Source organism: Lissotriton vulgaris, chromosome 2_1, assembly GCF_964263255.1.
Source record: "Lissotriton vulgaris chromosome 2_1, aLisVul1.2, whole genome shotgun sequence".
Taxonomy (NCBI): Eukaryota; Metazoa; Chordata; class Amphibia; order Caudata; family Salamandridae; genus Lissotriton; species Lissotriton vulgaris.
The window spans coordinates 128834935-128907023 of NC_141687.1; positions in this window are offsets into that span (position 1 = coordinate 128834935).

The following is a 72089-nucleotide window of genomic DNA, read 5'->3' on the forward strand; positions in this document are numbered from 1 at the left end:
AGGCACCCAGGAAATTGTTTTTGAAACCAATCTTCATTAAATGGGGAATCAGAGGATGTAGGGCAGCGTATTTCAAACTAAAGTGTCTGGAAACAGTTCTGGAGGTCAAAGCAATGGCTTCTTACTTAAGAATTTTAATCGTTCTGAGGAAGACCATGTAATGTAAGGGAACCCCCTGTAGTGCCTAAAAATTGATGCCTGTAAACTGATCTTTTTAACTTTATCCTCCCACATACTAGAAAATTCACGGATTTTGTGAAATGTAATGGATTCTCTCTGTTTAAACTATGTGTCATTGGAATCATTTTATTTGTGCACCACCTGATCTGCCGATTTTTAAATATGGTTTGTTACTTATAACACAATGCCTTTATTAATATCTCTTTTATGCTTGCATCACATTTTATGAACTTTGGGGCCTAAACAATTTTATTAAATGTATCACATGTCTGTGCTTTTATGATTTTGTATAAAAATCAAATAAAGCTTAAAAAACTAAACCAAACAGATGGCAGGAGGCCATTACACCTCCTCCAAACAGTATAACTAGCAATCAGCATATCAAGACCAAAGACTTCAAACCCATGCCGCCTTTGATATGCAACCCCAGCATCCCCCAGACCTTGGAGATGCCACTCCCTGTACTGAGGCCCTTTTCGCAACAGGACAGGTGGGAAATTAGTATGGGAAGTAGACATGGAGCACACCCAGGTCAGTCACACCCCTAAGGTGAGATGCCTGCGAGGCCCCACTCTAGGAAAATTGCGCCATCTTGGTGATAGGAGAGTTTGTGTGACAGGGACAGAGCTAAATCCACTTCCTACAGGACGTGGTCCTATATGGAGCATAGTGACCGCAAGAGTAGGTAGCCCATTGGTTTGCCACTCCCCTAATAACTCTAGATTTAGCATTAAGGAGGCTCCCTGAATCTAGAACTTCAGATTCCACTGACTGAAAAGAAGAAGAGTACATGGAAGAGCCACCCCCAGCAAGGACTGGAATTGCAGTGTTATGTTATGTTATGTTATGTTATGTTATGTTATGTTAGGAGGGGTTTTATAAAGCGCTCAGCTACTCAAGCAGAGTGTCCTGGCGCTATCAGACCAAGCAGGCACAGAACAAGAGGATTTCGATGAAATTATTGGCCAAACAGCCAAGTTTTAAGATTTTTCCTGAAAGCCAGAAGGGTGTCTGTCTTCCGCAAAGAAAAAGGCAGTGCATTCCAGAGTTGGGGTGCCAGACGTCTGAAAGAGCGACCCCCGATGCGGGATCGCCTATTTGTCGGAACCGTAGCCAGCGCTAATGATGCAGAACGTAGTGATCTAGAAGGAAGATAGGAGCCTATTCTTTTCCTAAGGTAGCGAGCACCAGTACCATGGAGGGCCTTGAATGCCGTAGTTAGAGTTTTAAAGGAAATCCGTTTACGTACAGGTAGCCAATGGAGAGATTTAAGAAGCGCTGCTGTGTTGGATCTCTGGCCGAGGCCGAAAATTGCACGTGCGGCGATGTTTTACACCATTTGCAGACGTGAAAGAAGATATTCGGGAAGGCCCAGATATAGCACGTTAGCGTAGTCCAGCCGAGAACCTATGGTCAGTGTACTATTGGTGCCAAACCCTGCCTTTCTCACAGAGACTCAACAATTGCAAAGACCCAACTTGTCCTGCAGCTCTACAAGCCCTGGAGGGTTGCTAGCACTTTGCCCAACAGCCAGCATCTCCCTTGGAGTAGAGGAGCTACTCCCCTGCAGCCTGCAGGCACCAACTACAAATTTTGGTTTAAAGAAGCAGGTGTCCATTGGGTCCACCAAGCAGTAACTGCCCAGGAGAAAGTCAGCACTATCAAGGAGGTCAGATCTGTATTCCTGTTAAGACTGAAGACACCAGACCCTCTAAGAGCCATCATGCACCAATACCTGGGGTACCAGACACTTGCTGTGATCAAAGCTTTTAGAAAGTAAATTCCGAACTCTAATATCAGCACTGACGACCAGCCAACAAGGGACGTCAGCACTGTAGAGGCCAGCACCAAGAGTGGGCCAGTTTTCCTGTTTTTGTTCCCCTTGCTGGTCCTGACCGACAACCGTGACCACCTTTATGTACAAGAGCCAGCCGACTATGAACACTCTGCCTACGAGCCACCTGGCCCGGATCCAAGGAAGCAAATGCTCCTATATGCTCCCAGGACCAGTTTGGAGCTCCCAACTTGTACCAAGTCCCCCTTTGCAGCCTCTTCACAGGTGGCCCCCTTTCTTCCATTCTACAGTGTAGCATTCAAGGCTACCAACCCACCCAGCACCTCTTCACCCGGACGCTTAAGGGCAGATACAATCGATCTGGTGGTGGAACTTTAAACCTTGTCCCTCTACCACCTCACGACCGAAAGGGGTCCTACGGAAAATCCATTGCAAGTATAAGTATGCAGCGAATGCTCTGTCTCCCATTGGAAAGCATTACATGCAAAAACGCACTGTTGGTTAACATTGCTAAAACTGTAAAAAGTCTATTCCGAAAAGGTAATTACCTGATTGCAAAATTCTTGGGTTAAATATATATATATTAATCAAATACAGAGCCCAGGCACCCTCTTTGCTTCACTAAATTAGATTTTGTTTATGGATTTTTAGTAGCTTCTATTTTCTAAATTGGTGAGGATCTCCTTTTTGAGTGTGTGTATCCTTTATTGACTGTGTATCCAACAAATGTCTAACACTCCTCTGTGATAAGATAAAGGCTGCTCGACCACACTGTACCAGTTAGAGATTATTGGGATTGCTAGAGAAAGCCCCTGTCCACACATAAAGAATTACTGGACTCTTTACACAGTATACCTCTTTTCGGTATACTACATAAAGTGGCAGCTTCCTATAAAGATGGTGCATCAGTGGGATGCAAGAATTGACATTTGCTGTACTACTGTTTATAAGTGATCCCACTAAGGAATCCAAAACTGTCTTTGGCAATGTAAATATTTTTTGTCCAATTAGATTTTTTTTCTTTATTTTCTAATTTGTTTAAAAATAACTGTTAGGACCTTGTGTTAAGTCCTCCCAGTCCAAACTGTTTAGAGTCTAAACAGTATAGTAATAATAAAGCCTAAAAGTCTCTTCAAATTAAAAAAAAATTCTAATGAGGTTCCAACTATTTAAAAAAATGTCTGATACAGAGGGTACCATACAGGAACTCAACCTGTCCCCTTACAATAACCTTAAGTTAGGACAACTTAGAACCACTGTAAAGCATGTGACATTGCAGCGCGGTGTAACCTGACTAGGGCACAACTCCAAGAAGTATTTGCCAAGCATGACAGAGCCCTGGTAATGAGGAAAAACCTTACAGGGGAGGGAGCTGTCAGTGAGGATGATGATGATTCCTCAGAATCCCCTACTAAAGGTACCCCTATTAAGAGTTCCTCCAACAGTATCCCAGAAGAAGTAGACCCTGATCTTTAGAAACTAGCGAGAACAGTAGTTCTTGAGGCCAAAATCTTGGCAATAGAAAGGGAAAGTGCTGAGATGGGCCTCAGGCCCATCTATGGTGGCTGCAAGATTTTAAATAGGGAGAAAGATGAAGCATTTGACCTTAAAATCTCCAAAAGGAGGGTCAAAAATATTTAGAAGGTAATGAAATCACCAAGTGGTTTCCAGCCTTTGAGAGGGCTTGTAAGATGCGGAAACTCAGCCAAAAGTATTGGAGCTCTCACTACTCTTAGACCTGTTCTTAATGAGGCAGATGCTGAGTCATATGACTCAATCAGGGTCCAAAACCCTGATTGAGGGGCTTGGACTCACCACTGAGGAGTACAGGTTTATGTTTAGGGAGACTCACAAAACCTCTAATCAGACCTGGGTAGATTTTGTTGAGTCTACAGTCAAAACGTCAGGTGGCTGGATGAAAGGTAACCAGGTGCAAGACTATGATGGCCTTTATAATTTAATTATGAAAGAGCATCTGTTAAGTAACTGTATTACTGAAAAATTGCATCAGTACTTGGTAGACTTCAGACTCTCTCCAGGAATTTGGAAAGAAGGCTGACCATTAGGTCAAGACTAGGGTGTCCAAGAAGTCTCATTGAGGGGATGTCCAAAATAAAGGTACACCCTAAGGGAAAGAGAGTGGGCAGTCTAAAGATAAAAAGAAAGAGACCTCTAAAGTCCCCCAAAAACCTGTTCAGGAGGATGGGCCCAGATACAATACAGACTTTAATGGAGGGAACCAAGATAAAAACTGGGATCCCAAGAAGGCTTGATGCTTTAATTGTAATACCAATGGGCACCGAACGAGAGATGCTAACTGTCCCAAAAAGATTCCCCTAGTGCACCTGCAGTTCTTGCTGTAGTGGTGAGTCTGCAGATGGGATCCTAGGTGTGTTACAACATGATTATACCCCGGCACTCTTAACATTTAGAAATCAAAATGTATGACCTTGATAAGTTGATATCATGAAACCAAAAAATTCAGTATATCACAGGCGAACAACAGAGATGAGTTCATACACAAATACTCTCATTTAATTTATACAGGTATTTTTCATAACAATTTCTGTTAGTACTGTGAGTACCCCTATTTCCAAACAGGTACAGATGGAAAGATATTCACAAGAATCGTAACACAACACAGTCCTTATCAGCATGCACAAGAACAGCTGACACATATTTCGTCACATCCAGTGACTTCCTCATGGCTGTAAAATCAATCACAGAAATGCGTATGTACTATTAATATCAGTTCTTTCATTTCCAGGTTGTCACAAAAAACTCCAAACCCATAACCTGCAAGTGGGTTCACTGAAGTTGGAAAAAAAGAAGAAGAAGAACCCAAAAGACAGCTTATGAGTGAACTAGAGCAAAGATTATGTATTTCTCCCGTGACTAGTAAAATTGTTATTAAGTAGTAAAAAGAAGTTTACTTGTGTGAGAAGAAGATGATGAAGACCCAGGCCCAGATCCTAAGAATGAGATCCTAGGTGTGAATGGATCCTAGGTGTGCCCTGACCATGTCAGAGAGCACACTGAAGCCACTTTAGTCTCAGAGGGTGGGATGGATGTAACTGCCCTGGCTGTCTGGCCCAGTAACATGGAGAAATACAGACAACAGCTACATATCAATGAAGTTAGAGTAGAAGCACTGAGAAATACAGGAGCAAGTGTTGCCGTGGTGACTGAAAAACTGATATCCCCAGAGCTGCACTGGACTGAAGAAACGTATCATCAATCCTGACAACTAGACAAAGGTCCATCTCATGGCAATGGTGTCCTTAGAATCGGTAGGAGTTAGTGGACAAAAGTAGGTGGTAGTATTCCTCTGCAATTCCTGTAGCCTGTCTGCTAGGTAATGATCTGGAGTCCTCAGCTTGGGCTGGGGTAGAGCTGAAAGCCCAAACAGCCATGCTGGAAATATGTGAATGGGTGTGTATGAAACCACAGCACAAAGCAAAGCCCAGGGTGAAAAAGAGGAGTTGGAGCCTGGAATAATAGCCCAATCCTCCAAGAGAAAAGGCAAGAAGTCTGGTAAACCAACTGGAAGTCAAACACAAGCCCAGGTCCCATCTCCTCAGGAAGAGGACCTGTCAGCACGAGAGAGAACTGAGCCTCAGTGACTTGGGCCTTACACGGCAGAGCTCCTGGGCACTAGGGAAGATCTGTGCCATGGACAGAGGACCTGTCCATCACTTGAGAGCGTGAGACACGCAAGCTGCTGACCAGGAAAATGGAGATGTCAGTGCCTAAAGCCTTTTTTATGATGGAGCTGATGTAGCCATACTACTAGTCACTGATGAGGATCAGGAAGAAAAGAGCAAACTTCTCCATGACCTCGTCTTCCACAGTCCTAAAGATGGGTCAGTTTTTGAGTGATCTTCTCAGACACCCTCTCTGTCTAGCAGCAAGATGACTGCAGGCAAGTCCTGGAGCAGTATGCTGAGCTCTGTTCCCTAACCCCTGGTCAGACTGGCTGCTGCACCCATGACGTGGACACTGGTGATAGTATGCCTGTGAAAAATAAAACATAAAGACAGTCTGATCTAGTGAAGGAAAACATCAGGGCTGAAGTCAGCAAGATGCTGGAGTAAGGGGTGATTGAGCCTTCTGAAAGTTCCTAAGCAAGCCCAGTGGTCTTAGTCCTTAGGCCTCATTCCAAGGGTGGTAAAACCAGACCTAAGGTTTTGTCTCGGGTATAGAGGTCTCCGTGCTCTCACTAAGACAGATGCACACCCTGTCCCAAGGCATGATGAACATATTGAAAGGTTAGGAGAAGCCAAGTTTCTCAGTACTTTAGATTTAACATCAGGGTCCGGTCCCTGGAGCAAAAGAAAAATCTGCTTTCTCGACCCCCAGTGGTCATGACCAATTTACAGTAATCCCATTTGGACTAAAAAATGCCACTGCCACCTTCCAAAGGTTGCTGACCAAAGTACTTTCTGACCTGGAAGCTTTTAGTGCAGGATATCTTGCTGATATTGCTGTCTATAGCTTCACTTGGCAAGATCACCTCATCCATCTTGGAAAGGTCCTTGCGCCTCTACAGACTCACTATCAATGCAAGCAAGTGCAATATAGGGCAGGGCTTTGTTGTATACTGGAGCCACCTTGCAGGTGGAGGCAAAGTGTAACCCCTACAACCCAAGATCCAGACAATTGTGTATTGGGTAGCTCCAACCACCCAGAGACAAGTCAGGGCATTCCTTCGCTTGACTGCGTATTACAGAAGGTTTGTGGAGTATGGTATCATTGTGGCATCCAACTCAGAATCAACCTCCAAGAAGATCCCAAAGAAAGTAAACTGGACCATGAGCAGTCAAAATGCTTTTGACACTCTGGAGGAAGCAATATGCTCAGACCCATTCCAAAATCTCCAGATTATTATAAGCAGTTCATAGTGCAGACGGATGCCTCTTAACATGGGAGAGGAGCAGTCCATACCAGACAAACACTGATGCCCATTTTACATTTTACTTCCTTTCATTTTTCCATGTTGATCTTTCCAAGTAAATTCTCAATCATATGAACTCATTTAGCCACTTGAATAGACGAGGCAAAGTGTTCCTCTAAAGAACTTTTTAGGATTCTTAAAGAATTCACTAATGCAAGAGTTGGCCATCCCGTATGTATCCCCACGCAGAAGTTCTGCGATGAGCTAGTGATGCATTTTAAAAGTAAGATAGATGAGATCTAGGATTCTTTTGAGCAGGAGGAAGACAAGAGGGAGGTTAATAGGGAAGATATCTTAACCCCAGATGACTTCCTCTCTCCGAGACTGGACAACTTTGCAACCATCACTAGGGAGCAAGTTCTACCTCTGTTACAACATCTTAAGTCAGGCTCCCCGTCTGATGTGGCACCTCCCCACATCATCTCTGAACTTGTTTGGAGTTGGTCAATCCTATTAGGGAAATCTGTAACTTGTTGTTAAAAACTTCCTCCTTCCCATTGAAATGGAAGAAAGCATTTATAAAACCATTGCCCAAGAAACCCTCAGCATATTGTGCTGATTTTAAGAACTATAGATTAATCTCTCTCCTTCCTGGATGCTCAAAAAATATGGGGACCTTGGTTAACCGCCAACTGTCAGACTATTTGGAGCATCAGAGTCTCCTGGACCCCTCACAGTCGGGCTTTCATGCTGGATACAGCACAGAGTCTGCCTTAACTGAGGTAACGGATACAATTAGGTTACTGCTAGACGAAGGGGCTCCTACTATGTTAGTCCTTTTAGATCTGTCAGCAGCTTTTGACACCATCTCTCTTAGTCTTATGCTAGATAAACTGAGTGAGATTGGTGTCACGGGGATGGAATTAGACTGGCTGTATAGTTTCTTAGCGGACAGATCCCAATGTGTACAACTGGATACCTTCGCATCCCAGACTACAATGGTGGATAAAGGTGTTCCACAAGGCTCCAGAATTAATCCCCACCTTGTTTAATATCTATGTGGCATCTCTGGCCTCCGTCATTAAATCCTGTGGGTTCCAAACCATCTCCTATGTGGAAGATACTCAGGTTATAGTCCCCATAGAGAAGGACCCCACGGCGACCAGGGATAGATTTAAGCAATGTATGCTAAAAATAGCCACATGGATGAGAAAGAATTTTTTACAACTGAATTCTACCAGAACTGAGGTCTTACTGTTTGGGAAATCAAAGGACTGATGGACTGCAGAATGGTGGCCAGAGGAACTTGGAGAAGCTCCTACCCCAAAAAAATGGACAAAAAGCTGGGCATCTTAATAGACAATAATCTATCCATGGAGGAGAATGTTAAGACCCTATTGGGCAAGTGTTTTGGTCTGATGCGTATGTTAAAAAAGATTTTTCCATGGATCCCTCTTTCCACCAGAAAGATCCTTATACAGGCACTTCTAGTCAGTAGACTCGATTATGGAAACGCTCTACTGGTGGGGATTAGGGAGGACCTGCTTTCAAGGCTTCAAGTCGTCCAAAACATGGCGGCACGTCTAGCTTTGAATAAGCCAGCACGTACCCCTTCCTTACCATTACTGAGAAAGCTACATTGGCTCCCTATTAGGAAAAGAACAGCCTTCAAACTTCTGTGTCTGGTCTTCAAGGCGCTGCTCGGACTAGGACCTAGATACCTTACGAATAAACTGGAATGGTATATCCCGGTCCGACAGCTAAGATCCAGTGGCCAAAAGATCCTTCAAACTCGGAAAATTAAAAGGGTCAAGATGGGAGGCTGTGCCTTCTCCTATCTGGCCCCCAAATATTGGAATGCGCTGCCATAAGATTTCCGGGCCTGTCCTACCTTCACTGTCTTTAAGAAGCATCTAAAAAACATGGGTATTTTCAAATTAATAGAGTACTGCATTATGATGCCTGATTCCCGGGCGCCGAGAGATCCCCTGGGGGATGATTCATATGCCATATAAATGATAAATAAATAAATAAATAAATATGAATACTTACAATGTGCAATCGCATGCCATACATATTAGAGCTAGTCAGATTTTACTTGCTCCTAAAACTGTGTTATTGTCCAAGGTAGGGTTTTCTTACAGGTTCATACAGAAAAAAGGCTAACACCTGTATTCAAGACTTGACTCTGTGACAGCAGTAAAGATTTTCACTCAAATATCAGCTTTAAATATGTTCAGGGTGCTCTCAGTCATTAGCTGGTTAGGTTATGAAAATGTGCACACATGGTCGGTTTTATGGAGAGGCGACCGGTGCAGGCACACCTGGCTCTGACCTCAGGAGGTGCTAGGTTTAAAAGCACCTGATGCCGAATTCCATGTGTCCATAGAACAGTGGTCATGTCGGATTAAGATTTGTTTCAAATCAACAAAATCTATAATTGCACAAATGTTCATAAAGGAAATTTACACATGAAAATGAATCCGAAAACATGTCGGCCCAGACAAAGCAATTATTAAATAAATGCCATATGTCTTTAGTAATTAAATGACAACAAATCTTGTAGTTAAACAATTAGGTGTGCCATTAGTCCTGGGTGAGAAAGTGCTTGTGCTGCAGTGCATCAAAAAGTGACTATACATATATGTGAAAAAACAAGATTCAGACTCTTTAAGTAAGCCTGACCATCGCGTCCAAATTTGTATTGACTCTTCATTGGGCTTATCAATCAATCAATATTAATATTTGCTTTATTCGATTCAAGTATTAAATCATAAAAGAACAAGAAATATCATTCAACATTTAAAAATAGCATTCATAATTAAAAAGTTTATCAAGCTAAAAACTGATTAAAATTCATTACACTTACCATAGATATGAAATAACAGACAGATTTGAAAGTGTTAGCCGCATGCTCAGGTAGTAACGAAATCATCATGTGAATCAGTGAGTTTCAACAAGGGTTGGACCTTGCATCGATGACCTTGTTCTGACCACCCCTTTCAGATATTTTACAATGTGACTAGTGACATTTTCATCCGCTAGAGATTGCAGCCTTATAAATGCGGGTCGACATTGACTCAAGCCTAGCATCTTCAAATAAGGCACAATCCATCTTCTACTAAGTACAGTATAAAATTTACAAAAAAACATAGGGGCCGATTAGGATGGAGGATTTTCCGCCTCCTCCGGGCCGGCGGAAGCCACCTCCGGCCCGGAGGAGGCGGAAAATCCTCTGCGGACTCACCAAAGACCCACCGCCGCATTACGATGGCTGGTGGGTCTTGGTTTCTGTCCGCTGCTTTTCCGCCGCGGTCGGATTACAACCGCGGCGGAAAAGCTCTCATTTGGCTGGCAGTGTCTATCAGACACCGCCAGCCAAATTAGGAAGCATTAGTAAACATGCTTTTCCGCGGCGGTTTTTCCGCCGTGGAAAAGCATGTGTACTTTTGTTTTTGGGGGCCCGTTGCGGGCCCCCAGGGTGTTGGCGGGTGGGGGGTGCACATGGGGGGTACCTATGGTACCCCCCAGCATTTACATGCACAATGCGGCAGGCACCGCGCGGTGCCTGCCGCTTTGTGCATGTAAATGTAAAACATGCACTTTTAACATTGCGGCGGGTGCTGCTTGAAGCAGCACCCGCCGCAATGTTAAATATCCAGGATGTGACCGCCAGGGTGGCGGTCACATCCTAATCGCACATGAGGGAACGCCGCAGCCCCTGCGGACGTTCCCTCATACTCTGGGGTCGCGGACGGACTCAAGTCCGTCCGCGATCCTAATCGACCCCATAATGTGGATTGTCGACTGTTAAGGTACATTGTCACAAGGACAGGGGCAGTGAGAACGTGACCAGTCGTTTAATTGGGGAAATGTAACCAGGTTGTGAAAGTTGCCTAAGCGTAGGCGCGTCAGTAGGAACCTATCATAATTACGGGGTAAACAAAAAATACGGTTGTATCCCTGTTTTAATCAAACGTAATTGATTGGCTCTGACTGCCTGTTTCATAATGTTAGAAGACAGCCTGATCATCTCCAGATGATTTAAACATGTTTTTAAGTCCTTCCTTGAGATATGAAGCATGGAGTCAGGATTGTCAAACAACTCAATGTGGTCAAGGTCAAGGTCACCAAAAAATGTTTTAATATATGCGAACCAGGAGATTTAATTTACCTGCTGCAGTTTCAAACAATCATTTTATGTCCATATATGCCTGAATCATAAAATCGTCAAAGTTTCAACCCTCTTAAGAAGTGTGTGTTTCATTATATCTAATAGGGTCTACTGCAGTCATTGTTAGCTGATATTGATCTATTCAAGTCACTTTGGGGCATATTTTCAAAGGAAGTGCTGAAGCGTGTCATTAAACATAGAAGGCTAACAACACGCTCCGTCACTTTAGAAACGAAGGGGTGCACCATATTTACGAGAATATGGTGCAGCCCTGCGTTTTTCCCTGAGCTGGCACTACATTTAGCTGTTTAGCGCCAAAGCAGACACCCTTGCAAGGGTGCCTGCGTTGAGGAGAGGGATTGTTTATGTGCAGAAAGGTGTCCCTTCCTGCACATAAACAATCTGCAAATGGTGTTTTGTAACTTCTATGTATGCTGCTTAATGTAGCACACTTAGAGGTTTCTAAATATACTTTTTTTTAAGTGAATGTTTATGTGGAGGAAAGGACAACTTCCTGCACATAAACAATCATTGACGTTTTACTGTCTCCATGTGTGTTGCACAACGCAGCACACATGGGAACAGCAAAAACTAGTAGAAATAAAAGATTCTCCTTGCTGCTCCAGGGTAGGACCAGGTTTTCCCTGGTCTTACATTTGGCGTTGCCCCATATTTACACCAATATGGGGCCGCATCAAAATCAATGGGTGTTGCGTGAACCCATTGCCCTCCCCTTTCACACTAATTATAGCATGAAGGCGCCTTATTACAAGGCTGCGTTAAGCCACATTAACCCCTTCACTGTGGGGTGTTTTCCCCCCGGTGTGCGGGGTAAGGGGGGCCGTGTGCGGCGCCGCTGTGCTTGAGACAAGCTCAGCTCGTCATGAGGCACAGTGGAGCTGCACTCTTGACGAGCTGAGCTCGTCACAGCCACACCCGTTTTCGAACGTTCAGCGTAGCAGGGTAATAATCCCCGCGTGCGAACGTTCCAACGACCGTGACTAGCTCAGCTCTTCATGAGTGCAGCTCAACCGTGCCTCATGACGAGCTGAGCTCGTCACAAGTACTCAACGGGTTAAAAGGCTTATCGCTGGCTCGTAAATAAGGCAAAGCCCTTATCGCAACCATAATGTTGTGGAAAGTGACGTTGTGGTAGCGGTAGGAGCTTTTAAATATGCCCATTAGTCGTCTGAGGATCCTTATATAAGATGAGCATAAGATGAGCATATCCAGAGTGACCGCTGTGCCTTTCTCAAGGCCGGGTCACCCCCTTGCTCGCCACGCCTGCTGATCGCCAGCCTCCTTGCCAGCCTCCTTGCCTCCTTGACGCCGACGCCGACACCGTCGCCCCCCCCAGCCCCCCGAGCGGCCCAGCCACTGCTGAGCCGGCCGCTCACCACTTTTCCCGCCGCTGGCCCCCTGCGGCCCCGCCCACCACTGGCCCATTGGCCCAGACGCTAGCCCAGCCCAGCTGACCCGCCCTCCCGTCCCCCTCTTAAGGGGAGAGCCTGGTGACCGCGGGGGTGACCGCTGTGCCTTTCTCAAGGCCGGGTCACCCCCTTGCTCCCCACGCCTGCTGATCGCCAGCCTCCTTGCCTCCTTGCCAGCCTCCTTGCCTCCTTGACGCCGACACCGTCGCCCCCCCAGCCCCCCGAGCGGCCCAGCCACTGCTGAGCCGGCCGCTCGCCACTTTTCCCGCCGCTGGCCCCCTGCGGCCCCGCCCACCACCGGCCCATTGGCCCAGACGCTAGCCCAGCCCAGCTGACCCGCCCTCCCGTCCCCCTCTTATGTCGCCCCCTCAGCGACCGCGCAGCGGACGCGCGCAGCGGGAGCACCGATTGAGCGCCGAAGGTGCGCCAAAGGTAAGCCCGTCTGCGCCCGTCCGCGCCTGGACCGCGCCCAGCGCCAGGACCCCTGGCCCCCGCAGAAACCAGCCCACCCGCCGGACCTACAACACCACCGAACTCCACGCACTCAACGCCGGAAGAATCCCGGGGTGCTACCGAGCCACCCCGAGACGCACCCACGGACCCTTCTGCTGCAACTCCTGCAAGTTCACCTGCATCCAGACCTCCACTACACCAGAACCGACCAAGACCAAGACGAGCAACAGCCACAGCCACCTGAAATGCATCCTGATCAACACCCGCTCCGTCCACAGACACGCCGTCGAGCTCTGGAACCTGCTCGACACCATTTCACCGGACGTCGCCTTCCTCACGGAAACCTGGATGAACGCCTCTTCAGCGCCCGACATCGCCATCGCCATCCCAGACGGCTACAAGATCATCCGAAGGGACCGCATCAATAACACAGGAGGAGGCATCGCCATCATCCACAGGAACACCATCCGCATCTCGACCAACACCGACGACACCCTCGCACCCGCCGAGCACCTTCACTTCCAGGTCCACATCAACCCCAAGACCACCCTCAGAGGCACCCTCATCTACAGACCCCCGGGACCACGCACACAATTCAGCGAAGACATCGCCGACTTCATCAGCCCGCACGCCCTCTGCTCTGCTGACTACATCCTCCTCGGGGACCTCAACTTCCACCTGGAGAACAACAACGACCGCAACACCACCACCCTGCTCGACAACCTCGCAAACCTGGGACTCAAGCAGCTGGTCACCACCCCCACCCACTACGCTGGACACACACTCGACCCCGTCTTCTCATCCAGCAAGGACATCGCCTTCAGCCACGCCACCGGACTCCACTGGACGGATCACAGCTGCGTCCACTTCAGCTTCAGAAGGACCACGATCCACCACCACCAGCAACAGGTTGCACGCAGAAGCAGGAACAAGATCACAGCCGACCAACTCACGACCTCCCTGAGCATGAACCCTCCCACCAGCACACCGAACCCAAGCCAGGCGGCCACCAACCTCACCAAGTGGATCAGCGACTGCGCTGACAACCTCGCCCCCCTGAGGACCCCGCCTAGCAGACCCGGCAGCAAGAAAGCGCCATGGTTCACCGACGAACTCAAGAACTCCAAGAAGAACTGCCGAGCCCTCGAGAGAACCTGGCGCAGAGACCCAACTCCGGACAACATGGCTGCCCTCAAGCTCGCCACCCAAAAGCACCACCAACTCATCCGCGCCACCAAGAAAACCGCATTCAAGGAACGACTGGACAACAACACACACAACAGCAAGGAACTCTTCAACATCGTCATAGAGCTCTCCAACCCCAACGCCGGAAACAACGACATCACCCCTTCGCAAGACCTCTGCAACTCCCTCGCCTCCTACTTCCACAACAAGATCGCGGACATACACAACAGCTTCAGCACTCAACCGACGCACGCCACGACCGAACCCCCGAACCCCCGCCCCCCACCACCACCCTCCGCGCCTGGACTCCGATCAACACCGAAGACACCATCCGCACGATGAACTCCATCCACTCCGGATCTCCGACCGACCTCTGCCCTCACCACATCTTCAACAAGGCCGACGCTGTCATCGCACCCCACCTGCGGGACATCATCAACACCTCCTTCGACACCGCTACCTTCCCGGAGAGCTGGAAGCACGCCAAACTCAGCGCCCTACTCAAGAAGCCATCAGCCGACCCCACCGACCTCAAGAACTACCGCCTCATCTCGCTGCTCCCGTTTCCTGCAAAAGTCATCGAGAAGACCGTCAACAAGCAGCTGGCCGCCTTCCTCGAGACGAACGGATCCCTCGACCCCTCGCAGTCTGGCTTCCGGGCAAACCACAGCACCGAGACCGCCCTGATCGCAGCCACTGATGACATCCGTGCCCTGCTCGACAACGGAGAAACAGCGGCCCTCATCCTCCTAGACCTCTCCGCGCCTTCGACACTGTCTGCCACCGTACCCTAGTACAGCGCCTCAGCAACGTCGGAGTCCAGGAGAAGGTACTGGAGTGGATCATCTCCTTCCTCGCCGGGAGAACACAGAGAGTCCGCCTCCCTCCGTTCAGATCGGAAGCCACCGAACTCATCTGCGGCGTCCCTCAAGGCTCCTTGCTCAGTCCAACCCTCTTCAACGTCTACATGGGCCCCCTCGCAGACATCGCACGCCAGCACAACCTCAACATCATCTCCTACGCCGACGACACCCAGCTGATCCTCTCCCTCACCAACGACCCCGCCACCGCCAGAGACAACCTACACGAAGGGATGAAAGAGGTAGCCGAATGGATGAAGAACAGCCGCCTGAAACTGAACTCGGACAAGACGGAAGTCCTCATTCTGGGATCCACACCCTCCACCTGGGATGACTCCTGGTGGCCCCCCGCCCTGGGCAGCGCACCCCAACCTACAGACCACGCACGCAACCTGGGCTTCATCCTGGACTCCTCCCTCTCCATGACCAGACAAGTCAACGCCGTCTCCTCGTCGTGCTTTAACATCCTGCGCATGCTACGTAAGATCTTCTGGTGGATCCCCACCGAGACCAGGAAGACGGTCACCCAGGCCCTCGTCACCAGCCGTCTGGACTACGGCAACTCCCTCTACGCCGGAACCACTGCCAAGCTCCAGAAGAGACTTCAGCGGATCCAGAACGCCTCAGCACGTCTCATCCTGGACATCCCCCGGCGCAGCCACATCTCCGGACACCTGAGAGACCTGCACTGGCTCCCGGTCAACAAGAGAATCACCTTCCGACTCCTCACCCACGCACACAAAGCCCTACACAACCAAGGCCCGGGATACCTCAACAGCCGCCTCAACTTCTACGCTCCCAAACGTCCTTCTACCTCGCCGCCAAGACGTGGAACTCCCTCCCGACCCACCTCCGCCGGACCCAGGACCACCTCGCCTTCAGGAAGCAACTCAAGACCTGGTTGTTCGAGCAGTAGCGGACCCCCCCTCCCTAGCGCCTTGAGACCCTTTGGGTGTGTAGTGCGCTATATAAATGCTGTGATTGATTGATTGATTGATTGATTGATTGCCACTTTTTGACCCTGAGTGGAATCTATCACCTGGGACATTTGAGGAATATGTTTTAGTTTCCTCATTGTCTTATGTGTCTATAGACTGATTTGCACATGTATGATTCATTTTTTCTGTATAATGTGGGGGTGATATAAAGTGCTCTGATATCCTACAATGGTAGGGGGTAGAGCTATAAAACAAATGAAATGCATGCTGAGGGAGGGGCTATGGAGAGAAGAGGGGTACTGGTGGAGGGTGGTGGTGAAGGAATCCGTGGAGAAGGCCATTGATGGAGGCGCCAAAAAAGATTGTCGCACAGGGAGCCACCAGTGCTAAAGCAGTCCCCGTGTACACTTTAACAATGCTAATTATCCCAAATGAAAAAGGTTTCAATTTCGTGCAATGAACCTAATTCTTTTCCTTACATACACTAGTTTTTCCTTTTCGCCAATAGAGGTTTGGTGGGCAAGCACAAATGTGCCATTTTCATTGAGTATCACATATATTGCTGTCACACATGGATAAATACAGCCTTCCATGCCAATCTTTCACTATCTTATGCCAAGTATGCACACAATATCGAAAGAATTACCACCATTATAGCAAGCCAGCCTTATAACACTGGAAGGGATCATCCTGCCATGAGTATTCGGAATATTCCACTACCAGTGTTATTCCAAGAGTGGGGCACAATCTTGCTAAAGATGCCCACCATATGCAAACAATTTCCATTAATATGCAAGGACTAACGTCAAACTAATTGTGTCCTTCATTTGGGATAGGATGGCTGCCTAAGCGTGAGCTCAACTGATCACAAGGACAGTGGAAGACTATAAAGCACGCCCTGAGCCAGCTCAGTAATAAGGTATGTTTTTCAGTAAACAGCACTGAGGCTTCTTCAGGTTTCGGCTTGAAAAACTGCCCTGAAATCCAACTCATAGAGCGTGCCAAGGTCTAGGACCAGGAGTGGTGTAGTCCCACAACAGACGTTGGTGCTTCCCTACAGGAGCCGTCACTTTCAGTCAATTGATTATGTTTTGTAGCAGGTGATAGACATTGTTGTAAGAATGACAGACAGACAAGGGTTGTTGTTTCAAAGCTTTATTTATATAATTAATAGGCAGTTTACATAGAATATGCCATAAGAAAATCCAGTGGCAAAGCATACAAATCATTGAAATCAGCATAGATCCGCCCTCTACTGGTGAGGGAAAAGGGGTCTCTCTACATCAAAATCTACAGGTACTTTTATAGGACTTTAGACAAAGACATTCAGACATTCTACATGAGTGCATGGTTCTCATGATATGCACCAAGAGGGAACAAGCAAGAAGAAACATTTTTCTACAGAATACATTGGAAGTTTCTCCATGGCTACTGCAGCCGTGTGAGGAGCTGTGGTGTTTCCGCCTGATGTCCGACCTCACCTGGTGCTAATCGGCGTTGGCTCCATTGCCGCTGCAAGCTAGATTCATCCTGCTGTATCTGAGCAAGACGTGAGCTTCAGTGCTTCGGGGGAGAGACTGGCGTGTTTGGAGCCTCCTTGTCATTGCCGTCGGGCTGGTGCGGCAGTCAGTGGCTGCTGCATGCAGCGGGCAGAGACGTGACCCGTGGCGTGCTTCTGGAATGCTTCCGCTGCTGTCGAGGCTGGAGCGGTGTGGTGGCTGGAGGCTACTGCCGCGGGCGGAGACGCGACCTACGGTGCTTCTGCGAGAGAGGCGGGGGCACCAGCGAAAGTCAGGTAGTTGAGCTGAGAGCTCTCCGGGATATTTGGGTTACTTTGTTTCAACTTTAAAGACGCATTCAATGTGAGCTGCTCCCATTCTGGCGAGAACAATAAACGCTGACTTTGATACATTGTGGCGTGGCAGGTCACAATCACGGAGGCGCAGGTGAGAGTTTCATTTCTTGTCAGAAGTGTGTGGAAAGCAGATAAAAAGGAGCCAAAAGTAAAAGGAGACTGAAGACTCTCTACCTGAGTTAACAAATTAGTGATACTGCAAGCTTATGTTTTGAAGGCTTTCTTCTGGGAAAACACAGGCAATCTTATTGCCACTATATTGAAACGCTATAGACTATTTTCTAATTAGTTATATAAAGGGCTGTAACCTGCAGATATCAGCACAACGATTAAAGGATTAGATATGGCCCCTAAAGGCAGGGGAGTGAAAAAAATGCTACTAACTCAGCTAACCTTTTAAATATCATTCCAGGGGCTACAGAAAAAATGGCAGCAGCATTGATGTCAGTAACAGAGACAGAAACCCGAAGCTGTCAACCAAATGGGATTACTAAAGAGCCCATAATACCTGAGTTATTTAGAAAAAAAATACAGCTAATCGTTCTAAAAACAGTATTAATGAGCAGACCTCTTCCAAGGCTTTATCTGGCGCCATCCCTAAAAATCATGACGTAATTCATTCAGCTAAATCCCCTACAAACTCTTCAAACTCAGCAATGCTAACAGTTGAGGATGGAATTGGAGTAAGAGCGGGAGTGAGCGATGATGCTCTAGCCGAACTTAGTCATGCTGTAGAGGAAGTCAGAGTGTCGCCTAGGATGAATGAACAGCCTTTGAATGATGCAGACTCTATTGAATCAGGGGGCCAATTTTTTTCCATGTCTGATGTGTCGATAACATCTGAAGGGGACCTTGACGAGGAGTTATTTAATGAGGGTCATCCGCCTGTAAAAGATTGGGCCGATGACTGTATTCAAATGTCAGAAGAAGACTTACTTGGATCTGACTTTTTACTGAATGAAGGAGCCCCAAACACTGTTCGTAGGGTCATAGAGGCTAAAACAGGTGAAAATATAGGCTCTATAAATCAACCGCAGTGGGAAGGGGCTGGCACGACCTCAGAAACGGATGCTGAATCTCCAGAGTTATTGGAGGGAGATGAAGAGGTTACATTGAAGTCAATATATAAACTACAGACATCTATGTATAGAATGATCATGACTCATAGAGAGGAAACTAAAGCAGAGGGGCTTCGTACTCAGGGAGCTGTGCGTAAGCTTCAGAATGTTTTTCGCCGGCTGGCTAAGTCTAGTACGGATACCAATCTGAGAGTACAGGAGACTGAAACTCGCATATCTGCTGTGGAGGGTGAATTAACTTTACAAAAAACCTCAATTAAGGATCTTGATAGTACTAGACAAGATATTGACTGGAAACTAACTGATTTGGAAAATCGTGCACGGCATAACAATTTACGTATATTGGGAGTGGCTGAAAAATCAGAAGGAAAGGATGTCCGACGGTTTGTTGTAGAGATGCTCTCAGATGCCTTTCAGGATCTCAAAGGATGGGACTGGGATAAAGAAGTCATAAGAGCTCATCGATTTCCCTTTAACCAAAAACATGATAAGGAGGGGGGAAACAAAAATCCAAGAGCCATTCTTATATGCTTGCAGAATTATCTACTCCGTGAGATTTTATATGATTTGGCTAGGCCATCTAAAACTAGAAAGGGTCTGCGGCACGAATTCTTTGTTCGACCAGATTTTTGTTCAGCGACGGTGCAACAACGCTGGAGGCTTAAACAATTATTGGTACCAATACAATCTAAGGGGGGACAAGCCTTTCTTTTAAATCCTGCCAAGCTTAAGGTTGTGCATAAAGGGAGAACCATCTATTTTGTATCTGAGATCAAAGCACAACAATTCTTAGAAACAATGTAATAGCGATGTAATAGCGATTCATAGGATAAAGGCTTAGTCTGAATGGGCTGCCCTTCTATTTGTGATTTACTCTTTATGACTTTTCCTTCTTTTTTTCTTTGTGCCAGAGGTATATTACTTTTCAGGTCAGGTTTGGTTGGCCCGGGCGGAGCCAAATAGCTCATACTTACTTACCATCAATGAGGGCCCTAGCCCTTACGCTTCCGTGGGGGGGGGGGGTGCTGGGGAAAGGGTGGGTTGGGAGGGATGAGCTGGGGAGGATGTGGGTGGGAAAAAGGTTTTTCTTTTGGGGTGCAAGGACATACAGCTGAAAGATGTATTTATTTCAAGCTTTCGATTTTTTTATGGCAGTTGTCGAATTTTGGAACTTTCTGTTGCTATATATTTAACTGTACTAACTTACTAAAACAATATAATGGCTAAATTGACGATATGTTCCATTAATGTTTGTGGCTTAAACGACAAAAGGAAAACGGGTATAATGGCTCAGATGTTCAAAATTATGCGGTTGGACTTAGTCTGTGTACAAGAGACTCACGTCTCCTGGTCAAATAGAGGGTGGCTAAGAGATCTTGGATTGGAAGTAGTAGGTTGCTCTCGTCAGAGTTCTACAATAAGAGGGGTCACAATTTTAAAGAGGTTTGGATTGGGGGAAACTAAAAAAGTTAAAGAAGATCCACTAGGACGATGGGTTATTGCCGAACTTAAATTCTGAGGATTGATTATTGTTATTTGTTCACTATATGCTTCTATAGTTGATGACCCTACAGCCCTGCATTACCTAAGTTTGGAGTTAGCTCAATGGCCATCCAATATTATATTATGTGGAGATTTCAATCTACATTTGGATGAAACATTTGATATTAATGGTAGTGCCCCATATATAGGCAGGAAGAAGAAGGGTTTAAAGCACTTAAAGGGATAATTCAGGAATACAGATTGCTAGACGTAGGGTATGAGAAAAGGGGGGAATGTTTGGATATACTATTTTTTCTACCCCTCATCAAAGATATTTTAGATTGGACTATTTCTTCGTATCTAAGACTTTATATAATGAACTTACTAAAATGGAATATGAGGTGTTACCAAAAATCATATCAGATCATAATCCCATAACCTTTAAGTTTGAGTTAATTACTTTACCCACCCCGCGATCATGGTCAATTGACCGCAAACTATTGTATGACTTATCTTATGTTGAATATATGAATATCTGGATTCCTGAATTTTTCTCTAACAACAAAGGCACTGCATCTTTAGAAATAGTTTGGGATGCCTTCAAATGTGGGTTTCGGGGAGAAACACTGAGCTACTCAATAAGAAAACAAAAGGAGACTAGAAAGCGAGAAGAATTAGAAATGAAAAATCTAAGATCGCTAGAGATACAGCTTATGCAGGCGTGTAATAAAGGATTAGATACAGAAAGTATTGTAAAGGATTTAATGATTCTTACAGTTAAGATTCACCAAAGATTTGCTTCAAAGTTCGCTCAGCAAATTTCTGCTTTCCGGACGGAAGTTTATGAAGTTGGAGAAAATTCAGGTAAACATTTGGCTAAGAGGGCCAGACAGAAAGCAACATTTGGTAACATTGATAAAATTAACAATTTGACCCGGATGACTGTTAATAAAATAGAAGACATACTTAAAGTATTTAGCGACTTTTACTTTAAACTTTATACTGAGGACGTTATGTTAGATTGCTCAGATCAGATTACTCAGTTTGTTGAATCAGCTTTGAATGTAACTTTATCCAGCAAAGAGAAGGAGAAAGCAGATTTACCAATTACTTGGGAGGAAATTGAACTTTCTTTGATGTCTTTAGCCTCAGGAAAAGCAGCTGACCCCGATGCTATCCCTTTAGAGTTTTTAAACAGTTTCAGAATGTCTTAAAATCAGAACTAATGGACCTATGTTTGAGAGCTCAACAAGGTATTGCCCCTCACTCATGGCATGACTCTATAATTACTGTGTTTCTTAAAAAAGGCAAACCTCCTTTGTTACCCTCATCTTTTCGTCCCATATCACTCATAAATGGCGACAGTAAAAAATGTTCTAAAATTCTAGCCTTACGATTATCTAATATTATTTCTCCTTTAGTTTCTATATATCAACTTTGCTTTATTCCAGCTAGAGACACTGCTGACCACATTCGGCGAGTGATTATGTTTCTGGATTGGTCCCAAGCAACTCGGTCTAATGTTGGACTTGTATTTTTAGATGCTGAAAAAGCTTTTGACCGGGTTGCTTGGGGCTATCTATGGGAACTTCTATTTAGGAAGGGTTTAGGTCATAAAAGCTCTAAAAACCTTATACACTGCTCCTAAAGCCTGTATTCGAATTAATGGGCAAATCTCTCCCTCTTTTCCAATTACCAGGGGCACCCGACAAGGATGTCCCTGTTCACCTTTACTTTTTGCTTTTTATATTGACCCTTTAATTAACCGTTTTATTTTGGAACAAAAAATCAAACCTATTCATCTAGCTAATAATAATTATCGAGTTTTAGCCTATGCTGATGACATAGTGATAACTACTACTGATGTTCAGACAGCTCTACCAGCGATTGATGACCTTGCTAAGCAATTTGGGTTTTTCTCAGGCTATAAACTTAATCTGGAGAAAACACAAATTCTTTGCTCTGGGGATAATCCACCTTCAAATATTTCCACTATTTCAGAGGTCACATATTTGGGAATTAAGATCTCTCTGCCTATAGAGAAGATACCAGAACGCAATATAAATCCTATAATAACTCAAATTAATATCTCACTGCAGCATCTAGATCATCTACATTTATCATTGTACGGTAGACTTAACATCTTGAAAATGCTGATTCTACCAAAAGTATTGTATATGTATCGTACAATACCATTAGAATTCCAATCGCTTTGCTTCAAAAATTTAGAAAGAAGTACTTCTCGGTTTTTATGGGGTTATAAACGTCACAGGAAAGCATTAAAGAAAATGATACTTAGTAACGAATGTGGCGGATGGAACGTTCCTTATTTTTTTTTTATTACTTATCTGCCGCACTACAATACATAATCCCTTTAATTTTGGGAGATAGAATAGAAGTGCCGAATTGTCAAACTCTGTCAATTTATAAAATGATTATGGGTGAGAAAGTTAAGGGTAGATTTCTTAGGATTGTAGAGCCTAGCTACTACAAAAAAACAAAATACAAGACACTGAAGGCAGCATTTGGAGTCTGGCAAAAAGTTCGAAAGCATATAAATATATGCAAATTAAATTCTTATACCCCCTTAATATCAATGGGTCTTCTACCAGAAACCTTTTGTGACTTAACTATGTATAGATGGCAGCAGAAAGGAATACGGTATTTGGGAGACCTATTCAGTAATGGTCAAATTGTTTCATTCCAGGATTTGATGAACAATTTTTCTTTGGTAAGAAATGACTTTTTTAAATTTCTTCAACTTCGAAGTTTCTTACAGAGCCATCCCTTAACCTCCCCAACTAAAATGACGAAAATTCCATTGCTAGAACTTTTGCAGAAACAGCCCCGTATAGGATCTATTTACTTAAGTTTAATTCGGGAATACGGGGATTATCTAGGACAATGTCAACTGAAATGGGCTAACAGCCTAGGTATACCTGATGTCGATACTTTGCTATCGATTAAAACTGCTTCAGACTGTTTGATTACAGGGATGATGAAATTCCAACATTTTATGTGTATACATAATCTTTACTATACTCCAAGTAAAGTCGCCAAGTGGAGTACGACGACGGGTACAAACTGCAATCGCTGTGGGTTATTTGCAGCTGATGAATTGCATATGTTTTTCTCTTGTCCTAAACTTTTTAAGTTTTTTCAACACATTGAAAATTTCCTTTCCATTGTTGTTAAATGTGAGATTAAAATAACTGCTGAACTGTTGTTATTGGGCATCAATCATACCTCTATTAGGTCAAGACCTATTTCTTACTTTTTATTTATATGTATGGCAGCAGCTAGGTCCTGTATTACTAAGGAATGGATTAGCCCGGATCCTCCTTCATTCTTCACTTGGCGTGAAAAACTATTGTTTATGTATAATATTGAATCTGCTACATATAAGTTAAAGGGGGTTAAAAGAAGAGCTTTGGGGGAGAAAATTTGGGCACCAATTGCCGAATGGATTTAATTTACTATGTTGTTTGAACTAGATTTAAGTTATAAATTGTTATGTAGTTTATGAGGACATTCTGCTATTTTTGTAACTATGTACTGCTGTATTTCCTTGCAATAAAACAATAAAATAAAAAAAAAAAAAAGGAAGTTTCTCCATGGTAGTCATGCATGGGTTCTACAGACATTCTTGCAGTTCATTCAAGCAATTCAATGTGTACATTTTATATCAGGAGCCTGGAGAAGTTGAAATGTCCTTGGTTAAGTACAGTGAGTAAGAAATTTCTGGAACACTCTCTGTTTGTTAGTGTGAGTCTTGCAGTTATTTATTTATAACGAGAAGAACAACCACAGTTAACACATGACATTTGTGCGACACTGGGGCAAGATGGAGGACACTGTGAACACTGCCTAAATTAGCGTGATTTCCATTTGTAATGTGTTTATTGTGCAAGGAAAACAGCACTCACACAGGCCTCTTGGAGGAACCCCTGAATTGTTTACTGACCTGAATAATTATTCCAGACCATAGCTTGTGTACCACTATTATTGAACAGGAAGTGATTTGTAGCGCGCTGGGTTAACATGCGGTGGCAAATTATTGGCACAATATCTTACAGTTGCCCCTAACAACTTCCTGAAGCTCGAAGTCCCGCACTCTGTGGGTGGGTAGTTGAAGGGAGTCATCTGAAATGCTGTTATAGCTAAGGCGGCCGAGGTAAGTAAAGTTTTTGGGGAAGGCGGGAATCTTTGCTTGCCTTTGAGAAGGGTGTAGTTTTCAACTTACCCCAACTTCTAGGCCCAAGTGTAAAACATTTCCCTACCTAGCTTTTAAGGATAGGTTTATCATACATGCCAACATTTTGAACCTGGGAGATTTTGAAAATTAAATCGGGGGTATAGATTTGCTCCATTTACTTACACTGCAGCAGTAGAGAGTTTAGGCGGGAGATACCTAAAATAAAACAATTTTGCACTTACAACATTGGCAGCCACCCTCCTAAATCTAGTCTGTTGGCAAGTACGGTTTTCGACCCCATTTACAAGTGGTATATGTGGCCACCTCTTTCGCCCTTGCCATAGAAGCAACCCAAGGCACGTAGCATAGGTCTGCGGCAATTATCTAGCAACCTGTATGTTTAACACTATACAATGGGCCTCATTTATGAAAAGTGACGCTTCGCTGCGAGAAAACAGCGATGCGCCACTTTTCATTGCGACCTCCTTGCAACCCCAATGATGCGTCATATTTACTATATGACGCATCATTGCGCAAGGAATTACAGATACGTCAATATTTTTGACGTATCTGTAAGCGCAAGAGTGACGCATTGCTGGAGTGTGTCACAAAAGTGATGCAACTCTAGCAATGCGTCCTTTCACATGGGGAAAGCCCCATCAGAAAGGGCCTGCATCAGTCTTACGCCTGCTGTGAGGCGGGCGCAACATTTCGACGCAACAGTGTCCTAAAAGTGATGCAGTGAAATCTCATAGATTTCACTGCATCACTATTACAAGGCTTTTTGCGGGGGAACGCCCCCTCTGCATACATTATACCTGACGCAGGTATAATGTAGCATAGGGGTTTACAAAGTGACGCATCTGCTTAGATGCGTCACTTTGTAAATAGTGCGCAACAGGAGGCATGTTTTACGCCGCCGATGCGTCACAAAAAGTGACGCACCGGCGGCGTAAAAGTGACGCACGGCCTCATAAATGAGGCCCAATATTTTCATAGTTGCAGCTGCAAATTAAAAGCAGCATAAAAAGCGTTTGCACAACCTTGCTTGGAATTCATACATTGTGTTTCCTCGCGGCCAGTCCTGCTATCCAGGCCTGTCTCTTCCAAGCCTCAGAGCTCCTGGGAAGCGGACAACCGATTGGAGCAGACAATCCCTCTTCGGTTTTTGGGCGGGAATATATTGTAGTCTTGTCTAGTTTTATAGTTTGCCACTTAGCTTGAAGGGCGCGTGCAGGCAATATTAAACATTCTCATCACATCCATCAATTGATTTTCCTCCTCTGTGCCTTCCTGATCTATTTCTCAATTCATATTTCACAGCACCAAAGCTTTTTCCTCAAATGACAGTCTACCTTACCTTGCGGTTCCTCCCGTTCCGCTTCGAAATTCTAAGCGTTTGCCTAGAATTAATATTTAAAAGTGTAATAAAACACTCCCTTTGTCTTTGCTGTCAGAGCCCTGAGTTCATCCGTGGTATTAAATCCAAGAAATGGCACTTTGATAGACGTGATTTGATTTCATTTCGATGTTCAGATGTTTAATGACACATTTTCTAAAACTAGACTTTTATTTCGTTTTTGCAACACAACATGCATTACAAAGAGTTTTGCAAGGGTGAAGAATTCTGCGTTAGTGCTTTGACTGGAGGCAAAGTGTTGGTTTTTAGTCCCCAGTGCTCACCTCTCAGAATGTTTCCTGTGACAGCAAGAGCATATATATTACATAATCACTCCACACTTATTTATTGTTCTTTTTATTTGAAAGTTACTTTTTTATTTACATTTTTTAAATAAAGTATTTATAAGTACAATATTCCTCTCCTAACGCTCACGTTACAATCACCTCCGAAACTTGGCTTCGCTTATCGTTATAGCATTATCCCGGGCCTTTTCTCCTTATGATACGCACCCGGCACTTCCAAACAACCCCCCCCCCCCCCCTCCTGCTGAGACTGCTTCCCTAGCTTAATGTATAGATTTGTTCCTACTCCACAATGTATCTCGATATTCTGGTTGTTTGTTCTATCATATGCTGTATCCACCTGTCCCTATCTCTTCGACTTTATCCCCCCCATGTCCTTGTATCCCATCTGTTACTACTGTAAAGCGCTATGATACCTTCACGGGTCTGGTTCGCGCTCTAAAAAACACTAAATAAATAAATATAGAGTGCTCTATGCCATAAGCAGCCACTTCAAGATGGCTGGGTTTTTTGCTTCAGTTGTACAAGAACATGTCCACTGAGTCCCTGTCAGACCAAATCCACAAGAAACTCTGCTCTCACTAGCAACAGCAGATTAATCCCTAAACTCTTCCTTGTAGTTTCTTCCGACAAAACCCTTAAGGTTACATGTGTCCTCAAATAAAAAGCAAGGATTTGCAAAGTCAACAGGTCAGGGTTTAATGTGCTGACTAATACAGAGTTCGTACATTAGAGCGAGACACATGGGAGGGAGCCGGCAGCAGTGGACAGACAGGCTATAGTTGTAAAGTAGTCCGTCATTCAGATCAACTCAAGCACTTGAGTGTAGTCGGAAGAATACATCCAAACAGCCAATAGCAGTTGGTGAGAGATAAATAGTCCACTGAGCTAAGAAAAGACTCAATTGCCAAATCTTTAAGCCTATGGCAGAAACAGGTTGGTCAAAGACAGCTAATGGTTAAAAGAGGTGGACCAAAGCCCATTTTTAAAGTATCGTTAGCAAGAGGTCTGTTCGACTCTACGCTGTTAAATCCAGACTTAAAAAGTGATTGAGTTTCTCTTTGAGAGCAGTTAATAATCTATGGTACAAACTTATACTGCTTTTGAGAACTGAAAAATCGTTTGTCTTTTTCTTAACTTCTGAAAAAACAAATGTGTCTGGTTGAATAAGGACAGGTAACAGTATCCTAGACAACTCCGAAATTGTAAACAGAAACTTCAACAAATAATTGCCAAAGTAGAAAATAACATCACTCAAGCAAACAGGTGGATGGCAAACTCCATAATAAAAGAGAAGACCACTGAAGCATAACGCAGTCCACGGCAAGATGGGGTAATGATACACTGACACGCGTACCCAAGGAAAAAAACAAGCATTTGCAATGCAATTGGTCTCGCCATTGGGACCTTATACATATTTAGCCATGCAGCGCATTTTCCTGGATTCTGCTACATCTACTGGTTGGAGATTGTTTTCCGACATGCCCCTTTGTGATTTAGACAGTGTCGCTGCCAGGGCATCTGAGGAGAAGGTGTAACCAGTCCTTCCAAATTTTTGCAATGTTGGCAGATGTCCAACAAACCCATACAAAAACGACACTAGGCCAATATTCTGTACTGAAAGTGGTGCGCAGAAGCCTGTTGCCACAGCGCAGTCCTGCAAAGCCAGATGTCGTCTGAAAGGTCACTAGGTGAGCCGTTTGTGGCTGTTTCCGGGCCTGTTTTCCCAGTTTCTACTATTCATTTTAGTAAAGGGACGAGAAAAGCCACTAGTATAAAAGAAATCTATGTGGCATGATGGCCAGAGCTGCTGACTTAGAAACTGGGGGACCAGGTTTGAGGGTCGGCATTAACTCAACATCCTATTATTCTGGGCAAATCACTTAAACTTCTCATGCCTAACAAATAAAAACATATGAATTCCCCCTTGTGTGAAATGTAACTGGTGCCCATGTAATGTGATGTGTCGTGTAGTTTGTGCTCATGTAAAGCTCTCCAATACCACTGAATCCCGTTCGAGCTATACAAAGCCGCAAATAAAAAAGAAATAAAAATTAGAAGGCACTGGTCATGGGGAGGGTCCGGGCCAATCTCTGTTCCTGGCACATGCACCTGCCTTGGTACTGCAACACCAGTCTACAAATAAAAATCTCTTATTTTGCTGAGATGGTTGTGGAGATAACTGCAGTGGATCTTGACAGATCAGGAGGGGGGTATGGAGAGCCACAAACCTGTAGTCATACACACACAGCAACAACTCCATAATTAATCAGCAATCCGCAACAACACCAGTGTCTCGCAGATCCACAAAAGTCAGTTTAATGATCCATCCACAATCCCCATGCAGAACACTCTTTTCAGATTGGCCCGGGACTCTCTGCATTAATGCAAATAAAATCACCAGGTACAAGCCAAATGAAAACCCCCATTGGAGAGAGAGAGAACCCCAGGAGGCAGCCAGAAAGACAGACTACAAACACACATGGATGTCCCAAGCACCCACGAGAAAAGTGTAATGCAATGAAGACCCTCAGCACTCCCCGCATTAACCACACTGCCAGTAAGAGCCCACTCCCATCTCCAACATCCACTCCCTTAACACACTCCAGGAGTCCCCCAATAGCTCTGTATTAACTGCACCATTACTCAAGAAACACCCTCGCAATCTTGTAGGATTCCAATATCGTTGAAAGGGTGAACCCAACTGACTCTCCAAATTCACGGATCCTACTACACATACATATATAAATATACATTGGACACCAGAGATCAGCTGAAGGAAGACCACCATACGCTCATTTGGGCTATCTTTTAGCTAATCTGCCAACCATGATACACTCCCCTGTAGCTCTTCCATTCTGTGGTCACACAGAGGAAGATGCACTATTGTACCCTATCTTGGGGGAAGGGTGGGGTGTCACTAACACAACCCTGGAAGTCTGTGCTCCCTCAACAACTGGCACCAACTTAAAACTACGGAAAACTCTGATTATTGCACCACTATCTCCATCACTGACAGCCACCACTGTGTCCACAGCACCACCAGGTACACCCCGAAGTGAGACCACTACCCACAGAAGAATCCTTAACCCCTTTGATGCTCATGACGAGCTCAGCTCGTCATGAGGTACACCTCTCGTACGCTCATGAAGAGCTGAGCTCGTCATGATTGCATTGTTTTCTGAGTTCTTCAGCACAGCAGGGGAATTGCTGCAGCAATGATGGTGTTAAGGGAACGATAGCGCGCAGAAGGTCTTAGAAGGGGAAGCTGTGCAGGCATTGCGCTAACCTCACCTGCCTGCTTCCAGACAAATCAGTGTTTATCCCGGTTCCAATATGGCTCCTCCAGCTACCTGAGAACCTGTTCTGCTGTGCAGCTTGCCTTGCCTGCACTGGTGCTGTCTCCTCCAGACTCTTCCTTCACAAGTTCTCTGGGTCCATTGTAGCACCTCTGCCTCCAACACTCAAACCACATGTTATCCGCCCAGAGCTGCGAGGAGCAACTGACAGGGACCAGTCTACATTATCATTTACCTGGTGCCACTCCCACTCCATGGAGGGAAGGCTATGAGAACTCGCCAGGAGTGCAGCGCGCATGTACTAATAATTACAAGTGATATGCATTCCATAGGAGTCCCCTGCAGTGTGAAGTATGCTGGGCCAGAGGGAGAAAACATGGAATCTCCACATAGCAGCTGTAGGAGCTCATTTCATGCATCATAGTGGCGAGAGTGCGATCAGTACCGCCAGAACTAATAATGCACCAGACTGCACTCGCATTTCAGTTAGTTGGATTCCCATACATAGGGACTGCGTGCGCATCGCTCCTCATTCCCGCGACAACATAAGATGGGAGTTAATTTGTGAGAAAAGGTGGGACATGCACCAACCATTAGCCATTAGTAGGCTATGAATTTTGGATGACACAGACAAAAGCCAATCCACATGGTGGGAAGAGTCAGACCCCACAAAGTACATACAACCGATCCCCTGATAGCGCAAACCCTGTCTATGCTCCACCTAACAATACATTGACACTTTGAAATATGATAGGTTTCTAAGTAGGAAAATGCTGCGAAAGTGCCAGAGGAAAATCCCCTTCCACCCCTAAACCGTGAAAAAGAATCAAGACTTTGGAACCGCCAAGTCAAAGCCCATATTTCAACCATATTGAGAGCTGTGCATAACCTAATGCTGTCTTACATCACTGTGCTTAAGCAGTAATGTAAGGCAGCCTTGGCTAGAATTCTTCGAAGGTGATGTAAAAGTTTGATAACATCTTATTGCAGGTGTCACACTTGCAAGTATGAAACTGCAAACAGAAGTGGAGTAAAGCATGTGGCAATCTGTGCAAAATATTGGACTCAGTAGTAATTCCCTACCCTCCTAGAATTTCCAGTGTCTCAGTTACTATGTTGAGATCAGAAAGCTGGGTGGCTGTGTTGTGCCTTTGCACTGACAGGAGGGAAGTGTGAATCAAAGCTACAGGAGCCCTTAGAAGAAAATTGATTCACAGTTTAACTGTACTGGCCTTGTGTACTTGGGAGTGATCATAGTAACCATAACTGATTTAATGAGGCATTCTTAGTTTCGGGGGGCGTGGCCAAGTACGCGATGTGAGAAGACGTGCCCGGGCTGAGCTCCGAGCGAAGCTCCCCTTCCACGGGCTATTTCTCCTACATTTCCTGTGCCACCGGGCCCAAACTTGAACCGAGTGCACCCGGGGACCGGAGCAGCCACCACAGAACTTTTCAGACGGATCGGAGTACCTGACTCTCCGACCGTCGACTGCCGCGGCAACTGCCCGCCCAGGGCTCACTTCCGGTCGGCGACCCCATCTACCTGAGGCCGGGGATCCGGCCCAGCGAGGTAGGCCGCAACACGTGTGCACTCCCCGGCGCAATCAGGTGGGGGAAGGAGATCGCGCCGTAACACCGGCAGCCCCCCAGCGCTCCAGCTGCGCAGGGGCCCCAGACACGACGGCGAGGCATAACGAACTGGCTCGCAACGGGCTGCGAAATCGGCCCACCCTGCCAACCTGCAACCGGGGACATCCTGCCAGGCCCTGTGAGCGCCGGAGAGGGATTGCACTCGACCATTTGGGGGCCCACTCGGACAGCGCTACCCCTGGTTCCCGGCAGGCTACAGCAAGGGCTGGCCCGCTCTGCCCCCCGGGCCCCCACACTCACCCACCGCCTTGAGACAGGCCCAGCAAGGGGGAAGAGACCGCATCACCACGCCCGATACCCCCCGGCGAACCCTCTGCTCAGGGATCCCAGAGGTTGCAAGCAGGCACGCCACACTGGCCCACAGAGCCCTGTGCCACTGACCCACCTCACCTGCCGGCGCTGGGGACTTCCCGCCAAACCTGGCGGACGCCGGAGGACGATCGTGCTCCACTGTGTGGAGACCCACACTGACGGCATCGCCCCTGGGCCTGCACGACCAGCAACGGAGGCTGTGAGGCCCTATCTCCTGGATACCTGTACCCGTCCACTGCCCAGAAATAGACACTGGTCAACGCCGGACCCGTCTAACACCGAGGAGCCCGGCCCACACGACGCGCAAGCTGCGGCCACCTTGGGGCGACCCATCTGACAATCGGCCCTACACGAGGGGGACCTCCCAGGCCCACGCGGGTGAGAACCCAGAGCAGCCCCGCACACTCCACTTCAGCCACCCCGGTACTGAACTTCGCGGTGCCCCCACACAACGCTTGGTGGTGTCTAGGATCATCCGACAGAACGTGCCTTCCCAGGCCCGCAGGACAGGCGCTACCGGAGGGACCAAACGGCACGACCTGGAAAACCACCGCATGGCACAGCCGAGAGGTCATTTGCATTAGAGACATTCGTAGCGACGGACGATACACTTGGGGATTCTCGAACCAGACAAAGTACTGCTGTCTTGTCCTTCCCAGTCAGTGCCGTAGCACCAAATCCTGTAGTCCTACGGTACAGTAGTCCCCCCCTCCTACCTCGCGGCCCACACGCCACCCGACACGGGCGGAGCAGACTGCCTGACCAGAAGAGGCCAGCGCGCACAGGCCCCAACGGTGATCATCGCGAGAGCCTGCCCAGTCGGCTGTCTACCTGTGACGACCACCCACATGTCAGGGGGGACCAGAGCAAAGACCGGCACCGGTGGGACACTGAGCAAAGGAAAGATGGTGAAGAACACAGAGACTGACCAAACCGCCTCCAAACTAGACACTATGCTGGCGGCCATGGAACGCCTAGAGGAATCCATGCAGCTAACCCGTACATCACTAGAGAACAGGATCGATAAGGTGGCTGTGGACCTGACGCTCCTTCGAGCGGACCACAAGAAACTGTCCGACCGCACCACGACCTTGGAACAAACGATGGCAGAGACCACACCCAAGCTGGCGCAGACGGATAAGCACGTCCGTGACTTGCTCAACCGGGTGGAGTTCCTCGAGGATAGAGCAGAGGATGCAGAAGGACGGGCCAGAAGAAACAATGTACGCATAGTAGGCCTGCCGGAACGATGGGAACGGAGGGAGACGGCGGAACATATGGAGACCTGGCTCAGAGAGCTACTGCCGGAAGGCACACTGTCACCACACTTTGTGGTGGAAAGAGCGCACAGGGTACCATCCCGTCCACCCCCGGAGGGCTCCAACCCGAGGCCAATGCTCATGCGGGTGTTGAACTACCGTGACCGGGACGCCATTCTCCGCGAGACGCGGAAACTGTCGGACGTACAGGTAGACAACGCCAGGGTGATGTTCTTCCCTGATTATACCATACAAGTCCAACGCCGACGTCAATCGTTCCTCGAGGTGAAACAACGGCTCAGACGCCTGGCTCTCAAGTACTCCTTGCTGTTCCCGGCATGCCTCAGAGTGGTGGCACAGGACAAAACCCACTTCTTCGACACTCCAGAGGCGGCGGCGGCCTGGCTGGATTCGGGTGTAGATGCGAACTACGTACCCGCGCCGAAGGAGCAACGCCGAAACCAAGGTACCCGCAGGCGGAGACAACGACACGCCTCGAGGGTCGGGTCACCGACCACGGACGCAGAAATTGGCCCCACTCCAGAGCAAATACAGTCTGAACAACAAGAGGCCATCCGAATAGCAGCTGAGATCAGCGGGTCACAATCACCCATCCTGATTTCCAACGCAAGCCCAAGAACGAAGACGACGACTTCATGTACGGACTGCCAGATGACTCGAATACAGAGGGCCTACCAGATGTCACACCCCAAACATCGGATCAGATAGTATAAGCAACCCTCATCAGCCTAGCCCTGGCTAGGCCACTGCAACTGGCATTCTGGAACAGTTTATTCACTTCCAAGGCTGACCCAATCGGAGGTCCACATCGGCTCTTCTGGGGACCCCGGCAGCTACGTCCAGTCCCATCTCTGGGATCTGAGCTCTACTCCCGAACCCCTCGCCTACCGACCCGTCACGGAACCGCCGTAACACCGGGAGAGGAGCCGGAGTGGTTCCACTGGCACACCACCGGGAACAAAAATTTGGCGGGGTGGACGGACCCCTAGAGGTGAGTGCCCCCCCCGAGGGACTAACAGATGGGATCCCCCCCCCCTGGGGCGGGCTATCCGAGACCAGTAACATTGGGAACTATGACCAGTCTGCGGACACTGCCACTGACTTTTGGTGGCCCCTTGAACCAATGCCCGTGGTGGGGAGCCGCCACGGCTCTCTTGGCGATTTGACCTAACTTGTTCCACCCAAGTGCTGAACTTCGTCATCCCCCCATTGAACTAACGGATTGATTAAGCTCGATAGAGCGTTTGGGCGACGACTTGTTCTGTTGTTGCCCTTTTGGTATTATGTTTCTGTTAAAGTTCTTACTTTTGAGACTAGTGTTGACACTGAAGTGTTACAGCGTGCATCCCTGGGTCTGTGGAAGAGGGCGAGGGGAAAAAATGGTCACTGTTCGCAGCTGCTGTACGTGTGTGGGCGGGGCGGGCTGGGGGCCGGGGAGGGGGGGACGGGTGCTTGGGCGCAATGAACACTGTGATGGCTACGGTTACATTTTGTACCTGGAATGTCAGGGGCATGCACACACCCTCACGTAGATACCAGGTGTACTCATACCTTAGGAGACATCAGGTCCAGATTGCACTACTACAGGAGACACGCCTGGTCGTCACTGAGGTAGCCGCACTTCGCCGTAGGTGGAGGGGGCAGATATTCGCCACGACCTTTTCAGCGTTTGCACGGGGGACCCTGATCTGGGTTAGGCTCGGGGTTCCATTTGCACTAACACACAGCAATATCGACACTGAGGGGCGCTATGTCTTCATACAGGGCAGACTAGACGGGCAGCAGATTGTCATAGCCTCCATTTACGCACCTAATGTAGAGCAGGGGAAATTCTTCGCGCGCTTATCGCAGTAATTGCGCCCTGGCCAGACGTACCCTTGATGATGGGTGGGGATTACAACTGCGTACTAGATGTTTCCCTTGATCGCTCGTCCCCCCCAGCAGCAATTGCTCCAGCGCAGGCAACTTCCAGAGCCCTACTTGATTGGGCAACACAATGGAACTTACAGGATGCCTGGCGAGTCAGAAATCCCACAGCCCGGGTGTATTCCTATTACTCGGGTGCCCACTCACTACATGTCAGGTTAGATAGATACATGCTGTCCCGCGACCTGATTCCCTCCGTGACAGACGCAGACTACCTGGGACGGACGCACTCGGACCATAACCTGCACACACTGGTATATGGATGGAGGCGCCCACGTCCGCCCGTGCCCACATGGCGCTTGCAACCAGATCTCCTACTCGACACACCATTCCGGGAGGAGATGTCCAGGAGAATCATACAATATTTCGAAGACAACAACGACTCGGCCTCCTCCCCGAGGATCGAGTGGGACGCCTTCAAGGCGGTTACCCGGGGAGGCTGCCTTGGTGTGCAGGCGGGCCTGCGAGGCCAGGTGGAGAGGGATCTGATAAGAGCGGAGGAGGCGCTACTAGATAAAGAGCGGGAGGCGACGAGAGGCGATGATTCCCAACTGATTTCGGCCAGGGGGGATCACGCTGTATTGATGGAGCGCCTAAAGAACATTAATTTCGCAGCGCACTCCGCGCGCACACACAGCGCGGGGGATAAACCTGGCAGGCTGCTGTCCTGGCTGATACGACAAGACACGCAATCCGCATCGGTCTTGTCGATCCGCACGACCCAGGGTGTCGAGGTCTACACCCAGACACAGATACATGAGGCGTTCACGTCACATTACAGGTCCCTGTATAGCTCGCGGCTGCGGGCCACTGTGGTGGAGATCACGGACTATCTGACGACTCTGCAGCTCCCAACAGCTACTGCTGCCCACCAGACTGAGCTGGGCGCTGCGCTCACCGGTGAGGAATTGCGGGAAGTGATTTTCTCCCTCTCCAATAGCAAAGCACCGGGCCCCGACGGACTCCCGGCAGAGTTCTATAAAGCCTACTCACTGGTGTTAATACCGGAACTGCTGAGAATGTATAAGGCGGCATTGGAAGATGCTGAACTCCCGGCGTCCCTAAACGAAGCTAACGTGGTCTCTCTGCTGAAACCGGGTAGAGAGGCGAACGAACTCGGCTCATACAGACCACTGGCGCTCCTCAACACCGATTACAAAATATTGGCAGCGACGCTGGCTCGGAGGCTTGCACCGCTGGTCCCCACACTGGTACACACTGATCAAAACGGCTTTGTGCCCACCCGGAGCACGTCCTACAATCTACGCCGTTTTTTTAAGATCCAACGGTCTGCGACTCCCACCTGGCCGCGTTCAGGGTGTATCGTGCTCGATCTTGAAAAAGCGTTTGACTCAGTGGAATGGCCGTATCTCCTCCGAGTCCTTGAGAAATATGAACTAGGCGAAGCCTATATCCAGATGGTGGGGCTCCTCTATCAAGCGCCCGAGGTACGCGTCCGGACTGGACGGTTGTTCTCTGACAGGATCCGCATTGGGCGGAGTACCAGGCAAGGCTGCCCCCTCTCCACTATGATCTTCGCCTGGGCGATGGAACCGTTGGCGGAACTGCTCCGCACCTCCGGCGTCACATGGGGCATACCACTGGCAGACGGCACACACTCGGTGTCTCTGTATGCCGATGATCTATTACTGTACATCAGAGATCTCACGCGCATACCCGAGGCAATCACGGACATCTTCCGAACGTTCGGAGACATGTCGGGGCTCCACGTTAACTGGGCCAAATCGGGAACCTACGCATTCAGTAGCGAGATGCCGCAATGTGAGGTACGCATGATGGGGGTGACGCTCCGGTGGCACCCGACGGTATTCAGGTACCTAGGGATCTTGATATACCGCGACCCCGTGGATCTCCTGGAGGGCAACCTGGTGAGAGCTATATCCTCGCTCACGGCCCAGGTCACGTTCTGGAACTCCCTCCCACTGAATGTGCCGGCCAGAGTGGCGCTAACCAAAATGATAATGCTCCCCCAGCTCCTTTATTATTATGCCAACCTGCCAGTGTATGTGCCAACGCGCATATTCAGAGGGCTGGAAACTCTCACCAGGTGCCTTATTTGGAACAAAGGGAGACCCCGGGTAGCATTAAGGACCCTATATGCGGCCACGGACGCTGGAGGCTTGGCCGTCCCCAACCAGGAGCTATATTACTTAGCAGCCCAGCTACAATGGGTCGCTTACTGGCTGAGCGGCAAGAACCTGATAGACACGGCCACGGCCGACACCACCCTGTCCCCCGCACAGGCGCTAACACTCTTCCACCCCCTAACGCAGGGGCGACACCCCACACAAGTCCATGTGGCGCTCGCGAAGCGGTGCTTTGCACGGGCCCTCAGACTCACCAGAGATACAGTGCCCTATGCTCCGAACCTTCCTCTACTAGGGACTCCCCTAGGCACTGGCATACTGTCCTCGACTGAGCTACGCAGCTGGACTGCGGCAGACTTAGACGACCTGAGCGGCCTATATAGCGACGGAGTGCTGTTGCCCTTCGAGACCCTGGCCGCGGATACCGAGCTGCCAGTGGGTCAGTTCCTGACACACGCCAGACTCCTCCATGAGCTGGCGAAGGCATGGGGTGACATGAGCCAAGAACCGCCCACCCATCTACTCATCCAGTCCCTACACGTGATGGGCGATGGGTCTCATATAGTGCACTGGCTGGCGCAGGCACTGCACAGCCATACCCAATTCTCCTCCCAAAGACTGAGGGAGAAGTGGGCGACCGACCGGGGCTCCGACTGGACGGATAAGCAGTGGGCCGCGATATTAGCGGGCGCTAGAAATATTCCCCGCAACACGCGGTTTAAAACCATCCAATATTATATCATCCACCGCGCGTATTTGTCTCCTGACAAACTGAATCGCTATTTCGGACTCACTTCGTCGGCGTGTCCCAGATGCGGCCTCCTAGACTCGGACTTCCTGCACGCACTCTGGAGTTGCGCCCACCTCGCCCCGTACTGGTCACCGGTCACTGACACACTGACGGCAGCCACAGGCGAAACTCTCCCCAAGACGTGGGAAGTATGCCTACTGGGACTCTACAAGAGGGCCAAGCAGACCAAGCTACGGGCGCGCTTTTGGGACTTAGGCCTCATTACGGCTAAACGCCTCATCACGAAACGGTGGAAAAGTGCCACCCCACCACGCCCCGCGGACTGGCGTCGCTCTCTTGGCAACTGGGCCTGTGCGGAGAGTGTGTCTCTACACAGAGAGGAGACCGCTGGCCTACGGAAATATCCGATCGCCCAAGACTGGGACACCACCCTGATCGCGTACCATCGGGCGTGCACCCAGGCCGGTATAGAATGCCATCCCGACGCGGACTAGAGGGGGCCCAGTTAATTGCTGTCCGTACCCCCCCCCCCTCCTTCCCCCCCACCACCTGCCCCGACCGCTGTGGCCCTCCACAACGAGAGATGTCCCCTGCCGCTCCCCGCCGCTGCCCTTCCCCCCTCGCCGCCCCCCCTCCTCCGCCCTGCAGCTGCAGCGACACCATATCCTCAATTACCCCCGCTCCTGCGCAGCCCATATAGGGTGCACCACACATAGCTAGGGTTCTAGATACACTACCACACGCACAAACACTAGTCCAACAGTTGTTGCAATGTTTCTCCCTCCCCCTCTTCTTTTACTTCCCAGTTATATCTTTTGGTTGACGCAGAGATTGTTAATGCTGTACTCCCGCTAATGCTTGATCCCCCCTCCCATTTCCGTATCACACAATGCCAGCTGAATGCTTCCAAGTACAGAAGGCGGAAATCCAGCGACCCATGTGACGACGGGGGATATGATCCTGCCCTTGCTCACTACTGTGCTAATCAGGGAACACAACTTAAAACAATGACTGTTGGATTTCATGACCGCTCTGGTCCTTACGCGGTGCTACGAGCCGCGAGCACTGCAGCACGAGACATTTCCTGGCACTGCCACTTACGCACCAATGCATCTCCACTGGCTATTGTTTACTTTCACTCATATATGATTGACATGTCACTATGTGCTGCTGGCCGAATGCCGTTTGTAGTAATGCTTCATTGTTATGACATTGTATGACTACTGCTTAACTCATCTGTGAAACTAAATAAAGTTTGGGACCGCTGGTCTTAAAAAAAAAAAAAATAGGCATTCTTAGTTTCAATGTGAAACAAAACCACAAGAGCGCTGATAAGAAAATTGATAATAACTCTTGACTTTTTTCTCCCCTCTTATTTACACACCATTTTCCTTTTCCTTCTAATTTTACCTTAACCACATTGGTTATGTTGCATACAGGAGAATATAGCTCAAATTTGTTAATTAGTTGTGAAAGTCGGTTGTAGTTGGTCAAAAATTATTTATTAGAAGTTAATTGAAAACATGCGTTCAGTACTGTGAGGGGCAGTTTTCAGAACTAAGACCTGACTGAGGTTACTATCCATGCAAAAGTAAGTGGTTAATTTTATAGATGATGTTGGACGTGGCCTTTTCTGCAGCATCACCACTGACCTTTGGTTCACCCCTCCTGTTTTCCGAACCTGTTTTGTTGGCTTTTCAGACTATGTGCACTTTACCACTGCTAGCCAGTGTTAAAGTGCTCGTGTTCTTTCCTTTAAACATGGTAAAATTGGCTATCACCCAATTTGCACATTTAACCCCTTCGATGCGAATTTCGCCGCGGCGCTGGGGTGTGAGTGAGGAGCCGCTGTGCTTGTGACGGAACCACGCAGCCATGAGTCACGGGCGGCATGTGCTCATGATGGTGTGGTTCCGTCACGGCCCCATCGGCTCATTAATTCGCCTACACAGGTGAAGAATTATTACCACATGGGAGGCGCGGCAGGCGCATGACGGAACCACGCCGTCATGAGCACACGCAGCCAGTGGCTCATGATGGCGTGGTTCCGTCATAAGCACAGAAAGGGTTAATATACTAGTAAAATGGTGCTACTTGTACCCAGGGTGCGTTAATTAAATGCTATTAGCGAGCCTGCAGCACTATTTACCACTAGAGTAACCCTTTAAAATGTGTCTCAGGCCTGCCATTGCAGCCTGTGTGCAGTTTTAAACTGCCTTTTCGACCTGGAAAAATTACTTCAGTTTTAATACATATAAGTCACCCCTAGGGTAGGCCCTAAACAGCCAATAGGGCAGGCTACAGTGTATTTAAAGCAATGGACATGTACTTTTAAGTTTTACATGCCTTAGTAGATGAACCTTTTTCATATATTTTTCCCTACTGTGATGTCTCCCATATGATAACAATGGGTTACCTTATTACATTTAATCAGTGACAACCTTTGTTTTGGGACAGGTAGAAATGTCAATTTTGGTGTCTAAAGAATTGTAATTTAAAATCCCCTTTTACAGTAAAGTCATATTTTAAGTCACAGTTCTGAAAATGCCACTTTTGGAAAGCGAGTATTTTTTGTACTAACCATTTGGCTCTTGAAGCCTGTGTCCTGGGTCACATGACTAGGTGTAACTGGCAGTTGGCCTGCATGTATTCCTCCCAGATAGTTGCACACAGGTGTACTAGGTGTTGGCAAAATAGTTCATTCTTCCAGGATGGGAGTGGCAGTGCTGTGCACAGCCCCACTTATATTTTAAAGGAGCTGCCTCAGTATGCTCACAAATAACTTCACGCTAGCCCTTTGTGACACCAGACCCTTTGGAGCCTGGGCAGGGAGTACAGTCATTTCAGAACTATGTGTGTGGAGAAAATTCCAGAAGTTTCTTTCAAAGCTGGGACAAGTTACTAAAATAGGACCCTCTGACCCACTCTTCAATACACTCCTGGACCTGTGGATACTAAAAAAGAAGCACTGCTCTGTAACCAGAGGACTGCCCTGCTGCCTGAAACCTGCTCTGCTCGCTAAGAAGGAAGACTAGACCATCTTCCTACATTCCAAGCAGACTGACTCCAAGGGCCGGGTGCCTGCTCTCCTGTTTTGAGCTACAGGGAAAAAAACAAGCTCAAGAGGCCTACCTGCACCTACCCAACAGACCTGCTGCATTGGACCTGCAAGTGGGTCTGCCACTGGACCTGCCTGGAGCTCTGCTGGCCTCTGCTGGAAGGAGTTTCTGACCCCCATGAGATGGCTCCCTAGGTCTTAGACCCCTGGCTGGAATCAGCCAAGTTGTGCTCCTCCCGTTAAGAAAAGGGGAATACCTGAAGTTTTTAGCTCTTCACAACTAGGAACATCTCCATTTGTGTATTGATCCCGCTGCTCTCAACGACCACCAACGTGAAGCACTGGTGGACCTGATTCTTCCCTCTCCAGTGACCGCTAGTGACGACCGGCAACACAAGATCTGCACTTCGCACTACAGCATTGACAGACCGCAGTGATTGCCAAAGTGAAACTCCAGCAACTAGTATCCATGACACCTGACAGGAACTTCACGCTACTGCAACGACCATCCACATCACCGGACCTGCTCTTCACACTACAGTAATGACTATCTGCAATGCCCTCCCAGCTCCTCACAACCTCTTCCACCAGAAACAGAACAGTTTTCACCGGAGATTGAGAAGGCAACTTTTCCACCCGGCCTGCACTTCATCACTATCAGCTTGAACTTGTGACTTTCCCCCTGTTTAGCACAACCAGATAACCGAGATTTTAGTATTGACCACTATACTTTCCTGAATTCTGTGAAATTAAATATTTCCAGTTTTGCTGATTGGAGCTTTGTCATTTTGGTGTCAAATAATGTATTACATTTTATCCAACTTTTTCTACAATGTTGTGGGATTTATCTGGTTTTGTGTATTCAATTTTTTACTGTTTGTTTGCTGCATAAATACTTTTAAATGAAGCCTGGCTGCTTTTGTGCCGACCTACCAGAGGGTTAAGCACAGGTTAATTCAGTGACTTTTGTGGTGCACCCTGACAAGGATTGTAGTTGTTACTTGAGTAGGGTTTCGCCACCCTAAACCAATAACTAAATCTTAAGATTTATTAAAAGCAGTTAAATTAAATAAATGGAAACTTGCCCATTCCATCATACTCTGCCAGGCACCAATTTATCGTAATTCGATTCAGTGGAAAATACCAAGTAAAGGACCCCATTCCCAGACATCAATTAAGTACAGTTGTGCAAAGTACAAAAGTCTGTAAACAATTGATAAAAGGATAAATGTCTAGGACTCACTTTAAAAGCTTTAAATCGAATGACCCAGGTAGAGTATAAGAATTTGGCTAGCTCAAAGACTCCCATGGGCTTTATATTGGTCTTACAAATTCTTAATGCCATAAGAAACTGCCTTACTCCATATAGTTTACAAAGCAGATTTAACCATTTGGATCTTGCTTTGTATGCTTTACAAAAAAAAATATATGACTTTCTGTTTCATCTTGGAACTTACAAGATGGACAAGTGCTAATAATTTGATCCACAGCTTGCCAATTACTGTAAAAGGAGTCTGTCTGTAGAGTTCCCAGCCCGAACTTCATATAAAGGATTCTAGCTAACTTTGGTTAAATATAATACAAAAAAGCCTCAAAATTATAATCACATTTCATTAAGAAAGAATTACTGGTCAGGGAGGATGAAGAAAGATATTTTTCATGATTCCAATACCAAAATCTATACTTTACAACTTGTCTGGCATTGACAAGCAAAGAACCAGTGTGTAGCCCAAAGACTACAAGCCTTACCTTTATAAGGGACTTCTTTACATAGCCTAAACAACAAATTTTAGATGCACTCGAGTTCTCCAAAACTTCTAATAAACTATCTCTATAGGGTCAGAGACATTCTGCTGTCCAAACTAGTACCCAGTACAAACTTGGCTGCCTATTCACGTGATCTACTATAAATTTCAGCGCCAAGGCAGTGTCAAAAGACAGTGGAGAAAGGTATTTTCCATGTTTTCGAGTTTGAGATAGTCGCATTGACCCTATATCTATGTGCCATATAAAGCTGTGCTAGCTGCTTGTGCTCTATGAATGTATGACATTGTTCTGCATTCTGTCCATCAACTGTGGTTTTTGCATTTGTCACCCCGAGTGGGATGGGTATGCTCAGACGTGAGTCCCATGCTCTCCACACCACTGGATTCAAGCAAGCCGGGCTGAAGACGGCTGGAATGCCAGAAACCGGTCCTCGGAAGCTTGTTTCCGGTCCGGGGAAGGCATGGCTTGGCAGTTTGGGCTGGACTGTTCCCATGAGGCACAGGGTCAGACTGATTTGCAAATGGCCATGTCTGAACTGGGGTGGTGTGGAGTGCAAAAAAATGATGGATTTAGGCCCAGATCTCTGTACTGGGGTGAATGTATGACATTGTTCTGCATTCTGTCCATCAACTGTGGTTTTTGCATTTGCCACCCCGAGTGGGATGGGTATGCTCAGACGTGAGTCCCATGCTCTCCACACCACTGGATTCAAGCAAGCCAGGCTGAAGACGGCTGGAATGCCAGAAACCGGTCCTCGGAAGCTTGTTTCGGTCCAGGGAAGGCATGGCTTGGCAGTTCGGGCTGGACTGTTCCCATGAGGCACAGGGTCAGACTGATTTGCATATGGCCATGTCTGAACTGGGGTGGTGTGGAGTGCAAAAAAACGATGGATTTAGGCCCAGATCTCTGTACTGGGGTGAATGTATGACATTGTTCTGCATTCTGTCCATCAACTGTGGTTTTTGCATTTGCCACCCCGAGTGGGATGGGTATGCTCAGACGTGAGTCCCATGCTCTCCACACCACTGGATTCAAGCAAGCCGGGCTGAAGACGGCTGGAATGCCAGAAACCGGTCCTCGGAAGCTTGTTTCCGGTCCAGGGAAGGCATGGCTTGGCAGTTCGGGCTGGACTGTTCCCATGAGGCACAGGGTCAGACTGATTTGCATATGGCCATGTCTGAACTGGGGTGGTGTGGAGTGCAAAAAACAATGGATTTAGACCCAGATCTCTGTACTGGGGTGAATGTATGACATTGTTGTGCATTCTGTCCATCAACTGTCGTTTTTACTATACACCTCTAGGGCCAGCGAGACAGGATGATTGGTGGCTCTCCTAGCAAATTTAATGACATCAAATGCCCTATGGTTAAGTAAAGCAGAACCTTTAGCAAATTGTTGGGAACATGAACTTGAGTCAGAGATCTGAATCCCAAGATAATTAAATTTTCTGACACTCTTCAAGGGACTCCCATTTTGATTAATATTCAGACGATACTTCTTATGTGGAATAAAAACCATTAATTTTGCTTATTTTGTATTTAGATCTGAACTATGGGTGGAACAAAACAACATGACGATATCTAGCAGAACCTGTAGGCATGTTTTAGTTTTTGACAGCAGAGTGTCTTCTGTGAAAAGGAGAGCAGGCACTTTATTTCCCGCCAACACTGGGGAATTGTTGGAACAGTTTAATAAGAATTCTATACATCTATTAATAAAAATTAAGAGCAAGTTTGGAGTCAAAACACGCCTCTGTCAAAAATTAAATTAAATCAAGTTCTTTCTGGAGGGGGAGTCGATGCCCTGCGTATGGCAGTAGTTTGTTATTTTCATGTTTCTCAAAACAAATATTCATATGAAATATGACCCTGATATAAATCAATGAACTTATAGGTGTTCCTGCCTGGTGACACTGTCATATCGTCGTTTTAATCAATAGTTGATGTCTACATCCACCTAAAAAGTGATTTACTTAAACAGAATTGCAAAAATTGTTTCATGAAATGTATTATTATTTTATATGCTATATAGCATGTTACAATGAAAAAATATTGAGTTATGAATGTTAAATACAATGGGGTATGTTCACAAAAAATCTCTGAAGTGTCTTGCTGTAGACTCACATCCACGTTTATTGTGCATGTCTGGACTTTTCAAATAATTCTTGGAGTATTTCTGATACATTAACTGTTGCAATGCTCCGGGAGTTCTCACATGCACAAGCATATGCGTATGTGCAAATGTAACATATACAAGTGAAATTGATAAATCTTTAATTTGTTTGTTTCTACGTGGGGGAAATATTCTTTCTGTGGAGAAATGCCTTACCCAATGCCATAGCCAATGTGGGGAAATACCTGTCCATTCCTTATTCCTGCCCTTAACAAGAGCAAATGCACAACACATTCTATGGTTAACTTGCAAATCTTTTATCAATCGTTTGTGAATACCTACAAACTCAGAGGCTGGCGGTGTTCACCTGAATAATAGGCAATCCTTTCTGGAACATCCACAATCCAAATCTGTGGACAGATTTACTTGCACGTCAAACAACCACACACCGGTGTCAAAGTAAGAAACAACACAACTTCAGACATCTAGCATGCATATTGGGCCCCCAGGGGCACTTGGCAAAGCCAATGTCCCCCTGGGGGATTTCGCGCGAGGGACGACCTCACGCGACCTGATTGGGTGGTGGGAGGGGTTAGGGTCAAGTGAAGGGTGGGGAGGGAGGGGACGTCACTCTGAGCGAGTGAGAGGAACGGTGGAGTCGCTTTTTGAGGCGCCCTGTTTACTTTCCTGTCAGAGCTGTCAATTGTGCTTGGGAAAGCGTATTTTGAAGGGAATTTTCTGTCACAAACGGAAGGATGTCGGTAGAAGATATCACAATTGAGGCTGTTCGCGCTTTGGTGGAGGTAGGACGGAGCGACTTGCTGCGGCCAGGCGCTGTGGTAGATTCTTCAGTGGCGGTGAAGCGTCCGCGCCGCCTGGCAGCGGAGGGTGTGTCACGAGCAGTAGCAGCCTGCCAAACGGTACACCATACTCCTCATGAGGAGGATGAAGGAAGGAGGATGCCGGCGACAAGAGCACGGAGAGCGCGCTCGACGAGCAGAGGAAGCCGGGGTAAGAAGCAGCAGCCCCCTCGCTCGTCATCGGCTCCCAGTGAGTTTCGGGAGGATCGCAAGGTCAGTGTGGCACCGCCAAGACGTAGGGCTGGCAGGAGAGGAGGCAGCGCTGGCGGCGGATTTGACCCGCGAGTGGCCCATATACAGCTGCTTGACGGCGGGGCTGCCGGCGATTCTGAGGTAATGCGCGCTGCTACCACACAGGAGCTTGCGGATGCGGTGTCCCGACCCAGCATGGAGGCGGCTACGAGCGCGCTTATGATTGCGGCCGGTCAGCAGGCAAGGGGCAGGAGAATTGACATAGCGCCAGAAGTGGAGGATGACAGGCGGAGCCCAATGCTGGTGGACTATTCCAGCGATAGTCAGTATGATGAAGGGGAGTTTTCAGAGGTTGATGAAGTTGACGTTTTTGGGGGAGGTGAACCTGATATAGTTGGTCAAACCCAGCAGATTTCTGTCATGGACTACCAGAACATTCTGGTCCCCCGGTCTAGAGGCCCCCCGAGACAATTGGTGGAGGAGGATTGTAATGTTGATTTAACATGTGATTGTCAAGTTTTACAGGATGAGCAGGGGTTGGGTGGTGTGAGGTGGAAGCCTCGAGTCAGGCAGTTCAAAGGTGGGAGGTGGGGGGGCATGGGTGACAGGGGTGGGTGCAGGCAGGTGCAGGAAGCCTCTACAATGTTCCCAAAGGCCAGGCCCCCGCCTGGGTGTCCTGAAGTGATTCATAACATGGGGTCTGCGATTCCGCAAGGCCAATGGGTGTGGGTGGAACATACAGAGCTGCCTGTGCCAGACAGGGCGGGTACTTCATCTACTCAGGTGGCAGGTAAGTATGGTGCGGGCCCTCGCTCGAGCGGCGAGTACCCTTCTGAAGCTGCTGGTCTGTTACCAGATGAGCAGTTCTGCTATTCTCAGGCGGCGCCGCAGAGTGCGGTGTTTAGGGGGGGGGCGAATTTGAGAGGCGGATCTGGTGCGGATTTATCATCAGCGACTGGGCGCTTTGCACGGAGGCCTGAGTCGGAGTTTCAAAGTGTTTTTACTAACTTGGCGTCTGGCAATAGGCCAGGTATGAGTTTAGCAAGGTCGGAAAATGAGCAGCACCTTGAAGGTGATGATGGTGATTATGATAAAGAGAATGATTATGGGACAAGAGGTGGTCTGTCTCATGGTGGTAGAGCTGGGGCTGGGAGGGGGAGAGGAGATTAACTTCTGCCAGTGTGTTACAGAGTTCTGGAGCGGTTCTCTCACCGGCACACGGTATGCAAGGCGGACGTCATCGGCGTGACGGTCTTGAAGAATTTCGGCAACGGGCGGCGCAGTTACCAGCAGGTAAGACAGACTGGTGGGCTGCTTGGACACGGCCGTTGGCGGGTGTGTCAGGTGGGGCGCCTGCAGAGGGTGGTCAGGGGAGGGTGGAGGTTGGGGATGGTTTGGGGTCAAAACAGGATGAAAGTGTAAAGGCAGCGCCGGGGCATGGGGGGAGGCCGGGGAATGACAGCCCAGGTTCATCGGTTACTAGTTCAGATCAAAGTGAGACGCCTAGAGTGAGTGGTACGAGACTGCCTTACATGGGGGTATCAATGCCATTGGGCATACATTTGTCGACCAGAACTAGGTAGCGTATTTGGGACCATGATTATGTAGACGTGTTCAGGCTCCTTCATAGGGAATTGCAAGCAAAGGAAGGTTCTAAAGAGGAGGAGGCTGAATTGTCCCGCCGTCCCAAAGTTCCTAAAACAATAGAAAACTGGACAGCGGCCTTTTTGATATATGCCAGCGTATACAGTGAACGATACCCTGAGAGGGCGGTTTCGCTGTTCAAATATTTAGATGTCATAAGAAAGGCACATTTGCAGGCAGGGGGTTACGCGTGGCTGAACTATGATGAAGAATTTCGGGTGCGAATGAGTTTATTCCACGATAAGCCATGGGGGGAGGTTGATCAGGAGTTGTGGTTGCAGTGGATGTCAGGTCATTCTTCGGCCAACACGATCCACACAGCCAGTGGGTTGCCGATTCCTTACCGGCCCTTTTCTCAGCGTCCCGCCACACAAGGGGCAAATGGCGTTGGACGTGGACAGTTGCCCACAACTGGAGCATGTTGGAGCTTCAACAGAGGTTCCTGCGTGCGCCAGTATTGTAAATTTAAACATGAATGCTCCCAGTGTGGGGGCAGTCATGCTGTCTTCCAATGCTTCCCCAACCAACACCCGGGAGATCACGGGAGGGGTCAGATGGGGGGGAGAGGATCTGTGCCGCCTCTTATGCCAAAAGGCGCCTACTCCTATTAGGTTACAGGCCATGTTGAGCGCATTGGAAGCTTACCCTGATGTGGAAGGAGCGGCCAGGTTGTTTTGGGGGTTTCGGCTCGGATTTAGGATTGGTTATCAAGGCCCCAGAGTTTCACGTTGGGCTGATAACTTGAAGTCAGCAAAGGAGATGGCGTCGGTGGTAGAAGTGAAGTTGCTGAAGGAAGTGGAATTAGGCAGAGTAGTTGGCCCTTTCGAATTTTGCCCCTTGCCAAATCTAATTGTGTCACCACTTGGTGTTATCCCGAAGAAGGCAAAGGGTGAGTTCCGCCTGATACAGCATCTGTCTTGGCCGGAAGGGTTTTCAGTTAACGACTTCATTTCCACTTCCGATTCGGCAGTGACATATGCGTCAGTGGATGACGCTTTGGAATTGGTGCGCAAGGCAGGGGTAGGAGCTGACCTTGCAAAATGTGACATACAGGCCGCTTTTCGCCTTTTGCCTATTCATCCAGCCGATTTTGGTTTGCTGGGTATGTACTTTGCAGGAGAATATTACGTGGACCGGGTATTACCCATGGGCTGTGCTATCTCTTGCTCACTTTTCGAAACTTTTAGTACATTTTTGGAGTGGTGTGTAGTTCAGCGCGCAGATCACGCAGCTGTATGCCATTACCTGGATGATTTTTTGTTTGTGGGCAAAGCGGATACGGAGCAATGTACTACAGTCTTGGCTTGTTTCCAGGACTTGGCTAAAGAGTTTGGTGTGCCTTTGACAGAGGACAAAACGGAAGGGCCAACGCGTAGGTTGACCTTCCTGGGCATAGAAATAGACACAATAGAGATGGTGGCCCGTTTGCCCAGAACAAAAGTACAAGAGATCAGTTCTTTTTTGCAAGAAATCCTGGGAGCTAAAAGAGTGCAGCTGAGGCAAGTCCAGAGGCTTCTGGGCTATTTAAACTTTGCTTGTCGAGTTGTCAGGGCAGGCAGGACGTTCTGCAGGCGGCTGGGCTTTGCTATGGCTGGGGCGTACCTGCCACACCACCACATACGTTTGACAGCAAAAAATCAAGGAGGATTTGAGCATTTGGCTGCGATTTTTGGACGTTTTCAATGGCGTGTCCATCAATTTTGTGTCAGAGGACACGGTCTGGCCAGTGCAGATATTCTCGGACGCGGCCGGGGCCTTAGGTTTCGGCGTGTTTTGGGACGGAAGATGGTGCGCAGAGCAGTGGCCGGCACAGTGGTTGCAGCAGGGCCGCAGCATTGCTTTTTTAGAATTCTTTCCCTTGTTGGTGGCGCTGCAGATTTGGGGTGAAGAGTTCAGGGACCGCTGCGTGTTGTTTCATATCGACAACATGGCGGTGGTTTTTTCTGGTGAACGGGCAGCGGGCAAAGGATTTAAAGGTGTTACAATTGTTGCGGGCCTTCATGTTGCGTGTTCTGCAGCTGAATATTGTGTTTAAAGCCCAACACATCCCTGGTGTCAACAATTCAATTGCCGACGCTTTGTCTCGTTGCCAGTGGCAGAGGTTTCGGGATTTGGCACCTGGAGCGGACCAATGCAGAACACCGATTCCGCCGAACATGTGGGACCTGGGGAATTGAGGATGGCAGAGTTTGCGGAGCAGTCCTTATCAGAATCCACGCGACGCAGCTATCAGCTGGCATGGTCTGGTTTTTTGAGTTACACTGCACAGCACGGCAGGGATGGTACGGCAGTGCGGGATGAAAAGTTTATGTGGTGTTTTGTTCTGAATTTAATAGACAAAGGTTTGTCGCCTTCAACCATTTTAGGCAAGTTGGCAGGCATTTCATTTTATAGTCAACTAGAATTGGGGTGTGAGGTGCAGAAAGGCTTTCGTTTGCAGAAAATGCTGAAGGGTTTTGGGAGATCCTTTGGGCAGGTAAAGAAGTTGAGGGACCCCATTACGTTCAACTTGTTCCAAAAAATTGTTGGGTGTGTTGCCCTCCTGCTGTTATGATGAGTGGGAATGGTTTCGGTTCAAGTTATGCATGATATGGTTATTTTTCGGTGCATTTCGGATATCAGAATTATTGGGGTTACGAAATCAGGAAGGGATCCGTTCATCTGTTATTGTTCTTTTGGGCAAGGGTGTGTTGCAAATCACATTGAGAAGGTCAAAGACAGACCAGGCAGGAAAAGGGATGTTGGTGCGCCTGGGCAGGAGTGGGGTGAAGGGTTGCTGCCCGGTTGGGGAATGGGAGGCATTTGTGGTTTCAGGGGTATTTCGAGAGGGCGGGATATTTTGCCATAAAAACAAAACACAGTTAACTTGTTTCCAATTCTTAGCGGTCTTACGGTAAGCATTGACTTTCGTGGGTGAACATGCGCACTGTTTGGGACGCATTCATTCAGAATAGGTGCGGCTACAGAAGCTGCGAAGTTGGGTTGGGGGGCAGAGGAGTTACAGCGAATTGGTCAGATAGCACGGGGCCAGGGTTGTGTGGACAGAATTTCTGTACAGGAGCCAGTGGAAGGGTGCTAGGGTTCAGGCAGCTGTTGAGAGGGCCCGCAAGAAAGTTAATAAAGCATTGAAGACATACTGCGTGGCAATGGGCATTACGGTCATTGCCCACAAGCATTTTAACGGCGAAATTCTGCACTTGTTAAGGGAGGATGGGGTTCATCTCTCACAAATGGGGCAGTCCTATTACTTGATGGAACTCCGAGATACTTGGGCCAATCTTTGGTGTGTCGATTTGTGGTGCTCCAAACCAAAGAAGTGAAGGTAAGAATTTGAGGATAAAAGTTTTCCTTCACAGACATTAGGTATCGTCTTGAGCGGACTATTTCTGCATTAGGGGAGGGTTTGTGTGGGTGGGGCAGGAAAACTCAAGGGTTTTCCTGGGTGGCGTGTGTGATGGGGATTGGATAATCTAGAGCGGATTCATCCTTTCTCTAAGGGGGAGGGCTTGGGAGGGTAGGTGGGGAAGAGATGGAAAAAGAAGAAGGAAAACTCAAGGATGGTATCAAAACAAGTTATGTTATCGGAAAAGAAAGAATTGGAAAAAGGAAATGGTTATATGGAAAAGGTTTGGAGAAAAAAGAAAGATAAAGTTTTGTTGGAAAAGTTATGTTGCGGGTCTGTCTTTGGCTGTCCTGGTAATAAAGGTGACCTTTTATACTATATTCAGAGTTGTGTGAGAGTCCTTATTTGCGTGATGGGCCCCCAGGGGCACTTGGCAAAGCCAATGTCCCCCTGGGGGATTTCGCGCGAGGGACGACCTCACGCGACCTGATTGGGTGGTGGGAGGGGTTAGGGTCAAGTGAAGGGTGGGGAGGGAGGGGACGTCACTCTGAGCGAGTGAGAGGAACGGTGGAGTCGGTTTTTGACCCACCCACCCGCCCTGATTTCAACAAATCAAGGGTAGGTGTTTTTTGTTGTCTGTCGTGTCTTTGTGTTGTTCAGATAAAAAAAAAAAAAAAAAATAACAAGCTGCAATGGAAGGTTTTCACAGCTTGATAATAAGTCAAGCATGCATGTCTACCTCTTGATTCAGGTCAAAGTGTCAAGATGTCACCTCAGGACAACTCAGGCAGATTCTTTTGTTGTCTCTTCGGCGTGTGTGATGGGGATTGGATAATCTAGAGCGGATTCATCCTTTCTCTAAGGGGGAGGGCTTGGGAGGGTAGGTGGGGAAGAGATGGAAAAAGAAGAAGGAAAACTCAAGGATGGTATCAAAACAAGTTATGTTATCGGAAAAGAAAGAATTGGAAAAAGGAAATGGTTATATGGAAAAGGTTTGGAGAAAAAAGAAAGATAAAGTTTTGTTGGAAAAGTTATGTTGCGGGTCTGTCTTTGGCTGTCCTGGTAATAAAGGTGACCTTTTATACTATATTCAGAGTTGTGTGAGAGTCCTTATTTGCGCGATGCCTACTGGTGTGCATGTACATGTGACTATGCTTATTTGTAGTATGCATTTATGTTTTTGTTTAAGAAATATGAGTTTGCACTGTGTTGGTGGGGTGACTTCTCTTTTCCCCTCTCTATCACACTCTGTCTCCATTGGCCATCTGAGACACAATCAAGTTTGCAGACCCCCGACCGGGTGAGGTACAGCAAAAGGCATGTAGGTGAGAACTACATACTCCTCTTTATCAGCCAACATAATACCTGCTAGGTTTGTCCTAGTTGCATTTTGTCTCACACACAAACAAGTACATGCCCACACATACAAACGTTGTCTCTGTCTCTCAATTAATCACAATAGTTTGTACTTGTAAATATCTAGATGGTACAACAAGACACAGTAATAAATATGTGAAACATTTATTTGATTTTTTAAACATTCTTTTTGATTTGTAGGTAACATTTCAACGTGAACATTTATCACTTACAGAAATATGTAAAGCCTAGCATCTCATTGGTTCTGAACAGTTCTTCGGCTACTGATTGAAAAGAGACATGAATAGCTTGAAGTTGCTCCCCACAACATTTATTTAATTTGTCCTGAACCAATATTATGTTGGGGAAAAATATTCTTGGATATTGTAGCAATTGGGTTCCCCTTATTTAGTCCATTTGGATTTTTCACTCATGAATATCTGAATTTTGGAATATTTTGGACTATTACTGTGGGCGAGCCTCACTATGGTAAATGAACTAAGCACGTTTACCTACTTTAAATATAAGCCAAGCTAAGATAAGCTAAACACAGCTAAGGTGAAGGGTACTAGGCTGGCTCCAAGTGAACATAAGTGCGAAGGCATGTGGGCACAGTGTGGGAAGCTTATGTGAGACTACTATTGTGCGCAGCCCAGTAATTGCACACATGGGGCCAGAAGGGAATCTGTAGTGCTTTCATTGTATTATACACATAGGCAAAATCTACCATAAACTGTAGATTCACTCCACTTTGGCACACGCAGATGAGTACGGTGTCAAACTGGGATAAAACATGTACACCAATTTTGATTTTGCAGTTCCCAACACACTAATTCAACATCTTATGTGACTTCACGATTCACCATATTTCTCTAGTTCATCTTGTAAACCGATGGCAGGCCTTTGTGCTTCCTACTGTACCAAGTAAATTACTCTGATCCCGAGGAAAGGGAACAAAGACCTCCCTACGCAAAAAAAGTATCAATGAAGTCCAATGCAAATTCTGTGAAACCTAATGAAGATCCAATGTCTAAATTGTACGTTTCAGATCAGGGTCTTATATAGAGGATCTTTTTAGATCATTATAAATAAGGCTCCCTGTTTTCCATTTTTAAGGATTTTTACAGATAAATACAGACAGAAAACAATGTGTTTTCTGTCTGCATTTCTTTTTAAAAGTGGATTAATAGAGAAAATTGTGATGCTTTTAAGTGACTCTCCGTGCTGTCTCTCATGAATTATAGCCTATAAGCTGAGCAGATGGACAGCATGGGAATTTAAAAACAGGATGGAATTTCTTTAAATAACGGCATGTGTCAATATACATTCATGGTATAATGCTGGTGTTTACCAGTGGATATATTGTTATGTAATATTTAGCAGCTTAAATAGCTAAAACACAGCAGACATCAAAATATGAGTGCGAGTCTATTAGTTAACTAAATATGGAAATGTACTGGTTTTAAACGACATTTATACGCAAAACACAAAATAAATATGGATAAATACAGATAAAATATAGATGGAAATGTTAAAAAAAAGAAATACCATAAAACCGGGAGCGCTAATTATAAGCTCTCTATTAATCATTTATTGTCAGCGATCCCAATCTGATTTGAGAATTCCTATTGATTTAGGTCTCAATAATATAAGACTGGCCCAACCTTTGGTAGCTCTAGCATAGAGCAGACAGGTTTAACTTAGGAGAACATTTTTAATGAGCAAATAGCGCAAAAATGACAAAAAAACAGATATAGGGAACCAAAGATATAATTTTTCAAAGTTTTAGGTATTTCTAGCGCCAAAAAGCACAAAACATAATATGCGGGTATCCGGTTGGGCTACACCGGGTCAAAGTCAACAGTTAAGGCCGATCATGAAAGAGCTTGGGTCAAATACAGGGACAGGCTCAGCCCGTTGGGGGTATTTTAACATCTGAAAATCCTCAGCAGGGCAAGGCAGAAGGCAGAAGGCTATGGCTGAGATGGGTTCTATGAGGGCGGATATCCGTCGGAGAAAGTCCTGATAACCTGTTTACTTTTGGTGTCAAAGCTCCAAGCGTGGAAATTAGAAATTTGCATCCATGGAAGGTCGCTTGATGACTGGATACTTTTTACGCCTTCACCTGCTGAAGATTTCTATCTATGAAGGTGGAAATGTATTTGAAAGTCAGGATCCTTTCAGTGTGGTATACCAGCAAGTTGAGCCGCACCAGCAGTGCAACATCAGTGGCTACAGTTCGGCGGCGGTCAGGTGACAAAGGGCCATATGTACCAAAAAAGAGTTTTGTGATTCTCAAATTGCGATTTTTAGCGAATCGCAATTAGAGAATCACAAAATCCAATGTATGTAGGATTTACTAAAATTTTGTGAATTGGAATTGGAATTGGAATGGGATTTGTAGAGCGCATGGCTGCCCGTGAGCGTCCCAGCGCTGACTGAAAATCCTTATAGTCAAGTCAGGCGGAGGCAGGAGATGGTCAAGGGAACAGCCACGTCTTCAAGGATTTGCGAAAGGACAGGAGATTAGGTTGGGCACGAAGGTCCGGTGGAAGAGTATTCCACATCCTGGACGCCTGATAGGAGAACCGCCGACCCCCAGAGCGTGTTCTCTTAATCCTGGGTATTTGGGTGAGGTGAACATTAGAGGATCGGAGGGTTCTGTTTGTGATATAGGGCGTCACGAGATCTTTGAGAACGGGAGGGGCCTTTCCGTGGAGGATTCTGTGAGTTAGGCACATGGCCTTAAACTGCACCCTCTGCTCCACCGGAAGCCAATGGAGTGCTCTGATTGCAGGTTTGGCGGAGCAACGATTTTTTTGTGCCCGTGAGAATCCGGGCGGCCGCGTTTTGCACCACCTGTAGCCTGGAGATGACTTTTTTTGGTGAACCGAGGTATAAGGCATTGCCGTAGTCAAGTCTCGACAGTATAAGACCCGGTAGAAGTAGTTTTTTTGACTAGAAAGGAAGCATGGGGAGGATCTGGCGGGTGGAGCGTAATAGACCAAAGCATGTACTCACTGTTTTTCTGGCCTTGGTGTTGAGGGTTAGATTGTGATCCAGCCAGTCAAGGGCGGTCCCATTAATGCCAAGGTTTTCCAGTCGCTGAGCCAGGATGCTATGGTTGACGGTGTCGAATGCTGCGCTGAGGTCCAGGAGGATCACTGCCACTAATCCTCCTGCGTTGATGATCTTCCTGGCTTCTTCGACAACCACCACCATCGCAGTTTCTGTGCCCTGGCCCGGACGGAAGCCGGTCTGAGATGTTTTAAGCAGATCGTTGGACTCCAAATCACAAATTAAGTGCAGTGCTCAGGGGAGAACGTGTCAATTTAAAACACAAAGCAGTTTACACAGTTTAAAAATAAGTGACAGGAGGTCTCCCAGCTTCCGCCTCAGGAGTAGGTAAGGATTGTCATGTTCGCGCTAGTGTTCAGCGCGCTCTGTTTATACTCTTGGCGGGGGCGTGGCCTCACGGAAGTGGGCGTGTCCCTGTATGCCCGGTAATGGCGGCAAAAAATCCACGGAGCTCTGTGACAGCGCTAGATTTCGCTGTTTGGGTTCGAGTGAATCACAAATTAAGTGCAGTGCTCAGGGGAGAACGTGCCAATTTAAAACACAAAGCAGTTTACACAGTTTAAAAATAAGTGACAGGAGGTCTCCCGGCTTCCGCCTCAGGAGTAGTAGGAGTCCTTATTTGCGAATCGCAAATTGAGATTCGCAATTAAGGAATACCTTCCCATTCATTCCTATGGGCTAGGAAGCCTATAGGAATGAATGGGAAGACATTCTCAATTTGCGATAACCAATTAGAGAATCGCACATTGAGAATGCAATTTCAAGGTTGCAAGGGTGCCAAAAGGACACCCAGAATTGCCTTTAAGGAATTGAAATTTGCAATTCCTTAATTGCATTCGCAAAATATTCAATTTTTCAATTCAAATAACTTTATTCGATTGTAGACATTACAATCATAAAAGTACATTTCATCAACAAACAGTTAAAAACAATCCGGATGATTCATTTGACAAGTAAGAGATCCAATAAACAATATAAGAGAAAAAAAAAAAGCAGTGGGCGACATGAGCAGGAGCATTATTTTAAAATACAATAAATACATAAATAATTTCATTATAAAAGATAAAAGTTCCCAAGGCATTAGCAGCATAGTTATCCATCCATACTTTTCCTGAAAATGATAGCTGATTTTAAAAAGTGACAGACAAATAAAGTGCAATCACAATTCAGTAGTTGGAGATAATAAAGTGCAGGTTTAATCTGTGCAAAGTTCAGTTTTTTGAGAGACGGTTTAAGATATAATTTCCGTGGTAAAGTGTAGTAAGGGCAAATGAATAAAAAGTGTGCCAGATCTTGCGTAGACTTCCCGTCGCAGCTGCAAGCTGGCAGCACCTCGCCCCGATGAGCCCCACTTGGAACCGCCAATAAAAGATGAAATAGGTCAAAGCGGAACCTTGTTAACAGAAAGCGTTCATAGCCAGTCATGTGCCATGACAAATAAGGTTCCATTTGTGGACAGGTTTTAAGAAGTAGGTTTTTCCTAACACTGTCCTTCTGTAGCTCAACCTCTTCCCTGTCAGAACATCTGAGTGTTAACATAGCATTTTTTGCAAAGATAACATCGGGTTTCGTGATCAAGTTGGGAGCAAAAAACAGATCAGACCGGCCAATTGCAGACAGACAGTCCTTTATATACTTCAACCATGGAACTTTAAACCTACCATCAAGTGTTAGGGCTTCTTTTAATAAGGCTTGGGTGAGAGGTATATCTTTATTGAGCCAGCAGTTCAACCAGCACAGTACCGGGTTCATTGCTATTCTATCAGTTAGATAGGGAACACCCAACTCCTCATGTACCGAAAAATTCCCAATACCCCTTGGTAGCCTCAGTATCTTCTTCAGAACATTATTTTCTGTGACCTCTAGGTCCCTTATCTTACAGTAGCCCCAGAGCTCACTTCCATAGCAACACTTTTTGCCTGATATAGTTTAAGAAGGGCGGCCGTTGGGCAATTTCCAATTTTTTTCGCGAAGCCAAGAATGGCCGCATTGACACGTGTTGCCTCACCCTTCTTTTTGATAACTGCGGGACCCCAGGATAATTTATGATCTAAAAGGACTCCAAGGTATGAAAAGGTGTTGGTGGTAGGGATTTTTTCCCCATTTATGCAGAAAAAATTAGTTTTCCGTGAACCCCGTCCTGTTTTCATGACGTAGGACTTAGAATTATTAATGCTTAGGCCACGGACTCCATGAACTTAAAGAAGGAATTTAGTAGTTTCTGGAGGCCATTTGCTGTTCTAGAAATGAGTACAGCATCATCTGCATAAAGCAGCACAGGAACCCCCTTGCGCTCTACAAAGGGGTAGTCGGCTTCAGTTTTTAGTAGATATTCCTCCAATTTGTTGATGTACAAATTGAAGAGGAATGGAGCCAGGATGCACCCCTGTCGTACACCCCGACTTTTTCTAAATTCACCCGTTACTTTAAGATCTTGAGTATAACGAACGTTGGCTCTTGTATCCGAGTGCAGATCAGCCAAAAAGTTGACAAGATTCCTCTCTACGCCCATTTTTATCAAGGTAGCCCATAGTATGCCTCTGTCCACGCAGTTAAAAGCAGACGATAAGTCCATAAATGCCATATAGACAGTTCCTTGTTTGGCCAGGGTATATTTACTTAAAATCAAATACAGGTTCAGACATTGTGTAATTGTCGAATGACCGGGTCTGAATCCGTATTGTATGGGTGATAAAATAATATTTTCTTTTGCCCATGTGGATAGCCTGTTTAGAATTATTCCACCTACCATATTAGCTACAGAATTGATTAAAGATATTGGCCTGTAACATAGTGGGCTACTACGGTCGCCCTTTTTAAAAACAGGGACTATGGTCGATATCCCCCACGCATTTGGGCACCCCGAGGTCGCTGCTGCGTTCACTACCGCAGTGAGGACGGGTGCCCAGAAGGAAATACTGGACTTGAAAAGGTCCGGTGGTAAACCATCCGGGCCCGGGGCCTTATTACTAGTTAGTCCCTGAATACCCCTTTCAACCTCATTAACTGAAAAGCACAGAGGATTCACAGATGAAGTTAAAAAGACATTTTCTGCCCGTTGCTCATTACTCTTAAAAATTGTACTAAAGTGAGTCACCCACTCCTCCTCCGAGATGTTAGTACCAAGGGCTGTATCATTAGGATTATCAAACAGAGGTTTGTTGATAATTTGCCAGAACTTACTGCTATTCCCCAGCACTGATGGGTCAAGGAGAGACTCTATGGTATTGGCCTTAATTTCTTTTTTCCTAACGGCTAATGCCTTCTTATAGTTCAAGCGAAGATTTTTAATGTGGTCATAGTCTCTGGGTTTGACTTTTAACGCGTTTTTCAAATCTCTACTTGCCTTAGAGCAGTTATGATCAAACCATTTAGAGTTATCTCTGCTTTGTCCTTTAGTTAGTGCCGTTAGCATAGAGCCAATAGTTGATACTATCGCCTCGAACCCAGACAAGATATTCTCAGGGGGTGAGTAGGAAGATGTACAAGTTAACAGTTCCTCTTCACATGTCTTATTTATTTTAGTATACAGGATAGCTTGGTTTACCATTGTCAATTTTATACGACGTCTACCATTTATACAGCTCATCGTTCCCCGATCTTCGCGGGGCTTTCGTTGTTTAAATAAAGTCCCACCCAGTTTGATAATTAGGGGATTATGATCACTGTGAACACTCATGAGAATGGTGAAATTCGAGACCGAAATTGCAAGATCTGTAGATACTAATATATGGTCTATAAAGGATCCCTGACCATGTCCTTTAAAGGTTGATACATCATAGACCTTTGTTTCAGGGGCCATGGACATGGCTACAGTTAGATTATTTTCGTTCACCAGATCGTTTAAGTTCTTGCCTCCCTTAGTATGGGCAAAATGGAAACCTTCTGCATTGTTACATCCCAAAGATCCCATTGTGGTGGAGCCTGGGTTGCCACATGGGTGAACATTAAAATCACCTACAATCAACATCTTCCTTGACAGGGTGCATGCAGTTTTTCTCAACATCTCTGTTAAGGACACAATATTACAATCATCATTACCATTATTAGCATTGTAAAAATTAATCAGGGTCAAAACACTTTTGCCACTCTTTAGTTCAAGCATCTGAATGTTCCGATTGGCATTGTAACAGTTGCTTATTTTGCAACTCAGACTTAAATTAATAAAGATGGCCAAGCCCCCCTTTGCTCTTCCCCTGTTTGATGCAACTGCTGGTATGACAAAGCTTTGAAAACCCTCAATATGGGCGTTTTTATCCTCCATCCATGTCTCTTGAAGGCATATAATTGTGTATTTTTTAACAGATGTTAACCAGACGGGGTCACGTAATTTATCGGCCAAGCCGGATATGTTCCAAGAGACTAGGCTCATGCTGCAATCACCAGATACTGTTTCTGCGGCAGGTTCTCTGATAATTGGAGCTGTCATCAGGTTGGTTAATTCTGTGTGTATAGCTCCCACGTTCACAGTGCTGGACAGGTCTAATTTTGTATTGGCCAAGGGGGGATTACGGGCCTCAAGCAAGACAGGTGATTTGCTGTTATTGGATAGATGGTCTATGGTTGACACTGTCTTGCTGGAGTTATCTATCTTTGTCATCAGAGGGGGGGCTACTATGGCTTGTTTGTATGCCTCTCCTTGTGCGTGACTAGGTTCTGTAAAGTCATCTGATGTTAATGTAGATGGGCCAGCCTGAAGTCAGTCAACCCCCTCCAGATCGCTCTGGTTATAAAAGGCTTCAAACCTATTAGTGACAGGTACATTATAGTAGGTTTTTGGGTCTATAAATTGGGAGTGTTCTTGATGATAATACGTCCCCTGAGCAACCTCCCAATTCTCTGGATAGGTACCTTCGTATCTAACCTCTCTGGGTTCCCAGGATGTATTCCACCTTGGCTGCCGTTGTTCTCCTGCAGTATAGTGACCTTGATATCTGGGTGTTTTTCCACTGTAATATTGATTAAAGTTATCTGGGGCTCTTACATGCTCAGCGGTGGAATATGAGTGCACTGATGTTAGAGAATGGTTATTCGGGGGGTAGAAATAACTCAGATCCATAGTGCGGATCAGGCTGCTAATAGAGCTGTCCTTCCAATCAGTTATAAGCTTTGCCGTGCGGCCATCCTTAAAATTGACTACAACACAGTCGCCCTCTGTGGACTTAAATCTATTTCCCACCCATTCCACTCTTCTAATATTTGTTATTTTACCACTGATATGTGGGGGAATCGGTCTATGAACAGTTAGCCAATGGCTTACTTTGTTTTTCAGTTCTCCATAGCTTTCTGTTTTACCTGTCTCAAGTTGTGGTACCCCAATCATTACTATGGTGTGCCGATGAGAGTCAGGTGGGAGGTGAATGTGGGTTTCTTTTTTTTAGTTTTATTGTTGTAGGTATTTGATTTGGGCGTGTGTCAAGAGTAGCGTTTTGTGTAGTTGTTGGCCTTTGTGACTCAATTTGACCACCGCAAGGCTCAGGGGATATACCTTCTGTGGCCCATTCACTCTCATCAGTGTCAGGAATATGACTCTCACATGAGGTAGGCAAGGATTGTGCTATAACTATGTTATTGTTAGCTTGTGTCGGTTAAAATGTTTTGCACTGATGTATTTACAGATAGAGAAGGTGTCAAAACAGAACTGCTACTTGGGGTAATGGTATTAGTTTGTGTCTTCAGAATCTTCGATTGTTTAAGATTACTCTTAAGTGATATGGAGCTTTCCTTTGGTTTTGGCACAGAAAGGATCTTTAGAATACTTGAAGTATCCTTTCTTTGTTGTTTTTCAAATTTCGCAAAGGTATGCTCTATGCATGTGATTTTGTCACACAAAGGTTGCAGTAATGATTTGATCAAATCTTCCAGGACAGTTGTAGTTATGCTATCCGCTACACTAACTTTTTCAGTCTGGCACATTTGCACTGAGTATGTCTTAGTATATTCTGCCTGTATGTCATTTTGTATACTAACATTCTTGGTGGCAAGTGTAGAGGTAGGGTTTTGTATAGCATTAGGTGCTTTAGCCAACCTAAAGTTTAACCAAACATCCTTAGCAGATGGCTTGCGAAGGCCTAATGGTCTATAAGTTTTCCTTACTATTGATTTAGTTTTTACGTGTTTCTTTTGTTGACGCTTTCTCTTGTTGGGGGATAGTGTTTTGTCAACAGTTATTACATTTACATTTGGTGAGCTTTCAACACGAGTACCCCCTTGCGAGTTTGGTGTAGATATTCCGGGATGAGGAGAACAAGTAATGCCCCCAAAATTGGAAACAAGCAAAGGGCTTTGTTCTAAACTATTTACTATTATAGGTGAAGACAATAGTACGGTTTTCTTACAGCTTTTTTGACCACTTGGCAACCCTGTAAAAGACTGCATTAAGAGAGATTCCTCCTGGTTGAAAGAGGAGTCCATAGAATCATTGAATGCGGTGGTATTAGCAGTAGTATGCTGTGATAAATTGGGAAAACACAAGTCCGGGGTTAATGAAAGACGCCTCTCCGTGTTTTGGATAGCATCTGCAACTACACCTATGGTTTTTTGTAGCATTAGGTCAATGGCAGTTAGTGTCGGCAGAGGTGTGGATGGCAAGGTCTTGTTTCTAGTGGATGATCTTGTGGCCACAGGAGTCTTTCTTACTTTAGTCATTTTGGAAAAGTAACCCGTAAAGTCAATGTGGCACAATGATAATGTTGGTTACTGATACAGTTATGTAAGCAATGGAAGAAGGAAAACACAGTCACCTTGCTCCTGGGAGTAGTGCCCCGTTAGGGGGGTGGCCCGTCCCGTCTCCTTTGGTCCTCTGAGGGCCACAGAGGGCCCGCCCTTTGCCCGGGCTTAGCCCCGGGCGTCCCGCTCGCGTCCCGCGATGCTGGGATCCTTCTGCTTTTATGGGGCCTGGTGGCGCTCTCTGGCGCGTGTGTCGTCACCACCCACGCGCCGCCGCGAGGCCTGCCGGGTGTTGTAGTCCCCCAGAGCGGCGGCGCGGAGTCTGATGCCCTCGTGACTCTTGCCGGTGGCGGCTGGAACGTCAGCAGTTTAAAGTGCCCGTTAATGACTCTCGGCGGTGGCGGCGGTACGTGACTCTCTTTGCAAAATAGAGAATCGCAAATTTTGCCACTCTCTATTTTGCGATGGCTTTTTGGGATGATACATCCCAAAAGGCTATCATCCCAAAAGGCCTTTTCCAATTTGCAAATGGGACGATTCTGGAAATGAGCCCGTTTGCAAATGGTAAAAAGGCTTGATACATATGGCTCCATGTTTCTAAGTCACAGCTTTTAGGGATAGGCAGGAGGTGCTGACTCTGACACTTATCCAAGGGTCCCAGGACCTTCAAGACACCACTTGGGTGTCAGGACTTGTTATGTACCCCCAACCTGGGCCTAAGTAGCAAACATGCTTTCACCTTCATGTGTACTACCTTGCTCTGCATAACGGTTCTAGCACTGACCTTTTATCCAGTTATGTGCTGAATAAATGTTGATTGGTTTCCTTGAAACCAGCCTCATTTATTGTGCATGAGGATTCTTAGAAAATGCCCCTGCTCACGATGTACATAACAGGATCAACATACTGTTTATAAAAGTCATAGGCATCTTCATCCAAGGGTGTAAGAACTGCTTTCTATAATTGCAAGTATTGATTTAGGCTCATTTACATAATCGTACTAAACACATATTGATTGTAGTAGGAACCCATAGGCTATCTTTACGGTATAAAAGAACCATACCTTCACAAGACAGACACTAGTAGAAAGGCTTCCACATTGACACAAGACACGGGGTCCCCGCCTGCTTCAACTCACAGCGGTCCGACATTCACTCGAGACCAAGACGGGGTCCTTCGCTCTCTCTCCCATCAGGTAATGGGGTTGGCTCTTTCCTGGTGGATTCCTGGCTTTACACCCACATATATTCTAGGTACAATTAGGTAGATCAGCATCATACGAGTAAGCTTGATTACTGTCTTGATTATATGCCAGCAAATATTCAATGTTTTAGCACCATGGTAGAATTCTACCTTCTATTTACTCTGTTAGTGCTTGTAATCTTTTACATTTGCTTCTGTCTAATGATTGTTGCAGTAAACATGTGTTATACTAGAATGACTCAGGTTCAATAAATCTATTGAACATGCCCTCAACGGTTATTCTGTGTATCTCTCTTAGACTAATTGAGCACGATTGACTGAGCGAAACGCACTGTACTGTTTTACGATATCTGGCAGATCAAGGTCTGCCTTGTGTGATGTTTCCAGAAACTATTTGCTCCTTGGTAAGGTTAAGGGACTTATAGTGGCACTGTGATCTAGCTGGTCTAAAGGCTAACATATCCTTTGGGGTGTCCGGAATCAGTGTAGACACCAATCCCTTAGTCTATGTTGTCCAAACGCGGAGATCCTATGTATTTGTAGGAACTGCATGACCTGCCGCCCAAAGTGAAGCTTGGTTCATATATAACAACCAAATCTGAGTTGTTCAATTGTGCTTTCTCATAGACCCCTACTCACATTTTACCAGAGACATCTGGAGCCGGAAGAGAAATCCTCCCCAGCTGAGTAGGTATATCCTATGTATTGGTTGTAGATTTGTTCAAGCTTGAAGGATTAAAGTTCCCGTCCAAAAAACAATCGAGGAAGTGCAGAGGCAACAGTGATGGAATCACCCTCCTAAACTTTGTAGAGAACCAAAAGGATTCTATCGATCTGAAGAAAAGTAAATATTTTATTAGTTTTCTGTATAAGGTGAAGACTAAGGGTGTAAGATAAGCTCTCTTTGCGGGTGGCAAAAAGAGAGCACTATGTGCTTTTAAAATACCCCTCACACACTATGAATCCCATAGTGTCATGCTTCACCATAGGGTTGCGACCTACGAGCTACGTGGGAGCACTTAAATGTGGACGTTAGTCTATGTGAGATGTGACGGCAGTGGTGAATGGCGAGGGTAGGGGCCTATTTCAGTGAAGTGAAAAACTAAAAAGATAACAATTCCCTGGCTAGTAGAAAAAAATATTTATTGACTTCTCTGGCTGAGAACAGTAAAAAGGGGTTTGAAGAGATTAGAACGAAATACGTTATCTACTTGGTCGACATGACATGTTTCATAAGCAGTCCCCTCCTGCTTCCTCATCAGGACCTAAGATGGTCCCTACTAACAGTACTCAATTCTAGATGAATATTGTAAAATTGTAAAGTCCTAAACTGGGTAGCAAAAATCAGCTACCAAGTTTTGCTTCTGGGCTTGAGTGGGCCCGGGTGAAGCGTAAAAAAGACCTATTGTGGTCCCTGTGGAGAGAAAAGACAAAAAAAGGAAAAAAAACAGAAAATACAATTTGTAAAAGCACATAGAAAAAGACTCTTCCCATACTGTTCAGGACCAGCTTGATTGCGTGGGTCACATAGTGGCATAGTATCCATGTAAAAAATGGAGTGTATTGTACTCATAGTCATTCTGAGGACAAAATGAACTCTTGGTATATTTCCTTATTATTCATAGTGCTGAGGGTATATTATCCCTCAGATATCTCACACACAAAACAGCACACATACTTCAAAACATTCCACACACATATTCTCCAACAGTTCCGAGTTATCTAGATGATGGCGCCACCACGGGCTCAATTGAAGAGTCTCGGGTAATAAATACATCTGACATATACATACAAACTGTATGTATATGTCAGATGTATTTATTTCATGAACAGATGCCATTAGCTTTCCGTTCGTTCTTTGAATGTTGTCCTTTTGGTGGTGTGGATCAGCTGATGGTGTTTGCGGGTGGTGTTCTTGAGGGCTGTCATGTTCTCTGTTGTCTGGTCGTGGCAACAGGCTTTCTCGAGGGTGCTGCAGGTTTTCTTGGAGTTTTTGAGGTCGTTGGTGAACCACGAGGCTTTCTTTCTGCCGGGTCTGCTGGGAGGGTTCTTCAATGGCGCGAGGTCATCGGCGCAGTTGGTGAGCCACTGTGTGAGGTTGCGGGCTGCTTCGTTGGGGTGCCTCGTGTTGGTGGGAGGGTTCTGGCTGAAGGCGGTGGTGAGTTGGTCGGCGGTGATCTTGCTCCAGCTTCTGCGGGGAACCTGTTGCGGGTGGTGGTGGGTCGTGGATCTCCTGAAGTTGAAGTGGACGCAGCCCTGATCTGTCCAGTGTAGTCCGATGGAGTGGCTGAAGGAGATGTGCTTGGTGGAGGAGAAGATGGGGTCTAGCTTGTGGCGGGCGTATTGGGTGGGGGTGTTCACCAGTTGCTTGAGTCCGAGGTTGGCGAGGTTGTCCAGCAGGGTGGCAGTGTTGCTGTCATTGTTGTTCTCCAGGTGGAAGTTGAGGTCCCCAAGGAGGATGTAGTCTGAGGAGGTTAGGGCGTTCTGGCTGACGAAGTCTGCGATGGCTTCGCTGAATTGTGTGCGTGGTTTCCGGGTCTGTAGATGAGAGTGCCTCTGAGGGTGGTCTTGGGGTCGGTGTGTATCTGAAAGTGAAGGTGCTCGGCGGCAGTGAGGGTGTTGTCGGAGTTGGTTGTGAATCGTATGGTGTTTCTGTGGACGATGGCGATGCCTCCTCCGGTTTGGTTGATGTGGTCCCTCCGGGTGATCTTGTAGCCATCCGGGATGGCTATGGCGATGTCGGAGGCTGAGGAGGCGTTCATCCAGGTTTCTGTGAGAAAGGCGAAGTCTGGTGATGTTGTGTCGAGGAGGTTCCAGAGTTCGACGGCGTGTCTGTGGACCAAGCAGGTGTTTAGCAGGATGCACTTGAGGTGAGTGTTGCTGGTGCCGGGCTTGGCCGGAGCGGTGCAGGTTCGGAGGAAAGTGAATTTGCAGGCTTGGCAGGTGAAGGGTCTGTGGGTGCGTTTCTCGATGGCTCGGTAGCTTGCGGGGTTCCGGCCGGCGTTGAGTGCGTGGAGGGTGGCGTCGTCGTAAGTCCGTTGTGTGGGCTAGCATCGTCGGGGGCCAAGGGTCCTGGCGCTGGGCGCGGTCCAGGCGCGGACGGGCGCGGACGGGCTTGCCAATGGAGATAGCTCCCTAAATAGAGGATTGTACCACATGGTGTGCTGTTTTTGCTGCCGTTTATACCAGAACGTATGGTACCCTCTCAATAGTAGAGGCAATGAAACAAATACAGAATGAGTATATGAAAGAACCTGCCCTGGCCTTGCCTATGAAATTGATAGGCAGTTTTGCCCAGATATCTACAATTATGATAGGTAACATAAAAGGCAAGGCAGCAGCGGTGGCTATACGCCAATGCCTGAGGGAACTCACTCCTGCACAACAGGAGCAAGAACTAACTAAGGTTATCAAAAAAACCTATGCTTCGCTTGATAGAGATAACTTGGGAGCTAGACCTGGGAAACCACAAATAGCAAGCAATCCTGAAAAAGATAACTCAAAGCAAGTACCTGATTTTTGTAAAAAGAAATAGGATAATAAACAATCCCAAAAAATAAGCAGAATGCATCACGATCATGAGATGGGTCTCCTCAACAGGAGCCCTCCAATAGAAAATACAATCTTAGAAACCATGATAATATTAAAAACCCTGACAATATCGGAATACTGATACAGGTTTCTCTTGTATCTTTCAGAGCTCATCCAAAAACTTGTAGAGGGAAGGACGGTCAAAACACAGATCAGAAGAGCTAGTCAAGCCAAGAGACACACATCGCACTTCAGATTACATTATCAAACAAGAAGATAAACCCAAAACTAAACCACAATTTAAAAAGAAAAAGGTAGCTGGCCTTAAAATAAGAAATGCCCAGGCTACTGGGACCCTACTACTAAGTGGGGAATGGGCTCTGACAATACTAAACAGTGCAGCAGAAGTAACAATAGCTCGCCAGAACCTGATGGAATGTATCATGACAGCAGTGTTGAATTAACTTATCACAGTGGGAACACCTGATAGAAGGGTAAGTGTCCAACCTATTTTATACTAAATTACGCTCCAAATGGAGGGGAACATACCCATAAAAGTGAAAGGACTCTTTTGGGAGAGCCTGACTTATGGACACAATATCCTTTTGGCTGAAAGAGTTTGGCCACCTGAGTTAGTTATGGAGTGCCCTAAGGGAGAAGATGTAATTTTACTGGCTTTCCCTGACCTTGTTCCAGAGTGACTAAAACATTCATACTCGCAGGAGTGGGTATTAGCGCTAGATCTTGCACTTTACTGCATCATGTAGGGTGGGATGCTGAGTCACCTCACCATTAAATCCCATAAAAACTACTACTCCAACTCCACAGAGGCTGTACCCAAAACAGTATGATTTGGTAAGAAAGGGACCCTACTGAAAATAATGAATCATGGTAGCTGCAGGGAAAGGTACCATAAGGGGTAAAAAGAAGGGCTAAGCACAAGATCTATGTTATTTAATCACCACAGTACATCAGGCATGAATCTTAACTCGAATCGATACATGCGAAAATAGAGAGTGCATGTAAGATAAACATGTACATATGACTAGGAACAATAATTTTTATTACAAAATATATTTTGTATTTTTCCATCATATTTTTCTCTTTTTCCTTTTTATATTTTGATATTTTTAATGATTATTATTTCACACAGATAGTGTATTTCCCAAAACAAACAAAATGTTACACCCCCAAAAATAATTTACAGTGCTATGCAAAGAAATCATTTTAAAAAATAGGAGAAGGAGTTGGTGTGTTGGCAAATAATTCAAAGGCTGGCGGTCGATGAGAACACGGCGCACGTTTCGGCGTATAAGCCTTCGTCAGGGGAGCCGTCACAACTTTCTCTATAATAAAGTGCAAAATAAACACAATATAAAACATACAAAAGCACTCAAATCCTGGAACAATGATCATGATACAAATATGAGCACTATTTGCTTCATAACTTTGATGTCTATGCCAATGTTGATAGAAGAACACACAATCTTCTAGACAAATCATTCATGAGATTTGGTGTTGGAACATACATTCTTTGTTTCGTGAAGTTATCAACCAAAAAATAGAAGAAGAAAAGGGGACATAGCCTTATGTCTCCATAGAGAAAGAGAAATAAATAAAGTTACACGTGCAAGGAAATAGTGCTTGGGAAAAACAGACATGCTTTAAAATTCTTTTGTTAGTTAAAGAAGAGAGTCTTTTATACAGTGACTATCTTCATATACAAATAAAAACATTCACCCCAGTCAAGTGATCTGGGTTAAATCCATCATTCTTTTGCCACCATGCCACCCCAGTTTAGACCTGGTCATATGCAAATCAATCTTGACCCAGTCCCTTGTGGGAACATTCCAGCCCGAACTGCCAAGCCAGGTGGTCCTCCCTGGACCGAAAACCTGCATCCTAGGACCGCTTTTGGGGTTTTACCTCTCATCAGCCAGGATACCATGAATCCAGTGGTACAGTGAGCCAGGGACCCGTGTCTGGGCATACCCGGCGCACTTAGGGTGAGTAAGCAAAGGACACACAATTGATGGACGGACTGCAGAACAATCAAAACATTCACCCCACTCAAGAGATCTGGGTTAAATCCATCATTCTTTTACTCAACATGCCACCCCAGTTTAGACCTAAAAATATGCAAATCAGTCTTGACCATGTGCCTCATGGGAACAGTGAAGCCTGCTGCTTGTTTCCTATCCAAGGAGGACCTGGCTTGACAGTTCTGGCTGGACTGGTCCCATAAGGAACAGGGCCAAAACTGTTTTGCATATGGCTGGGTCCAAACTGGGGTAGTGTGGTGAGCAAAAGAATGATGGATTAAAGACAGATCCTTGTGAGTGGGGGTAAATATTTGTATTGTCCAGCATTTCGTCCATCAAATATTTCTTTTGCGTAGTGAGAGAAATACCCCTAGCACAGGGGAAACACATAATTGTCGTGACTCCAGTACCAGCCTTAGAGGCCGTTACCAAAGCAAGTGTTCCAAATGCAAAAGCACTGCATACGCAATGGATATAATGGGCTAATTCTTTCACTGCAACAGATGTAGACTACAAATTTGATTCTACATTAAAAACACAAGCATTCCTGCAGTACGAACAAGTATATCCTCTCCCGAATGAAATAATGCCTCTAGAACAGTATGAATACATCATTTATACTGACAGATCTGCTCATCCTGCCATAGGAAGTAAACAGCAATGTATCACAGCATGTGCGATTGTAAAGGGACGTATGCAGGGACGCAAGTACTGTTCTAGCAATACACAGTTGCAGTCTCTAGGAGATTGCACGGCACCGCTGGCAGAACTGAAAGCCCTGATACTAGAGGTTACGAGGGTTGCACAATAAAGCACAAGCTGCTTTGGGAACAGGGGGCAGAGCTGAAAAAAAGCTGGCCACGAGCTCATGCAATTCACACATTGAGTCATCCCTGTGTTGGAGTACACGTTTAAGGGAATTCATTGGCTGATGAAGCTGCCACAGCAATACTACAAACTGCTGTCATTGCTGCAATCAAGCGTTTTAGCATGAGGATAGACAGACTTATAATGATAGCTGTGAACGCTACGAGCAACAGCTCAGCAATGACAAAAGGTTTACCACTCAAGTACTCCTACAAGTTAGATGCGCAAAACATTCCTTAATCTCAAATTCCAGTAGTGGGGAATAGAGTGATATCAAACATGGACCGCAAATTAGGATTAATTTTAGCTGAACATGATGGTCTGGGTGTCAGCAGATTAAAGGTTCCACTGTAGCAAGTCCACCACAAACACCAATACTGATATCAGACCGACCTCTCGCATGCGACTATTTGGACTACTGCGGCCCCTTACAATCTGACTGGGCTTACAAGTACATCTTGGTGGCAGTGGATTCATGCTCTAGATTCCTGTGGGTTTTGCCCCAGGGCTCAGCTGACACCCGAACAGTTATAAAGTCTTTGCGAGTCTTCATATGACATACACAATTGGCACATTACATTCTGACTGTGGCCCTGCATTTAGCTTATGGAGAAGCCATGGGAAGTTTGGGTGCAGCATTGCAGTACTCATCTTCGTATCATCCGGAGGGAAATGTAATAGGGGAAAGGAAGAACCGGTAGTTAAAGAAATCCTTAACAGCTAGAGAATTAGCCTCTTGTGGCAGTTGGGTTAATCACCTATATGCAGTCCAGAGTAACCGCTGGAGGTAAGCTCCACCCCGCTCACGGAGTTTGCGGAATTCATACACTCTGCACTCCATGGTGGAACTGGAAATTCTGCCATTCGAAAGTGAAGTGGAGTTTTTTTCTGTTCACACGCTCGAGGCTTCTTTTGGCTCTCAATCGCAAGCGTAAAGAATCTCAGGCCGACTGCGAGTGCGCGCCAGACTTCTCACACAGCCAGAAAGCTGCTGTGAGACTTCGAGCTCACTCAAAGGACTTCCGGCCATGTTGGCACCAATCTAGCATTCTTAAAGCCAATTACAAATGGAGCAGTTGAGCAGCTTTTCTGTTTGAGAATGCATTGGAGTGGGTTGTATCCTCAAACTGGCACCTGGAATTGTTTTTTGTGTGAGAAGCCGTTTCTTTTCAACTTTTTTTTCAAACCAGAAGGAAGTGCCCCAGAGTCTCCAACTTCCTGTTCCTGTCCAGCAGGTTCCTCCCACTGCTTTGTCCCTCTCCTTGTCAGTTTTCATTGCAATTTGAAGCTGGAACGATCACTCTCCTTGTCTGATGCATGTATACCATTGGATGTAAGGACTTTGTTTTAAGATATCAGAAGTAAGTTGAAAAACTGGTGTATAGGGGTGTTTGTGTGACTGGGGGCCTGCACCTACATTTATTTGTACTTTTATTAAATTGTTTTAATTCATCGGGGTGGGTGGCTGCAGTTTTTGTAGGGGTCTAGTATTTTTGTGCATGAAATGTATCTTCTTTTGTGATGGAAAAATGTTGCACAGTTCAGTACATTTTCTTTTTTCATCTCCATGTTTTTTAATAGTTTGATAAATGTATTGATTTAATTAAATAAATATGTGTCCTAATTTGCCAATGAGTTTTCCAGCCAATAGGCCCTGTACTATTCATAGGTGCATGAAACAACTGTTTCTGTACAATTGAAACATCATTTAGGCCATGGATGACATAGGATCAAAATACAAAATGTGTTTTTTTTGTGGGTTTTCACTTTTTTTCATACAAACAGTGTTTATGTGGGGTAATGCATTTGGAGGATATCTGTTGTGAGTGAATATGTTTAGCCTTGTTAATTTTCATTTTTGGCATTGCTGAATTAATGTTGTGTTCTCTGTGTTAGCATGCCTCTTTTGTCTGGCAACTGTGTGTGTGTGTGTGTTTGGCATAGGGCACTATTTGCCTCTGTTGTCCAAGAATCGGTATTCCGTTTGGCCAGAGGCCATTTTATATAGTTGGTGTCCACCCTAGGCCTGCATGCGTTCTTTATTTATCAGACCGCCTGCTTTTTGCTATTGTTGTGACCATGTGGCTGGCAGCCATTTTGTGTAGCCAGCCAGTGTGCTTTGCTTTCCCCATTGGCCTGCATTTCTTCTTTGTGGCAATGCCCCCTTGCTGGTTGTTGTTGTCAGACCATGTGGCTGGTGCCCCTTTTGGGTAGCCAGCCAGTGTGCTTTCCCCATAAGCCTCCATTTTGTCTTTGTGGCCCTGCCCCCTTGCTGGTTGTTGATTTTGTTGTGACTATGTGGCTGGCAGCTGTTTGGTGTAGTCAGCCAGTGTAATTTCTCCATAGGCCAGCATGTCCTCTTTGTTTGTGGCCATGCCTCCTTGCTAGTCATTGCTGTCTGACCATGTGGCTGGTGGCCATTTTGCATAAGAATCCAGTGTGCTTTTGCCATAGGTTTGCATGTGTTGTTCTTCTATCATTATGCCATGCCACCTTGCTCGCTGGTTTACCATGTGGCAATGGTAGGCAGCCATTTTGTGTGTCCAACCAGGTTGGCCGTATGCAATATGCTTACATGGATGGTTGTAAGACTAAGGAGTTAGGTCCTGGTGGGGTACAGGGTAGTCTGGACCCTATTAAACTGTAAATCACAAAAAGTGCCTACACCCGACATTCTTAACCAAAATTATTTATATGGATGGGATAGTCATGTACTGTAATGTAAAAATTATGAATGTATTTTCCTTATTGGTGAAATTTGGAAAAAGGTATAAAAAATTGATAAAGTAAATAGGTATAAATAAAAATACTAGGTCA